Source organism: Amphiprion ocellaris, chromosome 7 (genome assembly GCF_022539595.1).
Source record: "Amphiprion ocellaris isolate individual 3 ecotype Okinawa chromosome 7, ASM2253959v1, whole genome shotgun sequence".
NCBI lineage: Eukaryota > Metazoa > Chordata > Actinopteri > Pomacentridae > Amphiprion > Amphiprion ocellaris.
Genome location: NC_072772.1, coordinates 38,745,038 through 38,817,126, shown reverse-complemented (window position 1 = coordinate 38,817,126; position 72,089 = coordinate 38,745,038). Strand labels below are relative to the sequence as shown.

Genomic DNA, 72,089 nt, shown 5'->3' with positions numbered 1-72,089 from the left:
ATTCACAAACATTTTAACATTTCTTTGAACTGTAAACTGTCTGAAAATGACAAAAAAGATGAAACTTGGTGCAAAATTACTCACAAATTTCTCCTAATGAGATCAAACTTTGACAAACTGACTTGAAATGATCTGAAATTACCCATGACTTGTCCAAAAAGATTAAGAGTTTGTGCAGAAGTGAATTAAAAAGTGAATTCAAATTGAGGTATCTCTATTCTTCTATTTGCTTGATTAGACTCAACAACAAGTAACACAATTTCACCAATTTTACTCAAGATTTGGCAAAAGTTCAGCTAATGCACTAAGCATTGCAGGAGACCCCACACACCCATCCCACAACCTGTTCAGCCTGCTGCCATCAGGGAGGAGACTGAAGAGTCTGAGGACCAGGACCAGCCGACTGAGCAACAGCTTCATCCACCAGGCTGTCAGGAAGCTGAACTCTCTCCCCTCTCTGCCCTCTCTACCACCCCCTTCCCCCACATACACAAACTCTGGTCAATAACCTCTGACCTGCACTGTAATAGCACATTCAACCGTCAAGCATATTTGCACTTCTTGGACTGTTACTTATTTGCACTGTTCTGAGTATTCTGCACTAAAATCCGTCACTTTATCTCATAGTCATGTTTACATTTCAGTCAGTTCTGCTTTTCTTAGTTCTTAGTTGTTGCTCAGCTCTAATTTTGCTTCCTTTGTTCTTTTTTGCCCTTTAATATCTTATTTTCTAAGTCTTTATTTAATGTCTACTGTTGCACGAAGAGAGAGGAGCGAAATTTCGATTCTTGGTATGTCATGTACATATTGAAGAATTGACAATAAAGCTGACTTTGACTTTGACTTTGAAATCACTGAAAACTGTTCAAAATGAATCCAAATGACTTGATTTGCTCAAAAAAGTGGAATCTTTGTGCAAAATGATCCAAAAACTTTTTCTAATTGACTAAATTGTATAAAATTACCCAAACATTTGCCCAGAAAGATTCAAAATGTATGCGATAAGTTGATGTGATCTTCTTGTTAAGCACATTTAACTTCTAGAATTAGGGTTAGGGTTTTAGGAATCTAACGTTCCTAAAACTGATTTAATGGTTAAAGATAGATGCATACAAATATATTTTCTAATATACGCGAGTTTGCACACTGTATGCAAGTATTTTTGCTCTATATTAATTCTACATTACAGGTTGTTTACATTTTTAAAAACATTTTTACATACGTTGTTTTACATACAATGTCTTTGACATGTTTTAGTTCTTCAGTGAACAGTTTTTATGTCTGATCTTGTTGTTGAATCGGTTTTAGACATGTTTAACTTCTAGAATTGAAAAGAAGAGTCTAAAGAACCTTTCCTTAAACTGATTTAATGGTTAAAGATAGATGCATATAATATTTTTTTTGTCAAATTTATGCCAGTTTGCTCACTCTGTATTAGTTCTAGATTACAGGTTTTCTACATTTCTGCACACAGAATCTTCTCTCTAATGTCTTTAACACATTTTAGTTCTTCTGTGAACAGTTTTTATGCCTGATCTTCTTGTTAGATCAGTTTTAGACACGTTTAACTTCTAGAATTTTAAAAAAAGAGTCTAACCCTAACAAACTGTCCTGAAACTTGTAAAATGAATAAACAGAGTGATGGACTGCAGTTTGTTTTATTTTCTGTTCATCTGAATCTCAGTTGAATCCTGATTTCTGTGCATCATAAAGAGAAACAGTTTATGATAAACGTGCGTTTCCATTTTTTTCAGTTTTTTGTCTGAATGTTCTTTCTGATGATATAAAATGTGTTTATTGTGTTAAATGTGTGTTTTAGTTTCAGTGTTCTGGAGATTGAGATCTATTCTCTAACATTTAGCATCAGATGTTCCTGCAGAAACCCTCAGAGCCCAGAGGGATTCTTACCGATGCTCAGGAGATGGACGAGGAGAGGAAACGTTGTCCATCCTCCAGACGGATCTGAAGACCCGACCGGCCTCTGGGGCAGTGTTTGGTGAAGTTATCTCTGGAGGCTGCTGGAGGATAAATGTGGAGATCTGCAGATAGAAGCCAAGAAGATGAACGGAGCTGGAGAGGAAGAAGATCTACAGTGGTGTTCAAAATAATAGCAGTCCCACATCACTTTATCAGGAGCGTCAGTGTTGATTTAACTTATTTCTGTAAGTTATACCTTGAAAAAAGAAACGGGGTGCTGGGGGGAGGAGGGGAGCAGGGCCATGCAGAGACCTTTGGAGGGGCAGGTGCTCAAAGTTAAAAGGGGGCACATGGAGCAAGAATTTGAAACATCATACAGAAACATACCTCATAATACAAGGTGCAGCAGTGGCTAAGTCTCAGGACTGCTGATCAGAAGGTCATTGGTTCAAACTCTGACCTGTGATGTAGTGTATTTGAGAAAAATTATTATTTTGAAGCTGAATTTACATCATCATTAGACACTGGACTGTTTAACTGTGGCTACTCTTCCTGGAGTCCTTGCTTTTAAATTTCATACCTTTTCCAGACATGTACTGTAGAGCCACGGATTTGCTCCATGGTGCTGATTCATAATCTGCCCTTTATTATTCGTAGTGCTAATAATAAATTTAAAAAAAATAATTAAATGATATAGAAATCATGTATTTAAATGTATTTGTACTTTTATTCAGTTTGACTATCCACTTTGCACAAGACAGTGTCGTAGTTTCTCTTAGACCTCAAGGATGTGCAGATGTTGAAGGAAACGTCCATTGACACTGTTGCTTTTATAATATAATTTTATAATATAAAAAGGCAGCATCTGAACAGGCACCATGGTCTGCCTGTGGAGAGTTTCCCAGCCACTATGAAAATCTCACAGAATAATAGTATGCACTCACTTATATAGGTTCGTGTATGGGAACACAACATAACGTATGGCTTCCTTCAATAACAGGCCCCACTTCACTTTGCAGATTTCCCAAGCACAGAAGCCTCTTCAACATAAACATTCCCAGAACCAAAACAGAAAAGCATATATTTCATGTCAGAGACTACCGGTTTACGTAGGGAAAAAAGAAATGTAAGTTTTCCCACAAATTGCTGGTTAGCTACTAGAACAGACAAAACTGATTCCATTCTACTAACTTATCAGCTAATACATGTCTCAGATCAGATACTACAACAGCAAAGTTATAAAAGTTATATATTTTCTATTTATGCATATTATATTTAATTTGTCTATATATACAAATGTTATAAACAAGTACTGATATCTTTAAATGAGAGATTGAGAGAAAAACAATTCAAATTCTTCTAATTATTATTGTATTTATACTGCAATAGTCCAAAATTATGTGAAAATGCATGTACGTAGTTTCAGTGAAATAACATAACCTCTGTCTCATTGCCTCTAGAAACAGGAAACACACTGCAACTCACTGACAGTAAAATAATACATCTCTCTGATGCACTTTGCCCATGACAACAGAAACATACAGAAACAAAAAGAAGCCTGGCAGACTTTATCCTCTCAGCAGCTGTGTGGTTAACTAGCGGCTAGAACTGATGACAGGTGTGTGTGCAGAGTCAGACACACACACACAGGATGCTCACTTCATCAGTCATCTTGCAAAAATACACCGTACATAAACGAATCCCGCTGCAGAACCTCCTCTCCATCAGGACCATCAGTTGTTCATGTCCTCCCTCGGGTCTCCGGTTTCTAGACTAGCGGCGCTAGCGCAGAGCTACAGGGAACATCTGGACCCCTCAGAGCAGTGGGGGACGTCTACGTAGATCACGTGACCGACCGACGGTAGATCTGAATTATTTTTAGTTTTGTTTTATTTATTATTTTGGTCCTCAGAGACTTTTACACACACACACACACACACACACACTTACAAATAAAAACAAAATTAAATAGAATTTAAAAAAGCAACTTTGACAACAGGGCACTTTGGGCATCAAGGAGCAAAGGGGCAGGTGCTTCGCCCCCCCCCCCAAGTCTAAAGACTTGGACGCTTATATTTACTGCATATAGTCAACGTATTTGTCGATGGTCCGAGTGTTTGAGGGGAGGCATTTGTGTTTGTACAGCATATAGTAATGAAACGAGCTGAAATACTGTGAATTTCTTGCATTCACGCTGTTTATCTACCATCGCTCTCTCTCTCTGTATTCATCCTCTTGCTCGCTCTATCACAACAGAGCTCCTCTACCGCAGCTGCTCTGGGGATGAAGATCTCTGTCAGGGTGCAGCACTGTCTGAACTGTGTGGCTTGTCTAGTTTATCTTTCTCTACTTTTACTACTTACCCTACAGTCTACTGTTAATCTGGTGGTTATTAAATTGATTATTCCATAAAAGGTCAGAAAAATCTGGTTTGATGTAATTCTTATTCCTAATGACAGCTTCATTAAGCTCATATTGACACCCTCAAATTTGTCCCAAATAGATTATTTTCACTGTCACATTAAACAAAACAATGGAGCAATTTTTTTTTTCAATTTGGGAGCTTGTAAAAGGCAAATTTGGGGAAATTAATTTATTTTTATTGATTGAAATTCTGGAATTTATTTTCTATACAACTTACAATATCAAATATTTGTTAGATCCAATCCCTGTGTCTTTTTTTAAATGTTGTACTAGATTTTTTGGTTCTTTGTAGAAATACTTGATAACGTAAATGCAGTTTCATGTAGAAGGACTCAAAATATCTCTTTCTCTCACTCTTACTCACTCATGCGATATAAGATGATGCAGATAGGTTAAAAATTGATTCACATTATCTTTTTCAAAACATGCAGCTCATTTTGTTTTTTTTTCTCTTGCAGTTGTATAAAGCAGCCATTTCTTCAAGCAGGAGGTTGACCCTTCAAAGTGTTATGCAGTACCTGGATAAAGAGGTATGTTTAGTGTGAATTTGTCAATGTGAACTTCCATAAGAACTGTAGTATTGCATGAGCTCACTTTTGTCTAACTTTGTGTAGGACACAAATCAGAACAGGAGGACAGCTGCCCTTCTTGGTTTTCCACGTTTCTTCTCGGAGGATAAGAAACGTGGAAGACCAATGTCAGGATGCCCTAGAAATTAAGATCTGGATAAAAAAAAATTATAAACACTATTTTTATTGAAATTTTAACATTATACAAACATTCAGACAATATGGTGTCAAAAGGCAAAACAGAAAGACAAGTAAACTAGAATGAATACATTTGGAAAAAAAATAAAAATAGTACAACAGACACAACGCTCAACATTCAGCAGTTCATCCCACAGCACCTTGTTGTTCAAGATATTCCAACAGCTGTTTCCATACATTTTCAGACTCCTCCGTTCTACCTCTGATCATGTGAGTGAGTTTCTCCAATACAGTACAGTATGCCATCTCCTTCACCCATACGCTTATCGGAGGAATGTCCATTTTCTTCCTAGATAAAGATATCGTCCTCCTGGCCGGCAGGAGTCCAAAATCGGAGTCGATTGTTTTAAAGTTTTCTGGATATATACCTAAAGTACACAGTTTGGCTTGGAGATATTTGGACAAGTGAGGTGCAAACCAAATTTACATAATGCAAAACACTTTTACAAAGCTTGAGACAAATTTACATTTAGGAAAACATTTTTACATATCATAAAACAAAATTACAAGTTCTGTAACAAATTTACATTGTAGAAAAACAATTTCACAAGATGCAAACCACTTTTACAACCTCCAAGACAAATTTACAAGCGACAAAACACTTTTACAAATCCAAAAACAAATTTACAAATTAAATTTAACCGGAAAGGGAATGTCCCAACTCCGGGATTGAACCGGAAGTGACAATGAGGAGCGGCTAATGCACTCTGTCGGTCTGATCTGCGCCATTTAAACACTCTAAAGACCGACCACACGAAAAACAAAACCGCGTCAATCGGTTCATATGTTCCCCACAAAACGGGCAAAACATCACCCGCTCGCTGTCCATCTTGGTTCACCATCAATAACAACCAAAAGTTGCATTAGCCCTACCTCCTGTTGTCACTTCCGGTTCAACCCCGGAGTTGGGACATTCCCTTTCCGGTTAAATTTAATTTGTAAATTTGTTTTTGGATTTGTAAAAGTGTTTTGTTGCTTGTAAATTTGTCTTGGAGGTTGTAAAAGTGGTTTGCATCTTGTGAAATTGTTTTTCTACAATGTAAATTTGTTACAGAACTTGTAATTTTGTTTTATGATATGTAAAAATGTTTTCCTAAATGTAAATTTGTCTCAAGCTTTGTAAAAGTGTTTTGCATTATGTAAATTTGGTTTGCACCTCTCGGCCACCATAGGACAGCCCTGGCGTGTACATCTTTCCAATATAAACGGCTTGGAGATTATTTGTTAGAACACTTGCAGTTGGGTCTGTGCATAGTATCTGGAGCCACTTTAAGAAACTATTTCCAAAACCAAATTTAGGTAGTATGTTAAATAGATAAGGCCACTCTATTGTGTCAGAGGCTTGTCGGGCGTCCAGTGATAATACTGCAGTATCCTTGGCATTGGCTTTTTCATGGATTATATTGAGCACTCTCCTGATGTTGTGGAACCCTTGTCGTTTTTGCACAAAGCCATTCTGATCACTGTGAATTAGACTTGGAATTTATGTATCTAGTCTTTTTGCAAGAACTTTAGAGGATTTTAGTGTCTGAATTAAGCAGACTTATCGGTCTATACGAAGCACAGTCTGTATCAGGTTTGCCTGGTTTTAAAATCAAAGTATAACATGGGGAAGGATGCCATTCTCATAAGATTCATTGTACATTTTTAATAGTGGGACAAGTAACTTCATATGTTTTATAAAATTAAATTGGTAGGCCATCAGGTCCAGGTGTTTTACCACTACTAATATTTTGGATGGCCTGTGACAATTCTTCAGTTGTTAAACGATTATCTAGCTCTTCTTTTGCATCGTCTGAGATTTGGGGAAATTGAAGCTGGTTAAGAAAGGAGTTCCTTTCCTCTATGTTTTCAGGACATTCTGATTTGTAAAGGTGATGATAATATTCTCTAAAACTATCATTAATTTCCACGGGGTCCACTGTCACTCTGCCGGAAGACATCTGTATACTGTTAATGGCCTCATCAGATTGTATCTTTCTGATTCTCCATGCTAAAAGTTTCCCGGCCTTCTCTCCTAGTAAGACTGTTTGAGCCACAATATGCTCTTTGCTGCCTTATCAGCAGATAGTTTGTTATATTTGGTTCTTAAAAACAGGGCATCTCTTTGCTTCACGGGGTCGTCTCCTTGGTTTAGTTCTGTTTCCAAAGCTTTGATTTCTAAGGTTTCCATCTCTACTTTTTGTTGTTTGGTTTTAGAGCTTGTGAAACTAATTATTTTTCCTCTGATGTAGGCCTTGAATGCCTCCCATCTTATGCAGGCATTGGTTTGGTCAGTGTTTAACTCAAAGTAGTCATCTATTTTTTTTTTCAATAAATTTGAGGAATTCTGGGTTATGCAGCCATCTTACTTGAAATCGTCAATCAAGTGGGTTATTAAAAAAATTATTTACAATGATATTGAAAGATATGGTGGCATGGTCACTTATTCCAATACTACTGTGTTGGCAGTCTCTAACTTTTGATACAATTTCCCTTGAAATGAGGAAATAATCGATGCGTGAACGAGACCTGCTTATACCTGAGTTACATGAATATTCAACTTTATTTGGGTTTTGGTCCCTCCATATTTTAACCAGATTCAAATCTGTCTTTCTTGCATCAAAAGTATGTCAGTAAAAGTGTTTATTTTCTGACTAACCAGCTCAGATTGCTATGATAAGTATCTGACAACATTATGGAGACAAATAATGTCCACGATGTTGTGTCTACCTGACGTCGCTTCTTGCCCTCATTTACATCCTGTTATGTAGTCTGTCATTTGAAGCAGGGGTGTGTGTGTGGATCTACAGACACAGAAACTTGTAATTTGTTTCTGAAGTGATGGCTGAATATTAGAAGATTTTGAACAGTTGGATGAGGTATTTGAATTTGATGGCCTACATTATGTATTTGAACTGATGAGAAGCTGCAACAGAAGAAGAGAGGGACAGGGAGGGGGGCAACAGGCTGCAGAGTTTCAGCCAGCCATGCTGTTGTGATACTCAGGAGTTTGTTTTGTTGCTCATATTAGTTCAAGTATTTCACAACATGATGGAGGGAATCCACAAGTCAGATTCAGAATTTGATCAGAATCTATTCGGAATCGTCTAAATGTTCAGCCATGTCTTCAGAAATAAACTATGAATTCCATGTTCAAACTTACTTTTGGCTTCAGGCAAAAATGAAACTCAGTGAATACAGCATGGATCAGCCTGATTTTGGTTCCTATCATTCAGTTTCACCCCAGGACAACCCTAAATACAGCCCAGGTTCAAAAATCCCAAAGTTTTCCTTTCAGGATAGACAAAAGTTCCATGTGTTCGGCTATTGTTGGAATCAAGATTATGTGAAAAGAGGGCGATGGGAACTCTGAAATTTTTAAAGGCAGCAGGGTCACTGGTCTATCTCAAGGGGACAGACATTTAAAAAAAAAATAGAGTTAATAAATTGCAATAATCTATAATAATGTGCAGTTTTATTAGTTGAAGAGTTTTTTCCTCTTCTTGCATAATCAGTCATAAATAAGTTTTGCCAATTTTGTGTCAACAATCCGTGTATGATTCACTCATTCGTTTTTCTGTTTCAAAATAAAATGAGAAAAAACAAATAATCGATCTGTTTTTTGTTTAAAAATTAAATTCGAAAAACAAAAAGTAGAGAAAGAAAAACACGCTGCGTTTGTACAAATTTTAAGGTTTAAACAAAAGAAAAAGCCTTTTCCCATTTGGAAGCTGCCGGCAGAACCGGAAATCAAAGTCAGAACTCGTGGCAACTTGACTTCACTTCTCTGTTCCAAACTCTGAACCACGTACTGTGAAAACAACGAAAACATGTTTGTCTTATTTAGAGGGAGTAGACGCATCACACTGAAACCTCATGATCTCAGTGTGAACAAAATCACTTTAATATTACAAGTAAGTATTTTTAAGTATTAAAATGTGAAGAACTCTGGCGAGTCCAATTTAATCAAGTGAACTGTTGATAGTTTCCGTCTCCAGATGTTTCGTCCTCAGATTCGTCCTGACTAGATCTGACTGTGTGTGAAATAAAGATACTAGATAAAGAAGATCTGCCTAAAAACGTCAGCATCACTACTTAATAAAGTCTATATCCATGTAAATATCACCTACAGACAATAAAAAGAAATGTGCTGGTCGCGATAAAAACACGTATTTTTATGAACGGTGAGAGGAAACGATGGAATCCAGAAATAAAATTAGAGACCACAGTCTGACTCATCAATGCCACCGATCAGTCTGATAAACATCCCGCTTCATCCACATAGATCTTTGTCATCCTGTCAGGTGTTGAACACCTGGTGATTATTCAGGAAACACGCCCAGGTTAACTGTAGATAATTACAACTTAACACAGGCTGCCTGGTTAATAACGAGACACAAAACTAATTAATGTCTGACCAAGAAAACCCACAACATAGAAACACGTCCACTGCTGTGTGTTAGTCTGAGTTCAGTGGAACAGATCCATAGCAGAACTTCAGGTTTAACTCGGGTTTGTTCTCAGAAACACTCAGACCCTCAGCAGCCTCCCATCAGAACAACACGCAGCAGAACATCAGCTGGATCTGATAAAATACATCAGAACAAACTGAGACCATGTTGTTAAAAGTAGTCACTCAGAAAACAATAAAACACGTTCAGTCCTCCGTCCTAACCGTCATTTCAGAGCACGTTAATGTTGTGCCCTCTGCTCCACGAGTTTGGGAGAGGTTTGTGGAACTTTTATGATAAAAACCCGGAGAGAGACGAGACACACGTCTTTCCTCCATTTGGCTTTATTCAAAAGAACACGGAGCTCGACAGTGCAAGCGGGAACACAGTGCCAGACAAAAGCAATCGATCATGCATCATCAAACTCGCAATAATCTGTAAATATTGTAAGCTTTGTAAACTCTTAATATTTTTAATGTAACAATCATGTCCACAAGTTAATTATGAATTACAAATCCCTTTTAACTCGTTTTTAAACTACTCATGAATTCTTCTATCAGCTTTTAAACCTTTGTATAGTTCTGCTTTTTAACCTGTGTGTAATACACTTTTGATTATTTATTTATTTTAAATCGATTTTTTTAACCTGTCACATACTCCCCCTCAAAATAGATGTTGTCCCCAACATCAGGACACATGAAATATTGGGTAATACCACTATCATAGTGCAAATTTCAAGTTAAGCGCATATTCAAACCTCAACTCATTCACCAAAGTTTACAGACTGGAACTCTTTTCATACATTCTGTTTCTTTGAGGAAAACTCATTCACAGTCTCAAATGTTGATTTCAACACTAAATGCAGCATGTGTATACTGGTAGAAACCAAAACAGTCTATTTTCTCTTTTAAGTCACCGTAGTCTCATTGTAAACACAATTTTAATGACCTATGACCTCTAATATAATCTTTCAGCATGAGCCTAATGAAAACACATTTACTCAACTTCAGCTAAATATGATTACCCATTTCAACATTGTGCATAGAACTCTTGGAAATAATAAGGGTGAACACTGTAGACCCATGGCATAGTATGTTCTGGATAACATGGAAACGCTTGAATGTTGTAACAAGCAGGTGTACCCAGTTTGTCATAAGTGAAAACTTTTGGTTTTCTGGATTCACGTCTCGGTCTCAAAGTCACTTCTTCATTCTGATCACTGTGGGTAGGAGAAGCAGGTGGGCGAGGAGAAGGAAGGCTTACCTCCACTGGTTGGTCTTCTACCTGATCAATGTTATCCTCTGGGGGTTCATTAACTTCTGCATCTTCAGGCTCGGACTCTTGCAGCACCTCTTCAGGTTGGTTGTCCTCCTGGTGAGTCGACTGTGTGGTCCCCTCAGGCTGCGGTGAGTCGGGGCGAGTGTTATGGAGGCGTGGCACTGGATAATACTCATCGTCGTCATCCTCTTCTGAGTGGATTTCTGGTATCTCAGCTGATCTCGGAGAAGTCCTTCTCTTTAGTCGGGGCTGCAAAGAAGTCTCTAAGGGCAAATGGTCACATGGCAGAAGAAGATTGCGATGTAAAGTTCTGGATCTGCCCTTGCCCCTCTCAGGTTTCAGTTCATAGACAGGAATGTCTTTGCTAACTTGACGAACCACTGTATGCACAACATCTTCCCAGTGGCTTCTCAGTTTGCCTGGACCCCCACGTGGAGTCAAATTCCTCACTAAAACACGATCTCCGGGTAACAGGGTAGAATACCTTAGCTTACTGTCATAAAGTCTCTTACTCCGAGCACCGGCTTTGTTTGCATTCTCTCGGGTGATCTCATAAGCGTCTTTCATACCCTCTTTCCACTTTCGCACGTAGTTCTGATGGTTACCATCACACTGATCATCGTTTGGTGATAAAGAGAACAACATGTCCACTGGTAACCGGGGTGACCGTCCATAAAGTAAGTAAAAAGGTGAAAATCCTGTCACTTCACTTTTAGTAGCATTGTAAGCATAGACCAGTTTGTTTAAAGAATCTTTCCAGTTACTCTTTTGTTTCTCAGTGAGTGTTTTCAACATCTGAATCAAAGTCCGGTTAAAGCGCTCAACTTGCCCATTTCCCATTGGGTGATATGGCGTTGTTCTTGAGCCTGAAACTCCACAATACTCCTTCAGCTGGGCAAAAAGCTGGTTCTCGAATTCACCACCTTGATCATGGTGAAGCCTCTGGGGAAATCCAAATTTTAAAGCATAGTCATTAAAGATCTTGTCTGCCGCTGTCTTACCAGACTTGTTTGTGGTGGCGTAAGCCTGGGCAAAACGTGTAAAATGATCAACAAGAACAAGTACATACTCATAGCCACCATTACATTTGTCTAAATGTAAAAAATCAACAGAAACAAGTTCAAAAGGCTGAGTAGTAACTATGTTTGTGAGTGGTGCTCTCGTCTCACGGATTGGTCTCTTGTTCTTAAGGCACACACACTTTCTCAGTACATAGTCCTCGATTTCTTTTTGCATGAAGGGCCAGTAAAAACGGTCCCGTACCAAAGAAGTAGTTCTCTCTACGCCATGGTGACCCATTTCATCATGGAGTTCTTGTAACACTGTCGACCTATGTATTTCAGGTAGCACAAGTTGTTTTCTGTTTGTTGTTTGTCTGTATAAAACACCTCTGTCATTAAACTGTAACTTGTCCCACTCTCTTAAAAGACACACAACCTGTGGACTAAGCTGTTTGAGTTCTGAACCTGAGGGTTTTGTCTCTGTCAGTTTATATTTCACAATCTGTCCAACCATAGGATCGGTTTCTTGGTCTCGTTTGATCTGTCCTACAGTAAGTGGAGCTATGGGCATGCTCACTGACACTGTGGCACTCTTAGCTGAAATACCCATAGACCATGCTGCACTAGATCCATTCTGATGGTCAACTGCTTGTATAGCTGCACTCACCACATCATATGACATTTCTTTTGAACATTTCTCCATATAAGTCTCCATGTCTAAAGGCATTCTAGACAGACTGTCTGCATCTATGTTCTCTTTTCCAGGGCGATACTTCACTGTAAAACGGAAATCGGCAAGTTCCGCAACCCATCTACACCCTGTAGCATTCAACTTAGCTGTCGACAAAACATAAGTAAGCGGATTATTGTCGCTAAACACAGTGAAGAACGGTGCATAGTACAAGTAATCACGAAACTTATCCGTAATAGCCCATTTAAGAGCTAGGAATTCTAACTTGCCTGAGTGTAAGTTGTAATTTTTCTCAGCTGCAGTTAGAGTCCTAGACCCATATGCTATAACACGGAGTTTGCCACTTTGCCTTTGATACAATACAGCTCCTAAACCTTGGTTAGAGGCATCTGTATGTAAAATAAAGGGTTGCGTAAAGTCTGGAAAACCTAAAACAGGAGGCTGAACTAAACAGTCTATCAACTGCTCTAAGACTGACTGGTGTGTATCACCCCATTGAATAGGCGTACTTGAGGGCACATTGTTGTTTTGTTTCATTGTCTTTCTCCTTATGTTTAACTGAGTCTTTGCTTTCAAAGGAGCTTTGAGTAAGTCATACAAGGGACTAGCAATACGAGAGAAATCTTTGATGTACTGCCTGTAGTAGCTTAACAGTCCAAGTATTGCTCTGAGCTCACCAACAGTACCTGGTTGCTTGTCTTTCAGGGCTCTTACTGCAGCGGTGTCTGCCGGGTCCATTTTGCTTCCCTCGGCAGATACAATCCTGCCTAGATACCTTACTTCTGGTTTGAACAGGTCACATTTTCGGGGTTTTAGTTTTATCCCATTGTCTCTGAGACGTCGTAAAACTCTCCTGACGTCCTCGACGTGGTCCTCAAAAGTTCTGCTAAACACGAGAACGTCATCAAGATAAGGAACACATATCTCGTCCCGCAGTCCTTCTAAGCATTGTTCCATACACCGCTGGAACGCAGCTGGCGCGTTCATGAGGCCGAAAGGAATCCTTATCCATTCGTAAAGGCCCCAGGGGGTCACAAAGGCGGTTAGATGTCTGCTCTCCTTGGACATAAACCCCTGGTGATACGCCTTTCCCTGGTCCAGTAGTGAAAAGATGGTGTTTCCCCCCAGGCTGTCCATCACGTCCTGTACCCGGGGTATGGGGTGTCGATCCGGGTGTGTTTTACGATTCAGCTCCCTGTAATCAATACATAAGCGCAGCGAACCGTCTTTTTTTCTTACACATACAACAGGAGACGAATAAGAGGAAGTAGACTTTTCTACCCATCCCTGTGCTATTAAGTCTTGTAAGTAGTCCTTCATCTCTCTGTACAGTGGCTTTGGTACAGAAAGATATGTTTTCGAAACTGGCTCAGTGTCCTTTAACAAAATGTCCATCTGTAGATCCTTCACACACCCAATGTCATCGTCAGTTTTTGAAAATGATGCTGATTCCTGTCTTAGCATCTGCTGAACTGTCTCTCTTTTGCTTTCACCCAGATGGGACAAGTCGACAGGAGGGTCCCATTGCTCACTGGTGGGAGTGCATCCTGAGACGTCCTGGACATTAATCTTGCTGATGGCCACAGGCGGGAGATCTTTATTGAAGATGTTGGCAGAATAAACAGACCTCACTGACTGCACAGTACCAATAGTTGTTCTCCCTGATAGTGTAATGTCATGGTTTGTAGGGTTCTGCACACTTACAGTTATCTTTGGTGTGGACCCTGCTTTCACCGAAACTAGCGTGTCGCAGAATTCTAAACCATCTGACCATTGCGGGTTTTCAAAGGGTTCAAAAATCAGTGTAATGTCCTCTTTAAATGGCTTAACCTGCACCCTACATTCAATAAACACTGAACTCTGGCTGGGTACAGTCACTCTCTCGTTTGTTGTTTTCACATTGTACTCATGTGCTTGTCCCACACTAACTGCTTTTATGAACGTTCTTGCTTTGCTTCTCTTGAGATGTGGGAAAGCTAGTTCCACTGCTCTCAGAAATCTCTCTTTTTCACCTGAGTCTGTATCATCTCTCATATTTTCAGAAACCAAGTACTCGATAACGTTAAATCCAATAATTGGACACTGTTGTTGGTTACCTTTAAGTACTAGAACCGGTATGAGTAACTCAGGGTCACTGGCGGTCAGTTTAAATGGCATTTCAACCCATCCCACAAATGGCATATCTGTACCATTAGCTGCTTCGAGTTGGAGGGGTTCGTTTGGGTCAATAATCTCACTCACATTTTTCAGGGGTACTTCAGGTAAGTTAGCGTCTTTCCATGACTCATCAATAGCACAAACCTGTGAACCAGAGTCCCAAAGTGCTGCAACCTGTTTGTTGTTCAAAAAGCATCTGATTTGACATTTACTCCCCACTAACTGTCTGACTGAGGGTATTTTGTCTTTTTCACACATCTTATTTTTGACTCGTTTTTCAGAAAACCTCCTACCTCCCTCATGAAGAGCACCACAAGCGTAGGGTTTACATTTGGTTTTGTGTACCGGCCAATGCTCCCCTTGGCACTTTTTGGAGCAGTAAAGGGCACCTTTACACACAGAACAACATTTTAAATTCTGACTTTCACCTTGTGTAGTACAACCATAACAACACTGGGACCTTTTAATGTCACTGGTCACACCATGTCCCGCTGGGGTGACCTCTCCTAGTTTAAAGTGTTACCCTTGGCTGGTTTCACTGGCCTCGGTGCTTTACATCCAGCACGAAAGTGCTCACTGCTCCCACACCGAAAACAGTGCTGACAAAACTCTTCACCTGCTTGAATACAAAAATAACACCTTTGCTGTGGGCGGGGCATGTAGTACCGCTGCGGAGCGAAGCGCTGCTGGAACTGTGAAGTGCCTCTCATCGGTGCCAGGCCTGGTCCTGGGTGGTACGGCTGAAGAGCTGATCGGGAGTGCTGCTGAAAGGCTGCAGGGACCCGCTGTGGGTAGTAGTGCTGAGCAGTTGGATCCAGTTGGTATGGTGTATAAGGTGTGAAGCTCTGCGCTGGGTAGTGGTCCTCAGGTCCTTCACTGGTCGGTTGTGCTGGAGCTGTAGACTTTTGCATGGTCTCTCTGATTTGGGACACCTCAGCTCGCAGGTCCTCTAACAGCACCATCCCTGACCGCATCTCTTTAATTTCTGACAGCAGATCGGATGTCGGGATGGCTGGGCTTTGTTTTTGGACAGTCTTTTTCTCAACAGGTGCTGGGGTGTCACTGGGCTGAACAGCATGCACAGTGGTCGCTCGCTGGGGGACAACATGTTTCTTCTTGTCTTGTCGTTCTTTTTCATTTGCACAGGCGACACTTACTTTCTCCAGCAAAACTTCATCTGATGTGGTGGGCTGTAGAAGGTAGGGCTGCATGTCACTCTTTACATTGTCACTCTGCAATCCTGTTAGGATGGTGTGCATGAATAAACTTTGAACGAGGGCAGGGTCATATTTTAGACCTGACTCAGCCTCCTGGGACGCAAAGAGAATCTTCTGGCGAAGGTCCATGGTTCTCAGGAGGAAGTTTTGTGGCGTCTCCTTACTACTCTGTACCTCAGATGAAAGCTGCTTATACAGTTCAGTGGCCCCTCTCTCCTGATAGTGAGACCTTAGGATCCTCCGTAGGGCGGGAAGAGTCAGATCACTTCTACCTTCCAGGTAACTTCTAAGCTGCAGACCTGGCGTGACGGCACGAATTACTGCATCAATTATTTCATCCTCTTGGTAGCCTTTACTGTGCCCACTTTCAATTTGCCTGGCCAAACTTGAAAATGTGAGCTTGTCTTTTTGTCCTGGCTCACCTATTTGGCCTGAAATCTTAAAGTCTTTGCGCCACATGTAGTTATCTTGGGACACTGGCACTCTTCTCTTTATTGGTGAATTCTGCAGGCTCATTTTCTTACCCATTAGCTGACTCATGGCTTCCTCTTTAGCTTGAAGTGTCGTCCGTAGGGCGTTTACCTCTTTCTGCAGGTCTTCTCTCTCTTTATCCTCATCTACTAACTCCAACTCAGGCATTTTTATACTTTCAATCAAGTCTTTGATACTGAGCAAATGAGACATTCTCTCGTCCTCAAGCTCAGCTCTCTCAACATAGCTTGTGATAATTGTTATTAGCTGGCCTCGAGTTTTGTCTGCAATCCTCTCTTTTTCCAGTCCAGGAATTTCTAGCTCATTACATATTTTTAGCAGTTGTTCAATATTTAGTCCATATAAAGCACCTGTGACTTCTAGCTGCACTTTTTCCAGCTCCGACTCCATTTTCATCTGAGATTCGGGCATAAAGCAGTTCAACTGGGCTTCTGTTAGCTTTGTGATACAGTAGTGTCCTCTAGTGGTGGCTGTGCGCACCAGATACAACCTGCTGCACTCGCTGACAGAGCTGCGGTGAATGCCTTCGGTGCCTCGCGTCTCCGATGCTAGCTTAGCAAGCTAGGGTTCGATGAGGGATATTTAGCTTGAGCTCCCACTTACTTCTGGCGGATTTTTCTCTCACTAAACATCCCAGCGGTGCCTCCAAATGTTGTGCCCTCTGCTCCACGAGTTTGGGAGAGGTTTGTGGAACTTTTATGATAAAAACCCGGAGAGAGACGAGACACACGTCTTTCCTCCATTTGGCTTTATTCAAAAGAACACGGAGCTCGACAGTGCAAGCGGGAACACAGTGCCAGACAAAAGCAATCGATCATGCATCATCAAACTCGCAATAATCTGTAAATATTGTAAGCTTTGTAAACTCTTAATATTTTTAATGTAACAATCATGTCCACAAGTTAATTATGAATTACAAATCCCTTTTAACTCGTTTTTAAACTACTCATGAATTCTTCTATCAGCTTTTAAACCTTTGTATAGTTCTGCTTTTTAACCTGTGTGTAATACACTTTTGATTATTTATTTATTTTAAATCGATTTTTTTAACCTGTCACATTAACCGCTGACAATATTAAATAAAAATGGAAGTAAAGGGATCCGATCTGGGCAAAACAAACAATATTTGTGAGTTGTGTCTTTCCAAAAACTCTGGCTGGTTTAGAAATGGCAAAAAGAGACTTTTAGAGACGTGGCAGAGGAAGACTAGAATACTTCCAAGACTGTACAGTCTGAGTGATTAAACTATGCAGGTAGTTTGTGTTACATTTTTGTAATCCGTTTTACATCCTTGTGAAGATGTTTATCGGACTGATTGGTGGCATGATGAGTCACACTGTGGTCTCTATTTTTATCTCTGGATTACATCGTTTCCTCTCACCATTCATAAAAAATGTTTGTTTTTTTAAATTTTGCCAGCACATTTCTTTTTATTGTCTGTAGGTGATATTTACATGGATACAGACTTTATTAAGTAGTGATGGCGACGTTTTCTTTATCTAGTATCTTTATTTCACACACAGCCAGGTCTGGTCTGGACGAATCTGAGGACGAAACATCTGGAGACGGAAACGTATCACCAGTTAACCTGATCACCAGTTAAACTGGAACAGCAGCACCAGTAGATGACCAGTATCCCATCATAAACTGTCATCCACATGTCAGATCTGACTGTAAAACACTCAGAAGTGAAATGTAACATTCTACACTTAGTAAAGTATGGAACTGAAAATAACATCTGTGGTTAACAGAACAAATTCCAGCCTTCTCCAAATCAGCATCGACACATGATTGATCTTCTTATACTGTTCTCCAGCAGAACCTCCTGACTCTCATTATAGAGCAACGTGGAGCTCCATGATTTCTGCGTGGGTTTTCCACTCTTAAAGAGAATGAAATAGGAAAAGGGCTCGAGGACAGTCATTCTAGATGTGTTCACGGTCCAGACCAGCTCTAAACTGTGCTTCCTCGGTGACTTCCGGTGTTGCTACAAAATAAAACAACAGCCGTATTTTGTATTTCGGGTTTAAAAAGCTAGAGCACAAAACCAACACTGTGGTTTTTTCATTAGTTAAATAATACATGTCTACATTTAGGTTTTAAAAATGGAAAAAACAAAAAAACAGTGTGGTTTATTGTTTTTTTAGATTTTATTTTGAAACGGAAAAGCGAATGAGCGAACCATACATGGATTGTCAACTTATTGCTAATGTTATTTTTCTGAGTTACATCCAACAAAATGATGATTTAATTTGTCCAGTTGTTTCAGGTTCATGGTGAAACCCTGGACATCTTAATGAAGGGAATGCATGTTGGACTTCTTATTGAAGCGATGCATTCCCAATGTGGCTGTGGTGGCAGAGGAGACCATCGTTGTTGCTGACGTAAGAAATGTGGCCACTGGTTTTGCTATGCTGATGGGAACAATCTACTGCCTGAATCTGGAGTATCCTTCTGAGATGAAATACTCATTTATAGTCATGCAAAGGGTCGTCATGAGAATAAAACCTGACCATTGTTCAGCCAGGATACATGGACTCAGAAACAAGCTACTGAGGTTTCGTTTGTAAACTGAAAAGGGTACCTGTGAGGCCTCCCTGAAGGAGAGTTTTTTTCTGCTTTGCTCAATGTTACTTCTCCAGAAAACAGCATCACTGTGGTTTTTTGTTGTTGCAAAAATTACTTTTCCAGTCTGAAGTTAGTTATTCTGCACTGCACTGATCGTCTTCCTCTTCAACAGTGCTCATGCAAGTTGTTCCGTGAACAACTTGCATGAGCATTGTTGTTAAAATAATTTGTTTTTGAACAAATAAGCACCAAATTGATTCATTATAAAGTCTAAATTAGTCAAGATGAGAAATAAAGTTGAAAGATTAAAACGATTTTAAAAAATTAGTTCTTTTGCTTAACATAGCAATTAATATGAAATATAGTCATCTCAACTTAAAAGTCTAAGTTGAAATAACAGGAAATTGTAAGTTTACAGAACAAGATAACTTGAGTTTTCATGAATGGAAAATTCAACACAGTAAGTCGACTTAACTTTGAGACTTAAGTTGAAAATGCAAACTATCATCAGTTAAACAACTTGTATAACTTAACAGTTTGAGTTGAAACAGTGGTTACTTTCAAGTTGAGTTTACTCACATTTTTAAGGCAGCAGGTGAACTTTTGTTTCTAAGTTTAATTGGCTTAAAATGTTTTACAGTGCATGACTGAAGTTTACTTTTCTTATGACCATGTAGATGACAGAGACTCTGAAAGTTTACCTAAAATAGGTCTCTTTGTCTGGTAAAAATATCTGAAGACAGAAGATAAAGGATCATGTCGTGATTCAGAGTTCAGAGGATTTTAAATGCAACGACCCCAGAAAGCTTTAAGAAAAAAGAAAACAATGAAACATCTGAGTTCACTGATTCACCTGATCATCACACCTGAGCATCAACAGGTGACCTATCCTTGAGCTCCTAGAGGGTTTTTGTGAGCAGAAGCTTTGGAACACGTGTGTGAATTACTCCGGTTGGACCTTCTCTTGTGAAGTCAGAAGTATAAAAATTAAATTAATAAATAATCTGTTTCTGTTCTATGATTCATGTTCAGTGGTGAAATAAATAAAACATCCAGGAAACTTTTCTACATTGATGCAACGTTTCCCAGAGCTTCATCTGATGACCTGAAACAGAACTGACCTGCTGATGGAGGACCTGTTGAAGAACCCTAACTCTGTAACTGATGAAGATAAAGAAGAAGGTTTTCCTGTCAGGTGTAACTGATGATGATGAAGGTTTTCCTGTCAGGTGTAACTGATGAAGATGAAGGTTCCTGTCAGGTGTAACTGATGACGATGAAGGTTTTTCTGTTAGGTGTAACTGATGAAGGTGAAGATGAAGGTTTTCCATTCAGGTGTAACTGATGAAGATGAAGGTTTCCTGTCAGGTATAAGTGATGAAGATGAAGGTTTTCCTGTCAGGTGTAACTGATGAAGATGAAGGTTTTCCTGTCAGGTGTAACTGATGAAGATGAAGATTTTCCTGTCAGGTGTAACTGATGAAGATGAAGATTTTCCTGTCAGGTGTAACTGATGAAGATGAAGATTTTCCTGTCAGGTGTAACTGATGAAGATGAAGGTTTTTCTGTTAGGTGTAACTGATGAAGGTGAAGATGAAGGTTTTCCATTCAGGTGTAACTGATGAAGATGAAGGTTTCCTGTCAGGTATAAGTGATGAAGATGAAGGTTTTCCTGTCAGGTGTAACTGATGAAGATGAAGGTTTTCCTGTCAGGTGTAACTGATGAAGATGAAGGTTTCCTGTCAAGTGTAACTGATGAAGATGAAGGTTCCTGTCAGGTGTAAATGATGAAGATGAAGGTTTCCTGTCAGGTGTTACTGATGAAGATGAAGGTTTTCCTGTCAGGTGTTACTGATGAAGATGAAGGTTTCCTGTCAGGTGTTACTGATGAAGATGAAGATTTTCCTGTCAGGTGTAACTGATGAAGATGAAGGTTTTCCTGTCAGGTGTAACTGATGAAGATGAAGGTTTTCCTGTCAGGTGTAGCTGATGAAGATGAAGATTTTCCTGTCAGGTGTAACTGATGAAGATGAAGATTTTCCTGTCAGGTGTAACTGATGAAGATGAAGATTTTCCTGTCAGGTGTAACTGATGAAGATGAAGGTTTTCCTGTCAGGTGAAACTAATGAAGATGAGGGTTTTGTCGTATGAGGGACTGGAACCACCATGAATCTTCTCGGTCCAGTAGTTGGTTCTTCAGAGCTGCTGTGGTTCAGCGGTTCAGCGTCGGAGGGCTTGAATCCCAGCAGTGATCAGCTTTCGAGCCAAAGGTTTAAAAGAAGCAGAACGTGTAGTCAGAACAGCAGAAGAATTAAGTTCCACCAACAAACCCTCAGCTTTGAGTTCTTCACACTGAATGTTCTTTTCATGAATCGATCCAAACATCCATGATGTGGTTCTGGTCCTGAAATGTTCTTTAGATCCTTCGTCACGCCTGAATCCGTGCAGCAGAGACTGGTCTGAATTTAAACTGTGGAAATGAGTTTTTCTCTGAACTCCTACAGATTTACAGCCAGAATTAGCAGCAGCCATGAATAGAATGAATACGTTCTGCTTCTGGATGAAGGTTTTAAAGTTCAGCTCTGACTTCCTTCACCTGTCTGCCTCAGGTGTTAGCGTTAGCATTAGCTGCTTTATGCTGCTGCTCAGCAGAAAAATTCATTTCACTATTAAATGATGAACTCAGACTAGCAGAGATCCTCACTCTGAAGTGATTGATCAGCAGGATCAATCGATCATTGATAACTGATCCTTCCATCAGTCACAGAATTCACACATCTGAACATTTCTGATGTGAAACTTTTAAAGCTGAGATTCATCCTGTTTGAGAATAAAGACACAAAATGTGTGAGTGTGTGTGAGTGTTGGAGATCAAAGGGATGCAGACTGGCCTCAGGCTCCAATTAAAATCCGGCTGCGGTTGCTATGGTGACGCAGGTGAACTGAAGTCCCTTCTAAGTGATGATGCTGAGGCTGTTTACTCTTCATCTGTTATTAATTAAAATATTCACAATAATTATTGTTATCATCAGTTTATTGTCAGCTTGAAAAGTGTTCACATCGTAACGATAATGATGGGAATAAATATATAGTAATATAAATAAATACAAATATATATAATATAAATATATAATATACAATATACAATATAAATAAATATGAATAAATAATATCAATAAATGTATAGTAATATACATATATAATATAAATAAATATATAGCAATATAAATATAGAATAAATAAATATAGCATAATATAAATATGTAATATAAATATATAGTAATATAAATAAATATATATAGTGATATAAATAAATACAAATATATAATATAAATAAGCCAGAGGACTCAGGACAGATGCTGATTGGTTGAAATATTTCCTGGACCAACGCTGTGAACAAACTGGAGCTAAAATCATCCATTAGTTGTCAGCTATTAAATGAATCAGATGATTTAGATTTAGGTTATTTATTAACTAATATTTGTAATATATTAACCATTAACTACTAATTAATAATTAATGAACAAAATGTTTGAGGAAACACAGAAACACAGATTTCAGACACCAAACAGTTGATTGATTAATCCCGAGAATAATTACAGATTTATGGACGTGGAAATGATCATTATTTAGAGCTGGAGTAGTTTTAGAAGTCCACATTAGTGCCATTAAATACATGGAAATGATCCGTATGAGGATAGATAGTCTGAACACATGTAGACCAAGCATGAACATAAACCAAACATGAATGGATGAATGATTGGATGAATGAATGGATGACTGGATGAATGAATGAGATTCTTGTGTATCTGAAGCTTTTCCCTGGGTTTTAGAGCAACATGTTCTCTGAGAATGATGGCGATGTGGAAACAAAATTGAGGCTTCAGATGGTTTCAGGGCTTCCTGTAAGTTCAGTAAAGTTGGAAAGATATTCACAGATTCGGAGTTCCGGCATCAATAACTCATGAGATATACGTTGTAAAAACATGGAAAGAGGCATTGTTTATGTTTTTACAACGTATATCTCATGAGTTATTGATGCCGGAAGTCCGAATCTGTGAATATCTTTCCAACTTTACCGAACTCTTCCAGTTGTTGGTTTAAATTTATTTTAATTTTTTAAAATAAACTGCTGGGTAGCAGCTGAACATCCAGACAATAGACCGAGCCGGACTTCATCCAGGATTATCACTCCAGTCTCCTTCACAGCTTCATTCAGAGCATGACGGAGATTTCCTTCCTGAAGTCATGCTGTCAGCAGATTACTGATCTCAGGACTGTTTTCTGTCTCAAAACACTTATGCTGTTATCATTTTACTGCGTTTTATTAATAAAGAGGTGCAAAATCACAAATTCATAAAAATGTGATTGTTGGACAGAACATTTACTTTTCATGTCGGTAAAAACTGAAACTCTTTAATAACGGCTGTACGTTTGTGTACATAGACGTTCATTTAGAACTGAAGTCAGGTCTGACTTTTCTATGAGCCGTCTCAGAGCTTTTAGACTACACCTCGTATTTATATATTTAAAAATTAAAAATAAGGAGCTATAATATTCAAAATATTTTGTCACATGAATATGACAGAAAACCTGAGAGCAAAGCAGAGTTCTAACTGCTGATGAGACCTAAAGTCAGAACGAGTTCAAAACTACAAACTACTGGATAAAATGTTTCATTAGTTTGAATTTTAGCATCTTAAGGTGGTCTGGCTTTAAGGTGGACTTAACTATTAACATGTTTTAAATCCTGTCAAACTTCTCTGTGTTCTAATTTGTGCTTGTTTGACAGAAGTTAGAATATTAGCACCTGAATTACATTAATACAAATCTATCTGGATGAATAATAACAACCACAGGACTGCATTTCTTCAGAGCTGTCTACAGTCTCCAGGCTGAGTTGAAATGTTTTTATTCTCCTGACAGTTAAACAGCTGAGATTTAAACCCTTTCCTCCCACAACCAATCAGATGTTCCTCCTTTTAGAGCATCAGGATGGATGTTCTGCTCCACACCTCAGCAGGGTTTTACATTTGCAATGCTAATCTCTGTTAAGACGGGAGTATTTCTGTCTGTTTAGCTCTGATGCTCTACATCCACCAGCAGAGGAACATCTCAGACCTTTCTGCTGTGGATGAGAAGCTGCTTCGAGCTTTGTTTCTGGAGTCTCCTGCAGATTTTACTTTCTCTTCTTCAGTCAAACTCTATATAAGCTTTCTAACAAACAAGAAACAGTTTGGAAGCATCATTTAGCCATCAGTGGCCTCATTGGAGATAGGAAGTAGTTTTACCAGCAGCCGCTAGACCTGCAGCAGCAGCTGGACCTGCAGCAGCAGCAGCTGGACCTGCAGCAGCAGCAGCTGGACCTGCAGCAGCAACCGCTGGACCTGCAGCAGCAGCTGGACCTGCAGCAGCAGCAGCAGCAGCAGCTGGACCTGCAGCAGCAGCTGGACCTGCAGCAGCAGCAGCTGGACCTGCAGCAGCAGCAGCTGGACCTGCAGCAGCAACCGCTGGACCTGCAGCAGCAGCTGGACCTGCAGCAGCAGCAGCAGCAGCAGCTGGACCTGCAGCAGCAGCTGGACCTGCAGCAGCAGCTGGACCTGCAGCAGCAGCTGGACCTGCAGCAGCAGCTGGACCTGCAGCAGCAGCTGGACCTGCAGCAGCAGCTGGACCTGCAGCAGCAGCTGGACCTGCAGCAGCAGCTGGACCTGCAGCAGCTGCAGCTCATCACTCATCCTCCTCCTATAAAGGCCGGCGCTGCTCGCAGTTCAGCGCCGGATCATTCTCCTCCCCTTCCTCTCCCTGTTGTCTCGAGTTAGAGGCTCAGCTGACAGAGCAGTCCGCGTTTCCCCCCCAGCCGTCCACCAGATAGTAGACGTGGACCCTTGCCGTCTCTGGCCGCCGCAGCCGCGCTCCCCCCCTCGACTGCCGCCCCCCCAGAGCCCGCCTTCCCCCTCCCTGACTAAGTTGTGAGTTCAGGCCTTAGTGGGCTTTTGCTGCCCGGCCAGCAGCAGATGGGTTCCCCACATAAAGAGCCGGGTTCTGCTCGAGGTTTTTTTTCCCTGTTAAAGACTGTTTTCCTGCCACTGTCTCCTTAGGGCTGCTCTGATATTCAGGCATATGGGTTCTGGAAAGCGTCTCGAGACAATATGACTGTAATTGGCACTATATAAATAAAATTGAATTGAATTGAAGGTTCAAAATCTCCTACAAATTGCAACATTGTGGTTCTGTTGGTTCTGTTTCATCCTCAGACTGAACATCAGAGATGAATCTGCAATCAGAAAATGATGCTGCAGGAATTATCCGGGTTTTAGTTTGGATATTAATATATGCCAGTCAGTCTCACGTCCTTCATGAAATAACTTGCAGTTAACACACAGAAAGGCATAAACAAACTGTAAAACTACAATATTAATGTTATTAACAGTCGTGTTCTTTGATAATCAGCTGATTTATGGAAAAATGTACTGATTGTGAATAATCTGGTCTTTATGAAATCATTGTTGCTTCATCTTTCTGGTCAAAAATTTACTGTCATGAAATTTTAAAAAATAATGAATTTTCAAATTGTAGAAGTTTTAAAATGTAAAAAGATCAGGATTTTATTTGAGTGGTGCATCGATGGGTTGATGATTCAGAGCAGCAGAACAAACCTGAACATTTAGTTCTGTTCCTGCAGGAACTCAGTTTGTTCCTCTGACAGCAGTTCCACGTTCCGCATCATGAATAAAACCTCGGCAGGGCTGAAGAGAGAAATGCTTCTTTTTCTTCGTATTTTTCGCTGCTGATGCGTTTCAGTGTCGGGTTGCAGAAACACAAACTGAGACTCTGAGAAGTGAAAGATCGACTTCATGCTGAGAAAAGAAAGAAAAACCCCATCAGGACTTTAGAAAGCTGGAAGGTGCAGAACATGAAAGAGAATGGATGCAGATGAGCTGCTGCTGATGCAGCGCCTGCAGCAGTCAGTCCAGCTGTGACGCCTCAGAACTGGGGCTTATCACAAACTGCATTTCCCACAATTCCCAGCAACATCTAAAGCAAAAAAGCCCAACCAGAGCGAGCCCTGAAGGCCTGGAGACCTGTCCAGGTGAATCCTGGCTCCGCCCCCAGTCAGCTGATGATGCAGGTTTCTGCTTTTCAATGATTTCAGCTTCACAGATGATCAAATATAACTAATATATAACTAATATTCCACAAAGTTCTTGTAAAGCTCAGCATTTCGAAGCATTGTTATAGATGTTCAGTGAACTTCCTGCAGGTTTCTGGCTGTTAAATCCCATGATGCAGTGCTTCCAGGTGAAGACCCACAGATCCTTCAGACCTGCTGTCTCTGTTCAACCATGGATGTCCATCCGTCCAGAGGTCCTTAAACTGATCCACTCAGACCCACTGGACTGTAGGATGGAGGGAAGTCAGCAGTTAGAGGAGAATCCAGAACATTCCAGCAGGAGGAGCTCTGAGTTCTCAGTGTTCAATGAATTAAAGAATAAAGACCAGTGGAAATGTTTTAAACACCTGAATTCTCCAGCAGATGATCAATAAACTACCAGAGACAACAGAGCTCCAACCGATCAATCAGCTGTCAACTATTAAATCCATCCATCTCTCCTGTTTCCTCCTCTGACAGGAAACTGAAGATCTTAGGACCAAACCAGAGAGTAGAAGGCGTCTAATGGTCTCCATCTTCTCCCTCTTCTTACTCTGTGTGAGCAGCGTTTCTATTGGATAATCAGCTGAACAAGGACCCCTCGTTGGCTGACCTGCTTCCATACCTGCCATGAAAGAGGATCTCAGATCTTTACTGGACTGTAGAAGGTGTAACAGTAGAAGGTGTAACAGTAGAAGGTCTAACAGTAGGTCATCCCAGGCCTCTGTCTGCTCTGGTTCTCCTTTAGCTTGTTGCTAACCTGTTAGCCTATCCAGGCTACTTCCTGTCCAGGAACTGGTTGTTCTCTGACCATCCACCTTGGATCTACAGTTTACTCCAGCTGAAGATCCGTTCCAGCTGCTCCGCCTGTATTTCCCCCGACTCTCTCCTTTATCAGCCAGCAGCTGAGGGTGATTTTCTAGCTTTAATGTGTTTACTGAGTTAGATTGTGTTCTTTCCAGGGTTTAGTGGGTATGATTTGGTGTTGTGGCCTCCGTACATTCTCAGTTTTCTGAGTGGTTCTTCCGTCCCTCTTCTTGTAAACTGTCCTGGCCTCGTTGTACTCGGTTCTGGGTAGTTCCTCCGTCTTTAGACCTTAAAAACTCTAAGTTCAGTGTGTACCTTCCTTCCTTGCTATGCATATGATGTATGATGTATGTTGGCCCTTGCAGGCTTCTGTAGTTTCCCCTCAGCTGTAATCTGTCTGTGCTGTTTCCTTTTAGTTCCCATAAGGGTTGCTAGAGCTTCTGGAGTTAGAACTGTACATCAGTTCTCCGTCCTCCTGTTCACTATTATTGTTCGTCTTAGAGTGGTTTGACCCTTTGGTCCAACTGCAGAACCTCTTTCTGGACCTGTTCTTGTAGAACTTCCTTCAGGTAGCAGTTCTTCTGAGATGAACTGCTGTGTGGTTTATTTCTGTACCGTCTGATCACACTGAAGCTATTCGACGTGTTTCACAGGCAAAGATTAATCCAGTGATTAATAAATCCTAAAACCAGTCAAGACTCGGTAAATAAAGACTTTTTGTGGACAGATTTTATAGGAAACACACTTCGGCTGCTGCTCCTTCAGGTGATGACAGCGTTCTGTTTCTTCTTCGTTGGTGTTGCGTCACGGCTGTAAAATGGCAGCTCTCTTAAATCCTGAACAAACAGAAACAGTCGGTTTCTGTGGTTTTTCTCAGCCTGCATTAAATTAAAAATAAATCTCAGCTGGTCCAGGCTTCGATTTTCTCTGTGTGTTTCCTCTCTGAGGCTCATTAACACAACAGGGTTCTCCAGGGAACCCAGAGGAACCAGCAGCTCGTATTGATCCACCAGAACAACTGAAATATAAATGAAGGATCTTCCTTCGTGCAGCCGGCATTGCCTAACAGCAGCGTTTCTTTTCATTACTGTCAGTGTTCAGACTGCAACGCTGCACAAACGCTGTTGTAACGTATTTAAAGGAGAGTTTTAAAGCACAATTAGATTTTGATGAAGTGATTAACAGTTTCTACTGCAATAACATCCTAATTACATCACTGAGAGAGAAATTTTAATTTGTATTCAGATGCTTTGGCAACATGGTTCAGCTCACATTCCTGCCAATAAAGAGGATTATTGAAATGAATGAGGAACGAGACAGAAAGAAATATTTATTATATATTTATTACAGGACAGAGGAACGGATTCACTTACATGCTGTCTGTGTAGAATATTATATATAATATATGACGTTATATACTATACTGTATTTAGTATATTATATATTATACTGTATGTAGTATATTATATACTATACTGTTTTTAGTATAGTATGTATTATATACTATATATTATACTGTCTGTAGAATATATATTACACTGTATATGGTATATTATATATAATATATAACGTTACAACTATACAGTCTGTAGTGTGTATATACATACATACATATACATATGAGGTAAGAGGTAGATACCTGTCTATCTATCTGAGACAGACAGACAGGTATCTACAGACAGACAGGTAAAATAGAGAGACAGACAGGTATCTACAATGATAATGGTAGAATGCCATAGCTTGCCAGTGGCTGTTGAGAGAGATAGACAGGTATAGGACAGACAGACAGGCATAGGGCAGATAGACAGGTATCTACAGATAGACAGGTATAGGGCAGACAGGTATAGGACAGATAGACAGGTATCTACAGATAGACAGGTATAAGACAGACAGGTATAGGACAGACAGACATGTATCTACAGATAGACAGGTATAGGACAGACAGGTACAGGGCAGACAGACAGGCATCTACAGATAGGCAGCTTAAACAGAGAGACAGACAGGTCTAGGACAGACAGGTATCTCCAGTGATAGTGGTGGAGCGCCATAGCCTACCAGTGGCTGTTGAGAGAGAGAGGCGCCATTACCGCTGCTGAGCTCCCTCCCTCCGCGGCAGGTTTCTCCTTTCAGCGCATTCCTCACCGAGGCACCGAATCACCGAAATCCGCTGAAATAGGCTGAAAAACGGGCTCCGGGCCGCCTGGGACCGCAGCTGACCGCAGCTCCACCTGAAGCGGGCTCCGGGGCGGCTGGTCGGGCCGCGATGGCCGCATATTGAGGGCTGAAAGCGGAGTTTAGTGGCTGTTTGCCTCCTCCTCTCCGTGGTATGTGGATCTGGGAGCGACCATGTTATTAGGTGGGTACGGGAACGTCTCCATTAGCCGGATAGCTAACTGCTTTGCGGGCCCGGAGCTGCCCCACCGGCCCGGGGCACACCGGCCCAGGGCACACCGGATCGGGTCATACCGGCCCAGGGCCAGATTGTGAGGCCGGTTCGGTAAATTTTATCCCAAACTGTAGTTTTTTATCCCGCTCGGCTAACGTTAGCCCGCAGCTAACTCACCCTCCTCACGCTAAGCTAGCGGCTAATGTTAGCTTGGATCGGAAAGGTGGGTCTTCCTGGAGTATCAGGGCCGAGCCGGGCCGGGCCGGGCCAGGCCAGGCAGGGTCCGCGTCCTCTCCCGGGACAAAGTGAGACCCACCGGAGACTGCTGGAGTTAGCTGTTAGCTCTGACGCATTAAGTTAGCTCCAGTATGAACTGGTCCTGGTTTGCAGCTTTGACTTTGATGTTTTAATGTCAGTTTGTCTCCGCTTCAGTCGGAATAAATCTGTTAGATATGAAGAACCGAACAGAACCAGAGCTTTTATCGGTAAATCAACTGTTTTAATGTCCTACTAACGTTAGCATGGAGGGTCACTGGTCCGACAACGGAGTGTTTACAGCGGGACTGTACGGGACCAGCTAGAGTCTCTCCGACCGTTTTACAGGAAAGAGTTCAGATTTAGATCCTCTGCAGCTCCTCTAAACCCTGCAGCTCCTCCATCTCTAAACCCTGCAGCTCCTCTAAACTCTCCACCTCCTCCATCTCTAAACCCTGCAGCTCCTCTAAACTCTCCACCTCCTCCATCTCTAAACCCTGCAGCTCCTCTAAACTCTGCACCTCCTCATCTCTAAACCTTGCAGCTCCTCTAAACTCTCCACCTCCTCCATCTCGAAACCCTGCAGCTCCTCTAAACCCTGCAGCTCCTCTAAACTCTGCAGCTCCTTCATCTCTAAACTCTGCAGCTCCTCCATCTCTAAACCCTGCAGCTCCTCTAAACTCTGCAGCTCCTTCATCTCTAAACCCTGCAGCTCCTCTAAACTATGCAGCTCCTTCATCTCTAAACCCTGCAGCTCCTCTAAACTCTGCAGCTCCTCCATCTCTAAACCCTGCAGCTCCTCTAAACTCTGCAGCTCCTTCATCTCTAAACCCTGCAGCTCCTCTAAACTATGCAGCTCCTTCATCTCTAAACCCTGCAGCTCCTCTAAACTATGCAGCTCCTTCATCTCTAAACCCTGCAGCTCCTTTAAACTCTGCACCTCCTCATCTCTAAACCCTGCAGCTCCTCTTAACGATGCAGCTCCTTCATCTCTAAACCCTGCAGCTCCTTTAAACTCTGCACCTCCTCATCTCTAAACCCTGCAGCTCCTCTAAACTATGCAGCTCCTTCATCTCTAAACCCTGCAGCTCCTCTGAACTCTGCAGCTCCTCCATCTCGAAACCCTGCAGCTCCTCTAAACCCTGCAGCTCCTCTAAACTCTGCACCTCCTTCATCTCTAAACTCTGCAGCTCCTCTTAACTCTGCAGCTCCTTCATCTCTAAACCCTGCAGCTGTGAGGAACCAGGAGAGAACTCAGAGATGTCTTCTGGCAGATAAAATGGTGGAAGCCAGAGAAAAGAAAAAACTACTATTTAACACATAATATTAATCCACCAGGTCTCCTCAGATATTAAACTCTGAACTAATACTTCTGTGGAAGTTCTCAGTCATCCAGGTTCTGGAGATGGTAGGAGCTTCAGAAGAAACCAGCTGGAGGTTCTGGAGGACCTTTCTAGAAACATCTTCCAGAAGCTCCTACCATCTCCTCATCCTGTAGATATTCTTCTATCTCCATGTGTACTCTCTGCTCCTCAGCTGTAGATGTTTCTCCATGCTGGATGGATCTCCAACAACCTGTTCTCTCTCCGTTTCTGCTGCATTTATTTTAGTCCCTCTGAGGACACACGGCCTGCAGTTCAACCTGAAACTCTGTGGATGAGTCAGAACCAGGAGGAGGTTCTGGTTTTATAGAATCAGATGCAAACTGTTTATTTTTGGAGATTTTTTAATTAGACTAGTGAAATGTGGTGATTTTGGTGAGATGTCAGCAGTTTAAGAACAGAATGATTAGTTGAAGGACAGACTGGAAGTAGAACATCTGTTTACTTCTGTGGTTCCAGACTAATAGTCAGTTTGGAGATCTAGTTGATGACAACGTGCTCTGTGTTTTAATGTTCGGTGGTTTTCCTCCAGAACCCTCAGTGTGAAATCCTTCCTCATGTTGAGTTCTGCAGATGAACAGAACCAGTTCCTGATGTGGATCCACTTGAGCTGAGGTTCTTTGTTGTTTGAACTCCTTGTGTTTGCATATTTCCTCTTTAAAGCTGAAATATTGATGAGCTGAACAGCACTGAGCTGGACTGAAACAGCCTGATGCTGTTTTACACGCGTGATGTTCTATATTCACATGATTTATCGTATAAACATGGTAGAAACCTGAAACATGTTCAGAAACACTGTCGAATGTTACAGTGTGACCCAACAGCATTACTGCCTGGGAAGCTTTGCCTCTGCGTTCCAGACTGAAGCTGCTGGTATCGGCGTTATGCAGATGTCAGATATTGAATCCTGGAGCCCAGCTGATGCTGTCAGGCGGATATAAGCTGCTGTAGTTACATCAGAGGCTTCAGGTCCGACTCTGCTGCTCTAAATCAGCCCAACTCAAAGGTTCTGTAGAGGAAATCATTTTACACTAAGCACCCAGCTTCGACTGGAATCACTCGGAGCACCTAAGGTTGATTTAAAGAGCCAAAAGGATGTTTATAGAGCTACAGGGCCAGTCTGGGTCATTTCACTTTTTGTGATTTCTTATTTCACACCTAAAACTGACTTCTGTCCAGTGGTTTTGCTGAAATTTGAGAATTTCATATGTTTTTAGATCTGAGATTTTTTTTTCACCCTCAAAAACCTGTGAAGCCCCTTTGAGGGTCCGATATCTCCAGAAATAAAACTCCAACTGCCATGAAATGTGGTGAGAACAGACAGAATAGTTTGATCAGAATGACTGAATGGATCCAACAGAGGACATAGTTTAATTATTGGTTGTTGAAAATAAAACAAATGTTCCATCCAGGCTGGTCTAGTGTCTCCATAAAGTTCCTGTAAGTGTTTATCTATGGATGGATCCATATTTCTACTAAAATACAGTCTTTGGTCCACATTTCTCCAACTGTTGAGGCTCTAACATCAGTAGAATCTGATGTTTGGTCAGTATGAAGAGACAAGGTTCCAGTTTTTAGATATTTAGACTAAATGTTGATGTGGACTCATTGGTAGGAACCAGAACCTGGAGTTCATAGAGGTCTAGATGTTGATAGGGGTCTAGATGTTGGAATTAGATGTGCAGAGTTCCAGAACTTAGTGTTTTGGTGTGACATGAATAAATAAAGTCTAAACAGACTCTGAAACGGTGAATTCAGACTGATCAGCTGCATAGTGACAGAAAAACGTCATATTATTTGACAGTAAAAGTGGCAGCTGAGTGAAGCTGGTAGAAAATGATGGTTAATGTCTGTTTTGCTCACTGGAAGCAGACTGAGGGTTAGACTGACACTTTGTTGGAAAGTTTCAGTAGTTTCTGTTTTGTTTTGATGTGTTTTATCAGAACTGTAAATCTTGTGGTAAGAGCTGAACTCTAAACTGCATTACACAACTCTGCTGGTAAATGTCAGCGACCCGTAATGCTGTAAAAGCCTGAAAGACAGAAATCCTGAGTGGAGGTCAGAGCTGTGCTGTGGACAAGATATCTGAGGAGTCCATTAGGAGCTGGTTGGTTCATGTCCACAGTGGTTAGGTTCAGTACAGTAGATAGAGACCCACAGTGAGATTAAAACACATGTATTTGTAGCCAAACCTGCATCTGGAGCCGCTTTTAAAGGTTTGCCATCCTTGTTCCGCTGTGTTTCAGGGCTTAACAGCGTTTAGTCATCTCTAAAACCGGCTTGCCAAGTGATACCTTAATCCCTGCAGCTCTGAATGGATTGATCATGATGCAGGAGGCTACTTTTAGCTGCTGGCAGTAAGAAAACCATCGCAGCTCCATCCAGGTGTGTGCAGCTGCTACCTGCTCACATGTATTCATGGCTCTTATTGGACGCTGTGTGTTGACAGCAGAGTGAAGACAGACTCTGATTCTGGCTGAGTAAAATGCAGAACAGATGCTTGGATTTGGGTGAGTGATTTTCTCAAACACTGAGGTTTGGAGCGGAGTCAGAGGAGGAATGTTCTGCTGTAATCCTCACCGGGTTCCTCCAAACGGACATTAATAGGTTTCAGATTGAGTCAGACTGTTGGCAGAAGAAGGGTCCAGTTTACTGTCTCACATCAGAAATTATAGAAATAACGGGGCTAATTATCGGAAAATATTGGATGTGATAATCGATCACCTCCTAATCAACTCAACAGCAACATCTGGCTGATGTAGAAGCAGCTGCTAATAGTTTTATTCCTCAGTAGTTCTGGTTCTGGATCAGCAGCTGAGCTATTATCTTCTCTGTTCTCATCATTTAAACAGAAACTAACCAGGGATTTAATCTGCTGCTGGTTCTGGTGGTTTATGGTTCCTTTAGGCTGATAATCTGCAGGTAGAACATTTAGAACATCTACTGATGAATGGAGGATTTATTTCCTGTCATTTATGACAGGATGAGACGTTCTTCGTTCTCTTAGTTCGTGGAAGGCGCCTTCAGATGACGCTTTAATGAACAGTTAATTAGTAAATCAGCAGAAGCCTGAAAGAACATTTTCTGCCCTCAGGAGGTGAATCTGAGCTGGTGGCCTTCAGTGCTACCATCACCTGTCCGTCAGCTCAGGTGTGCAGTCAGGTGTGGCTCATCTCACCTGTACAGCAGCTATTGTAGTGGATGGTTGTTTTATAAACCCGACAGACCGGGTGCTCAGTTTCTCTCATCAGAATCCCACATCCTGATTGGAGGAAACCCACCTGAGGACTTTCTGTAGATGATTAAACAGATTTCTGTTATTTTTACTGAGTAGAAGCTGAATCCTCAAATACAAACACATCAATATCATCTGTAATATATTCTCAGTGGCATCAGTTTCAGGCCTTGTCCACACGTAGCAGGGTTTTTGTAAAACCGAATATCCTGCCCCCTCCGTCTAGAAAAAAACTTACGTACACACCACCTCGTTTTTAGAAAAAAACTTCATCCATCCTTCATCCACACCTAACCGCATAAGTGCGTTTTTAAGCACATTCATAAGCATACCGGACCTTTAGGTGGCAGTAGTTCCTCAAATCCTATCCAATCAGAGTAAGCTTCCGTCTCTAACGTCACTTCCACGAAATATGAAACATGGCGCCAGGCTCGTTTTTGTGGACCAATAAGGAGGCAGAATTGCTCTTAAACGTAGTTTTGGAATATGAAGTCAACAAGACACAATGTTGAATGTGGAGCAGTATCTGGGCTTGTAAAAACAAGCAAGTAAAAAGCGCCTGTACAAGAAACAGCACCCAAAACCTTGTGAGAGCATCCATGCTGTTACCCAATGTAAACACAGGTCGCATATGTGACGTAAGAACATATTTTGTCGCAGGCGGTGACATTTCAAAACGCAAAACCCCGGTTACTGATGTCCACATGCAGACGCATAAAACGGAGAATTCGCAAATCTTCACTTTGGTCGGAGTTTTTAAAAAGAATCGTTTTTGATGACGTAAATCTGCGTTTTCGTGTGGATGATAGGCCGAATCGTAGAAAAATATCTTCGTTTTGTGAGATACCCGGCTACGTGTGGACAAGGCCTCAATGTTTTTTACAATATTTCATTAATTACCAATATTATTTTACTATTTTAGTATCGTTTTCACATTTACTTTTTATTCTAGTTTTGTTTTTATTTTAATTAATGTCTCGTGCTTGTGTTGCTCTTCTTTTAGGCACTTTTTATTATCATGTTATTATTATTATTATTATACATCATGTCATTTTAGACTAGATTATAATTAATTGAAATTCAAATTTTTTCTGTTAGGACCCATTTTGGGTAAATTAATGGCACTGACGGCTGTAGACCAGACTCCATTCAGAATATTTCCAGTTTTAGGCTCGACTTCATCCAGTCAGTGTCTGGTTTTAGTTTTTTACTTATGCGTTACACTTACATCCTATTCTGTGATTCACTGCAGTTATTCTCAAGGTATAGGGTTTTTTTCTGAGCAATATCTGGCACAACAATTTCACGATTAAATAAGTAAAAAAATACATCTTATATTACTGAATAATAATTGTATTTAGTTCTTTTATATTTTATATCCAAGAAAAATGAATCTTATTGTATTTATTTGATAGTGATTTTATTTAGTTATTTAATATTTTATATCCAATAAAATGAATCTTATCGTATTTATTTGATACTAACTTTCTTTAGTTGTTTTGTGTTTTATATCCAATAAAAGTGAATTCTACCTGGTGATTCCTCCTCCACTCCTACTAGCTGTGCTTCAGTCTGAGCAGCTCAGTGACGCCTTCACTCGGCCTGAATCACATCCAGGGAAACCTCCGTGTTCGTGTTGACTGATTCCTGCTCTGCTGCAGTTTCTCAGGCTCAGCATGCCGTCACTCTGCAGCGAACAGTTCAGCTCACGCAGGCAGATTCGCTGGCTGATTGCCATCGTAGTGCAAAAACAACAAAGAGTAGATTCTGTGCAGTAATCAGCCATCAGGCTGTAGTTGGGTCACGGTCGGGTTCAGGCCTGTTCGACCGTGAGGTGGAGATAATGCTGACAGCCTGTCATTTCCAGCTTTCATTTCACCTGCCTGTTAATGCTGAATAGACGAGCAGGGAAATGATTTCATAACACAAATAATCAGGATTAATAATCATGAGCAGAACGCCAGGAAAAATATCTGACGTCAGTAATCAGGATTATAGGTTTTAGTCCTAATTATGCAGCTCTGATGATGATAACAAATCTGTGAACTGATGTATTTTCTGTGTTTCCTTCTCACAGTAAAGCAAATCATTTCTAGGTCAGTGGCTGTCAAAGGGCTGGAGTTGCAGCCATTTTTATCCTGCCTCGGCACAAATTGTTTGAAAGCTCTTCTTTTTCTCTGTGAGGGGAAAAGTGACATTGCCGAGCATGATTGAATTACTTCCCCTTATATAAATGCTGCTGTCACGTCTGCGTTTGCCTTTCCATTTTGATACTGCAGTTTGAAAAACAAATTTTTGCTTCTTACCTTAAAAAATGCAGGATTTTTACATTATAAACCAGCGATGGTTGGGATTTAAAACTAGCATATTTTATTCCTGACACATGAAAGGCCAGTGAAAACCTGATTAAAGTTTCACCATTTAGGAGGGATTATTTAGTCCTGCACCAGTGTGAAAATGTATACTTTTGTGTAATTTGTTAATAATTGTGTGTAGGGCTGCAACTAACGATTATTTTAATAATCGACTAATCGACCGATAATTTTTTCGATTAATCGATGAATCGGATAAAAAAACAACACATTTTTAATTTCCGCCGCTTTATTCAGAAAGAGAAGATTTGGACTGACAGAGCAAATAAGATCATTGTAGCGAAGCCTTCGTCTTCAACCATCGACAGAAGCCTCATGCCAGTGACCATCATGTTGAGGATGCTCTCAGTCAGGACAGATGCTTGCTGTGGTGGACATGATGTCTTGCTAATCATGAAGCCTGTCATTGTTTGCTGTTCATGAAATGAGAAAGATAGTATGAGTATGTATTATAGCACAATTTACAACAACTCAGTAATTATCTTGTTTTATTTGCAGTATTAGGTTAAGGCAAGTAAGTAGTCCAAAGAGCAAAACACAAAGTACGCACGCACACACACACACAGATAGATAGATAGATAGATAAATAGATAGATAGATAGATAGATAGACAGATAGATAGATAGGACAAGCACCATAAAAAATACTAAATAAGTTACTTTAACCCCGGTCTAAATGCAGTTCATCCTGCCTCACTCCAACACAGACCAGTGTCTTCACTCAGACTATGTGAGAAAATTAAAACTTGAGGCTTAATCTTTAAATTATTATCACCATTGTGGGCAAGTTACGTTTATTTATAAAGCATATTCAAACCCTGCTTAAGCTGATTAAAGTGAAATAAACAGGTTCACGCACGCGCGCACACACACACACACACACACACACACACACACACACACGTGCCCTATCACCGTCATTAATCAGCTAACAAACACTAGCATCAGGAGAGCTACCAGAGAGACTAACGTTACGTTTCCTCACTTAAAAACAGAACAAACGTAGGATACTGTAGTGACTTACCTGCTGTTGAGCTCCTTCATCCTCATCGGAGACTCCGTGTTTCCGTTTCAGGTGCTGCATCATCACCGTGGTGCTCCCGTACATCATATCACTTTTGCAAAGCTTGCATGCTACTCATGTTTGTTGTTTTGTGAAGCGTGAAATGCTGCCACACTTTTGAGGATTTCGGTCTGACTGTTTTCTCCGTGTCGGTCATGTTTGGTTGAAATTACTCTGAATTTACTTTCGCTTTGCCGCCACCTCGTTCTGTTCAACTCGCTCTACAGGTGGAGTTATTTTAAAAAAAAAAAAAAAAAAAAACTTTATTTCAGTCAGCCAGCATTGACAAAGCTCTGCAGGTGAAGTAGACGCTCCGCGACATGGAGAGTGACGCACGAATCGCGCGACACAACGAATCGATAACGAAATTCGTTGCCAACGCTTTTAATAATCGATTATTATCGATTTTATCGATTCGTTGTTGCAGCCCTAATTGTGTGTAATCTCTGATTTGTTTGTCTAAGTCATGCCAACATGTCTTTATCCCAGAGGGCAGCGAAACAAAGAGCTGATTATGTTATTAGAGATAAGGAATGCTGTTCCAACCACTGTGTTTTGCCTTCATCTCTAATTGTGAATTCCTTGTCTTGCAGGCAGGTGATACCAGACGCCGGCTGATCTATCCCAGCGTGAAGAGTTCAGGATAGAAGAGGACACAGTGTTCACTGCATCATGAGGGTGGAAGAGCCTCTGCACCACTGACAGCCACAACTGGAATGATATCCTGACTTCTTTCCTGAGAGTAACCGAGTTAGCGATGAACGGGGGGATATAATGGCCAAGAACAAGGATGCTCGACCCCCGACATTCGCCGTCAGCGTGGTTGGCCTCTCGGGGACGGAGAAGGAGAAAGGGAACTGCGGCGTTGGCAAGTCCTGCCTGTGCAACCGATACGTGCGTCCGCACGCTGACAGCTACTACTCGGAGCACACCTCAGTGCTCAGCACAATAGACTTTGGTGGACGCGTGGTGAACAATGACCACTTCCTGTACTGGGGGGAGGTGTCCCATCGAGGGGACGAGGGGTTGGACTGTAAAATCCAAGTCATCGAACAAACAGAGTTCATCGACGACCAGACGTTTCTCCCTCATCGGAGCACCAACCTGCAGCCGTACACCAAGCGGGCGGCGGCAACCAAGCTGCAGTCGGCGGAGAAGCTGATGTACATCTGCACGGACCAGCTGGGCTTGGAGCAGGACTTTGACCAGAAGCAGATGCCCGATGGGAAGCTGAACATCGACGGCTTCGTGCTCTGCATCGACGTCAGCAAAGGCTGCAATCGAAGGTTTGATGACCAAATGAAGTTCGTCAACAGTCTGTACTCTCAGATAGTCAAGTCCAAGAAGCCCATCGTTGTCGCTGCCACAAAATGCGACGAGTGCATTGAGCAGCACCTGAGGGACCTGCAGGCCTTCGTCGCCAACAAGAAGAACCTGATGCTGATTGAAACGTCGGCACGCTCCAACATCAACATAGAGCTCTGCTTTAACGCCCTCATCCAGCAGCTGGACAAAACGAGAGGGAAGCCAAAAACTGTGCCATACCTGGAGGCCTACAAAGTCCAGCGACAGCTCGTAGCCTCGGTGACGGATCGATTTGAGAAAGTGATGGTGCACAGTGTCAGAGATTATCACACCACATGGAAAACTGTGATCAATAATCTGAAGGGCCAGCCAGACTACGACGAGTTCATCACCTTGGAGGGCTCCAGGAAAGCTCGAAACATGTTCACAAAGCACATCGCACAACTGAAACAGGAGCACATCCGGAGGAGGAGGGAGGAGTACCTGACCACACTGCCAAAAACCCTCAACAACCTCCTCAACAACCTGGACGAGGTCGAGCACCTGTCCTGGCCTGAGGCACAGAGCATGATCCGAAACCGGCCCGATTTCCAGTATTGGTTCGTGATGCTGGAACAAACGCCATGGGATGAGACGGACCACATTGACAACAGCGACCGCAGGATACCCTTCGACCTACTCGACACGCCCGACGGCGAGAGGATTTACCACAGCCACGTCCAGCATCTGCTGTCGGAAAAGAGGAGGCTGGAGATGAAGGAGAGGTTCAAGAAGACGCTTGAGAGGGTTCACTTCATCAGCCCAGGGCAGCCGTGGGAGGAGGTCATGTGCTTTGTGATGGAGGATGAGGCCTACAAGTACATCACAGAATCAGATAGAAGGGATGTTTACTGCAGGCACCAGCAGGAAATAGTTGAAAGGGCCAAAGAGGATTTTCAGGAAATGCTTTTCGAGCATGCTGAGCTGTTCTATGACTTGGACCTGAATGCAACTCCCAGTTGTGACAAGATGACAGAGATCCACAGCGTTCTGAATGAGGAGCCCAGATACCGAGCGCTGCAGAAACTGGCGCCGGACCGAGAGTCGCTGCTGCTCAAACACATCGGCTTTGTTTATCATCCCACTAAAGAAACGTGTCTGAGTGGACAGAACTGTGTGGATCTGAAGGTGGAGCAGGTTTTAGCTAACAGGCTGGTGCAGCTCGACCACGGACGCTCCAATCTCTACTACAACAGTGCCAACATTGACAAAATCAACCTCTGCCTGCTGGGGAAGGAGGGTCTGTCCCAGGAACTGGCTAATGAGATCCGAGCTCAGTCCACAGACGATGAGTACACCCTGGATGGAAAAATATACGAGCTGGAGCTGCTTCCTGTGGATGTGAACTCCACGCTACTCTTCAGCCACACCTGGGTCTCCACTTTCAAACCTCACGGCTGCTTCTGTGTGTTCAACTCCATAGAGTCGCTCAACTGCATCGGCGACTGCATCGGTAGGATCAGAGCCGAGATCGCACAGAGCCGGAGAGAGCGATTCACTCAGCCACTGCCTTTCATCCTCATCCTGGCCAATCAGAGAGACAGTGTTTGCAAAAACATCCCCATCCTGAGACACCAGGGCCAACAGCTGGCAAACAAACTGCAGTGCACCTTTGTTGACATCCCCTCTGGAGCCTTTCCACGAAAATTTACAGAGTTCCAGATCAAGCAGGGGCTGCGAGCAGTGCTGGAGGGGCTGAAGCACAGCTTTGATGTGTTGGTGCCACTGCCCTGCATCAAAGACATGTCGGAGACCGACCTCAGAATAGTCATGTGTGCCATGTGCTGGGATCCGTTCAGTGTGGACCTCATCCTCTCGCCTTTCCTGGACTCTCACTGCTGCAGCGCCGGGCAGCCGGGTCAGAGCAACACTCTGATCCTGGACAAGATCATTGGGGACAGCAGGCGGAGGATTCAGGTCACTGTCCTCTCATACCACTCTGCCATTGGCATCCGCAAAGACGAGCTGGTGCACGGCTACATCCTGGTCTACTCTGCCAAACGCAAGGCTTCCATGGCAACGCTGCGGGCGTTTCTGGCCGAAGTGCAGGATGTGATCCCCGTGCAGATGGTGGCGATCACCGACAGCCAGGCTGACTTCTTCGAGAATGACGCCATCAAAGAGTTGATGACGGAGGGGGAGCACATCGCCACAGAGATTGCTGCCAAGTTTACGGCGCTGTACTCGCTGTCACAGTATCATCGGCAGACGGAGGTGTTCACCCCGTTCTTCAACGAAGTGCTGGAGAAGAAGCCAAGCATTGAGAGCTCCTTCCTTTTCGACAGCTCGTCACGTGAGTGCACCACCGGAGCCAGTGAAGACGTCTTCCCCACCTCACCGCACAGCCATTCCCCCGCCTACAACACTTACTACCCAGAGTCTGATGACGACAATGAGGCCCCCCCACCCTACAGTCCAATCGGTGACGACGTCCAGCTGCTGCCGACACAGAGCGAGCGAGCCAAGTACCGCATTGACCTGGAGGGGAACGAGTATCCGGTGCACAGCACACCTGTCGGAGACCACGAACGCAATCACAAAGTGCCTCCACCTGTCCGACCCAAACCTGTGCTCCCTAAACCCAACGTCAGAAAGCTGGACCCCAACCTACTCAAAACCATCGAGGCTGGCATGCGAAGCAACCGCAGGATGCCTCGCGGCCCAGTGATGCACACCGAAGACGTGGAGACGTCGGACAACTATGCAGACCCCGTGGACACGCTCCGGTCCAGGGGCTTCCACGACGACATATACGCCGTGCCTGACGACGCTCACAGCCGCCTGGTCAAAATACAAAACTCATTCGGTGGGCTGCACAGCCTCCACGGAGGAGGTGAGGAGGAGAACGGGTTCGACCGCAAGTCTCAGGCTGGACGGCGGCCGTCCAAATACAAACACCGCTCTAAAATCTTGTTCAGTAAGACCAAGGCCTACCAAAGACGGTTCCACTCCGACAGCGACGGTGAGGAGTCTGGCCCCGCCACGCAGAAAAAGAAAAAGGGAAGAGCCCACCGGGGCAGCGAGGAAGACCCTCTGCTGTCGCCCGCCGACCCCTGGAAGGGCGGCATCGATAATCCTGCAATCACCTCCGACCCCGAGCAGGAGGACAAGAAGATGAAGAAGAAGAAGACACCCAAGACACCAAAGGAACCGAAGAAGGTGAGTCGTCTTTGTCATGACACTGATATTAAGGCCGGGTCACGGTTCGGGTTCGGGTTAGGGTCAGATATTTCTGTTTTGTTTTGTAGTTTTTAATAATAACAGTCATATGTTTTGTTTTTAGAGCGCTTTGCTGGACACTCAGACACTTTACATGCAAACCATAAAAACAATAACAGTCTGTTATTTACATTTTGTTGATGATAAATGGTGTCATTTGGTGATTGAAAATATATAATAAATGATTGAAAATATATAATAATATGTATAATAATATAAATACAGATAGAAGTCCTTTCAAAGCTACCGGCAGGTTTTGGGGCTCTGAGGGTTGAAGTGCTTCATAGAGCAACAGGACTAATGGTAAATAACAGAAATAAGAGGCAGGGCTGTGTTGTTGTTCTTCAGGTCTCTGAATGAAGGCCTGAATGTGTGAATGAGAGCTCAGATTGTGGATCACAGTGTGGAGATAGGAACACATTTCTGTCTTTAACAGGCCCCAGACTCATATGGAGAATAAACTCATTTGATAATTGATTGATCGGCCCTCTGAAGTTGTTTACGAGCCTCCCAGACGAGCAGTAAAAGGCTGATAACAGTCGGACTGATGGGAGCTGCAGCTCTTAACAGACTTCATTCAGCATCTAAATGTCAGGAAAAAACGCTGTGTGCTAAACAACTACAGCAGCAGAGGTGTTTAAATGCAGGTAAAGCATGCATTAGTGCAGTGTGTATTCACAGCCACAGAAACAGACCACTTCCAGCTACAGCTGCATTCACAAAACTGCTCCAAAATGGGTCCTCAATATTTTCAGTTTAAATGTTAAAACAAGTTTCAGCTGCTGTTCTCTTCGTATTCTAACATCCAACATGCAGCCTGTTAGCAAGACTTTCATTCAGCAGCTAAATATCGGCAGCAGGACTTTCATTCAGCAGCTAAATATCGGCAGCAGGACTTTCATTCAGCAGCTAAATATCGGCAGCAGGACTTTCATTCAGCAGCTAAATATCGGCAGCAGGACTTTCAGGACAGTTCAGGAGCTCCCTGCAGCCGCTCGGACTATGAGCAAACATGCATGTGGATCAGATAATAGTGCAGGGTTGGGGTTAGAAACAGCCGCTGCCGGCGTTGCGTGAATGCAGCTCATTGTTGGAACATTCAAACTGTCTTTGATAATCAGAGCGGAGAGCCAAAGGAGAAGCACAAGGTACAAAATGGAAGGTGTTTAGTCGCCGTCCGGCCAATTAGACGGCAGCTCCAACTGCTGTAGGCATAACACTTTGAAGAGCAGAGGACTCTGGGAGATCTAAGCAGCTCGTTACTTCAGTCACTGTTGTCTTCCTCTGCCTTCATCCCACTGACTCTCTGTCTGATGTATTCCCCAATTACCTCCTCCTCTTCTTCTCTATGTTCTTCCTCCTCATCCTCCTCCTCTTCTTCTACTCTTCTCATATGCTCGCCTCCTCTTTAACTCCATCTCTTCTCTTCTTTCCGTCTCTATTCCCTGTTCTTTCATTGCTTCTTTTTCTTTCCATCATTCCTTCTTTTGATCTGCTTCTATCTGTTCTATATCCTAAATATCTCTGGTCCCTAAACTGTCTTTCAACTTCACTTTTGCTTCCCCTTTTCCTTCTCTGCTGTTGTCATTCTTCCTCATTTCTTCCCCTCTTCCCCTTTTCTTATTTTCCTTCCCTGTTCTTCTTTTTTCATCCCTGTTTTTTATTCTGTCCTTCCTCCTGGTAGCTGAAGTCCTCCAAACCCCCGAAGCCTCTGTACCCTCCGACCCGGAGAACCTGGGAGAGTAACTACTTTGGCGTTCCGCTGCAGAACCTGGTGACTCCGGACCGGCCCATCCCGCTCTTCATCGATAAGTGTGTCGACTACATCGAGCGAACAGGTGAGCTGGCCTGTTTCCTGTCTTTGTGTGGCCTCCCAGTGCGTTCAGGTGCAGCCAGGTTGTTTTACCTTTCTAAACGTTTACCTGGTGAAGGGGCGTGGCTTCAGGCTGCAGGGGGCAGAGTCAGTAGAGACGATGATTATCTGGTGTGTTGCCATCAGGCTGCCAGTTTGAACACGTTAGTTGGAACTCAGAGAGCTCCATCAGCTCGCTGTGAGGTTTGATTTCACAATCGGATGGTAGAAGATGATTAAAGACAGTCAGATTCAAAACACCAGGCTGTGATCAGGAATAAAAAACTGTAAGGACATGTGGGAACGCCAGTGATTGCAGTTATCAGACCTTTACTGTGGTTAAAATAGCTGGAGTATATTACAGGCTTCATTTATGTTATCATGTTTGTGCTGCTAACTGAACAACAGGAGCATTTTGGATATAATCTGGGCAGCTGAATGTATTTTATTTTGTATGTATTTTATCACGTCAGAGACCAAACGAATAATCAATGAAAAGAAAATACTGAAAATAATCAACAGCTTTTGAAAAAATGAGACATCAGTACAGAAACTACATTTTAGAAAAATAAAACTGCAGCTATATTCGATCAACTGTTCCTTTATCAACTATCTGATGAATTAGTTTGAGTATTATTTGTAATAATCAGTTTACAGTGAATATTTACTGGTTTCCTTAAAGTGTTGATCAGCTGAGGGTTGGATTGGTCCATCAGGAACAGTCTAATCTGCTACTAACAGGTTCTTTTTGGAGGGTTTCTAAATGAGTCCTGGAGAATAACTGAACAACTTAAAGCTCAGACTTGGTTTGGTTGAAGCTGAGTGTCTGGATGATAAAACGCTGTAAATTAAAGCTGCTCAGTCAGGATAAAACAGTTAAAAGATGAAGAACTCACAGCTCAGTTGTTCCTGTTTTAACGGTATGGATCATAGCATTAAATGACTGCAGCCTGTTCGGACTCGTTCCTGCAGTGCATTGTGGGTAAGTTTCTGGCTGTGGCCCAGCTGTCGGCCTCTCCCTCAGATTCCTCAGGTGGATGTTTCTGCTGTGGACATGTTGAAGGCGTTTATTCTCTGACAGACTTAGATATTAGAGCGGACCACCAACATGAATGTTTAAACCTCTTCAATGATTGATCAGTTTGCTGCATTATGTATTTTCACATGGTCCTCTCTGTTCCATGTTCAGGACTGAGATTCAGTCTCCTCTTAGACTCTGAATAATCTGACCTGGAACCTGTGGAGTTTCTTCAGATCAGTCCAGTGTTTGTTGGTGAGACGTAGTTTGTTCCCACTCTGGTTAAAGTCAACAGCGGAATTCAAGTAATTAAATCCATAGTTACAAGATCCAAAATATAATTTATTTTAAGTTTCAAACATTATTTTGATGATTGACATAAAATACTGCATCATCTTAATATAATTAAACTCTAATAATTTAAACTCAGATGCTTCAGGTGAAGTCAGATTAAAGCTGAGATAACTCCATGGAAGTGAAAAGGTGGTTTTGCTTTCAGGATTTAAATATCATGTGTGAAAATACACCAATATCTAAATATATATTAATATGAATTAATTTATTAAAAGCTACAATTTAAAAGCAAATCATAATTGTCAACTTAAAGCTTGTGTTCCTGATTATAGAAGTAAATTTCTGGTTCTGTTTTACAATAATGTGAAAATACTAGTTAGTTTCTATCAGTAATCAGCTGAAGTCATTAAATAATAAAATACCTCAGACTGAACTCTAAAAACACCAATTCTCCTCTTTATATTTTACAGTAAATGTTTCTGTTTTCTGTTCATTGAATTCCTGTGGTTCAGTTTGTTGAACTGAATTTCATTAGAAGCTTTTTCTCTGTTAGAGATGTTGATGTAGAACTGATTTTACCGTCTACAAGGAGTAAATAAACTGTTCACAGCCAGCTTGTTCAAAAGGTTCTGTTTTAATTGTTCTGGTTCAAAAAGTTATGGTTCTGTTTTAGTGGTTCTGTTGTAGTGGTTCTGGTTCTGTTTTGAAGGAAGCGTTTGAGCTCTTTCTGCTGTTAATTCATGTCCTGAAAATTCTCTGAATGTGTTTTAATATTCAGCGGAATCTTCATGAAGCTGCTGACAGGTTTAGCTTTAATCCCTCTAAGTGTATGTGTGTGTTACTGTGTGTGTGTGTGTGTGTGTGTGTGTGTGTGTGTGTGTGTGTGTGTGTGTGTGTGTGTGTGTGTGTGTGTGTGTGTGTGTGTGTGTGTGTGTGTGAGAGTGTGAGTGTGTGTGCGTGTGTGTAGTTGTGTGTAGTTGTGTGTGTTGCAGTAGCTGCTGTTCCTGACTCTAACCATTAAGAGACAGCGGTGAGGTGATGATGGCAGTTTGTGGTGTGGTGGTTTCACAACAGAGTGTAAAATGTGTGTGAGGCTGGAAGTGTGTAGCTGTGATTGTGTGATTGTTTATCTGGTGGGTTGTGTAGCTGGTAGCGCTGTGATTTTGTGATTGTTTATCTGGTGGGTTGTGTAGCTGGTAACGCTGTGATTGTGTGATTGTTTATCTGGTGGGTTGTGTAGCTGGTAGCGCTGTGATTGTTCATTTGGTGGGTTGTGTAGCTGGTAGTGCTGTGATTGTTTATTTGGTGGGTTGTGTAGCTGGTAGCGCTGTGATTGTGTGATTGTTTATCTGGTGGGTTGTGTAGCTGGTAGTGCTGTGATTTTTTCTTTGGCGGGTTGTGCAGCTGGTAGCGTTGTGATTGTGTGATTGTTTCTTTGGTGGGTTGTGTAGCTGGTAACACTGTGATTGTTTATTTGGTGGGTTGTGTAGCTGGTAGCGCTGTGATTGTGTGATTGTTTATTTGGTGGGTTGTGTAGCTGGTAGTGCTGTGATTGTGTCATTGTTTATTTGGTGGGTTGTGTAGCTGGTAGCGCTGTGATTGTTTCTTTGGTGGGTTGTGTAGCTGGTAGTGCTATGATTTTTTCTTTGGTGGGTTGTGTAGCTGGTAGCGCTGTGATTGTTTATTTGGTGGGTTGTGTAGCTGGTACCGCTGTGATTGTGTGATTGTTCATCTGGTGGGTTGTGTAGCTGGTACCGCTGTGATTGTGTTATTGTTTCTTTGGTGCGTTGTGTAGCTGGTAGTGCTGTGATTTTTTCTTTGGTGGGTTGTGCAGCTGGTAGCGCTGTGATTGTGTGATTGTTTCTTTGGTGGGTTGTGTAGCTGGTAGCACTGTGATTGTTCATCTGGTGGGTTGTGTAGCTGGTAGCGCTGTGATTGTGTGATTGTTTATCTGGTGGGTTGTGTAGCTGTTAGCGCTGTGATTGTTCATTTGGTGGGTTGTGTAGCTGGTAGCGCTGTGATTGTTTATCTGGTGGGTTGTGTAGCTGATAACGCTGTGATTGTGTGATTGTGTGATTGTTTATCTGGTGGGTTGTGTAGCTGGTAGCGCTGTGATTGTGTGATTGTTTATCTGGTGGGTTGTGTAGCTGGTAACGCTGTGATTGTGTGATTGTTTATTTGGTGGGTTGTGTAGCTGGTAGCGCTGTGATTGTTCATTTGGTGGGTTGTGTAGCTGGTAGTGCTGTGATTGTTTATTTGGTGGGTTGTGTAGCTGGTAGCGCTGTGATTGTGTGATTGTTAATCTGGTGGGTTGTGTAGCTGGTACCTCTGTGATTGTGTGATTGTTTCTTTGGTGGGTTGTGTAGCTGGTAGCGCTGTGATTGTGTGATTGTTTCTTTGGTGGGTTGTGTAGCTGGTAGCACTGTGATTGTTTCTTTGGTGGGTTGTGTAGCTGGTAGCACTGTGATTGTGTGATTGTTTATTTGGTGGGTTGTGTAGCTGGTACCGCTGTGATTGTGTGATTGTTTCTTTGGTGGGTTGTGTAGCTGGTAGTGCTGTGATTGTTTCTTTGGTGGGTTGTGTACCTGGTTGCGCTGTGATTGTTTCTTTGGTGGGTTGTGTAGCTGGTAGTGCTGTGATTGTTTCTTTGGTGGGTTGTGTAGCTGGTAGCGGTGTGATTGTGTCTTTGGTGGGTTGTGTAGCTGGTAGTGCTGTAATTGTGTGATTGTTTCTTTGGTGGGTTGTGTAGCTGGTAGCGCTGTGATTGTTTCTTTGGTGGATTGTGTAGCTGGTAGCGCTGTGATTGTGTGATTGTTTCTTTGGTGGGTTGTGTAGCTGGTACCGCTGTGATTGTGTGATTGTTTCTTTGATGGGTTGTGTAGCTGGTAGTGCTGTGATTGTTTCTTTGGTGGGTTGTGTACCTGGTAGCGCTGTGATTGTTTCTTTGGTGGGTTGTGTACCTGGTAGCGCTGTGATTGTTTCTTTGGTGGGTTGTGTAGCTGGTAGTGCTGTGATTGTTTCTTTGGTGGGTTGTGTAGCTGGTAGCGGTGTGATTGTGTGATTGTTTCTTTGGTGAGTTGTGTAGCTGGTAGCCCTGTGATTGTTTATTTGGTGGGTTGTGTAGCTGGTAGCGCTGTGATTGTGTGATTGTTTATCTGGTGTTTTGTGTAGCTGGTAGCGCTGTGATTGTGTGATTGTTTATTTGGTGGGTTGTGTAGCTGGTAGCGCTGTGATTGTTTATTTGGTGGGTTGTGTAGCTGGTAGTGCTGTGATTGTTTATTTGGTGGGTTGTGTAGCTGGTAGCGCTGTGATTGTGTGATTGTTTATCTGGTGGGTTGTGTAGCTGGTAGTGCTGTGATTGTGTGATTATTTATATGGTGGGTTGTGTAGCTGGTAGCGCTGCGATTGTGTGATTGTTTATTTGGTGGGTTGTGTAGCTGGTAGCGCTGCGATTGTGTGATTGTTTATTTGGTGGGTTGTGTAGCTGGTAGCGCTGCGATTGTGTGATTGTTTATTTGGTGGGTTGTGTAGCTGGTAGCGCTGTGATTGTGTGATTGTTTCTTTGGTGGGTTGTGTAACTGGTGTCACTCAGACTACAGCTAAAGCAGAGAGCATTGTGGGAGTTTAGCAGCAACGGGCACCATGACAAAGACTAATGTTTTACTTAATGACCTCCAACCAGAACTCCTGAATAGAAGATGAGTTCTGGTAGTTAAAGCTGTGGTTTGTGTCACCAGGCTGGTAATTAATGGCGTGTTTGTCATTGAAAGCTGCTAAATGGTCGTTCAGAACATTTTTCCACTCTAGTCAGTTTTCTTATTGGTCAATCCATTGTTAATCGATGACATCGTCTGATTATAGTTGAAGAAAACTGATGAAAGTTTACGTTCCCAGTGTCACATCTAATCACTGCTGAATCTCAGATGAAGAGTTTTTAATGAATTAGTCATAGTAGCTTCTGATCTTTTGTGCTGGTTTTTACACATTAGTTCAGATATTCCTGTTAGAAGGAGTCCTGCATTCAGAATCACATCAGGAGGGTTTTAATCATCAGGAATCTGTTCAGCTGGACTTCATCCATGTCTTTGTGATTGTGTGTCAGTGGGCTGAGTGGGAGTTTAAGGCTGATCTCAGAGAACCTCTGAAAGAGAACTAACAGGTGCTGACCTTACAGTCCTCTAAAGGCAGCCGTCCTAACGTTATCAGGCTTTCAGATGGACACAGTTTCAGTGACAGGATGAGGCTGAGCTCAGATCTCTGCTCTGTATTTTCTACACTGAGCTCTGGCTTTCATCTGCAGCGACACAAAGAGAGCTGACGGAAAGAAGTTCAATCCCTGCTGCTGTCAATACAGGAGGTGAAGGGTCAGGTAATACACCTGAGAGCTGAGAGGAGGAGGCATGAAAAGAAAGAGGTTTAAAGACAGACAGGAATGAATGGAGAGAGCAGAGAACATCAGGCTTTTCTTCACAGTTAGCAACCCACGCCTTCAGCAGATCCTCAGGACAAACATCTAACAGAGAATCAGACTGAAGAGCTCTGGTTCAGGGAGGAAAGAGTAATCAGTATCTCCAGAAGATTCACCAGGAGAGTCTATTGTAGAACCTCTAAGAGTCCTCCAGGACATTCACCATAAAAACCATACAGCAGAATGTCCTCCAGGAGAAGAACTTTTTGGTTTTCCTAAATCTATTTGCTGCAAATAGTTTATTTTTGTAGAGTATTTAAGGAACATGTAGACTTCAGTGATTCTGGTTAGTTTTCCAGACAGATCTCCGTCTCCATGATCAGTTCATGGACTGTTGGAAAGTTAAGTTCTTTCTGTCTCTAGTTTCTGATCAGTGTTGTTTCAGCAGTTTTCAGCAGAGAATCTGTCCAGCCAGGTTTGGGTTTCAGAGGGTTAAAACAACGTTCAGATGATTTTATGAATACAGCAGCATTTCTCTGGTTCTGGTTCTCGTTCTGGCTCTGACTCTGGTTCTTCATATTTCATGTTCGGACCATGTGGCCTTCAGGAGACAGTTCCCACAGTTAGTTCTGTTTAATACAAAGAACATCTGATCAGTGAAATCTTAACCTTAAGAACTGACAATGAAAGCCTGCTTGTTTGTAGGTTTAACCAGTAGAATCAGGTTTCTGACTCTTTTTTTCTTCTTTCTCTCCATGTTGAGATGCTTCAGAACAGCTTCAGAGGGCTACATTCAGAGCAGATGAAGCTCTGAGTGGCTCCTTGGTCTTTGTTCAGCCCAAACTGCTGACATGTTGCTATTAGAAAGAGTAAAACACTGGCTGCAGGCTGCATGTATTCAACCTGCTGCAGTTAGATTTCAGCTCTGCAGCCTGATTTCCAACATCTGGCCTGAAGCCGAAGCTTTAGCAGAACAACGGGGGGGATGTTGGTCAGATCTGCTCACATAAAGAACCAAGCATGAGTCTGGCCCCAGAGGATAAAACCTCCTGCAGAAGGCGAGCTCACAGTGAGGACACAGCGCTCCGCCGCTGTCTCGATTAGGAAGTTTTATTAAATGTTTCTGCTCCCCGGAGACATGAAATGGTATTTGGCTCTGAGGAGGAGAGCAGTGATTAAATGGCTTTTTGATGTTGATGCATTTGGAAGTCCCGCTGGCTGTTATCTTCCCAGCACTTAGTCTAATGTGAGGATGGATGGAGGCTTTCTGCTGCCGTCACCAAGGAAATACATGGAGGCACTTTATAGGCTTTAAATATTATTATTATCATGACATTTAATAGATTTTATCAGATCATCTGGTTCTATATCTGAAGTAACTTTATCAATGATCAGAGTTCTACCTTCAGACTGGGAATATTTCCAGAGTTCCATAGAGGGTGTTGTCCAGATTTATCACTTTTTAATGGACTTTTCCAGAACTTCATCAGTCCAGCAGATAGAACCATGACATTTAGGAGGAGAAACATCTGAGTTCTGGTGGAAACTGACCCCAGATCAGTTTAAATCTGTCCAGCTCCGACCACATCAGTGTGATTCACCAGAACTATAGAAAGTGTTGTTAAACTCCTGAAGCTTTCCTTCACATTTCCTACAGTAGATTAATGGTTTAGTTTAACCTTTACATTCATCTCCAACTATTTTAATAATTGATTAGTCAGTTTTACTGAAAACAGTCTAAATTCTGTCATTCTTTAATGTGCATATTTTCTGGTTTATTTCCTCCTTCCTGACAGTAAACTGAATATATTTGGATGAATCCAGACGTCTGTCCTGTTGGACTTTATTAAACTCTGATCTACGTCGTGTTCTTCAGAGTTTATTTAAAAGACAGCATGACAGACCTGCTGGTGTCTTTCAGGGTCAGATGTTAAGTCAGTTCTTCCATCTTCATATTTAATGGGATGTTTTCTTCTTTATTTGGGTTTATTTTGCTTCATAACTGCGTTTGTATTAATTTATCTTCCTACTTCAGTCTGTTACAGCAATAAATGAAAGTCATGATTATTTATAGTTTTCTCAGCAGATGACAGCCTGAACATGTGAATTCTGGTGTTCCCAGTCTGCTGTACTGGTCCCAGTGCAGTCTGTTGGTCTCTGGAGAAGCAGGTTTCTCCAGTTTTTCCCGTCCTCTGAGCTCTGCAGCAGAATCCCTCAGCAGCGTGTCACCAGGATTCACACAAAGCTGATTATTGGCTATTTTCAGCTGCTTTGAAGTCACTTCTTCACTCCTGAGTTTGGAGGATTTTCACTGGAGTGAAACAGATTTTATAAAAATAATTCATACGTTTCTGAGCCGCTCTTTGAGCAGCTCCTGAACGATGCAGTGAGACTCGGAGGTCGAGCAGTTTGGGATGTCAGAGCTGGAGGAATAATTCTAATAAATGGTTCTGCTGCCGTTGGCTGCCACTGAGGAGGAAAAATACAGGTAGAAAAATACAGTGAGAAAAAACGTTAGAAAAATACAGTGAGAAAAACACAGAAAAATACAGTTAGAAAAAATGAAAAATACAGGTAGAAAAATACAGATGGAAAAACACAGTTAGCAAAATACAGTGAGAAAAACAGTTAGAAAAATACAGTTAGAAAAACAGTTAGAAAAATACATTTAGAAAAACAGTTAGAAAAATACAGTGAGAAAAATACAGTTAGAAAAACACAATTAAAAAATACAGTTAGAAAAACAGAAAAATACAGTTAGAAAAACAGAAAAATACAGTTAGAAAAACAGAAAAATACAGTTAGAAAAACACAGTTAGAAAAATACAGTTAGACAAACTGAAAAATACAGGTAGAAAAATACAGTTGGAAAAATACACTTGGAAAAACACAATTAGAAAAATACAGTTAGAAAAACACAGTTAGAAAAACACAGTTAGAAAAATACAGTTGGAAAAACACAATTAGAAAAATACAGTGAGAAAAACACAGTGAGAAAAACACAGGTACAAAATACAGTTAGAAAAACACAATTAGAAAAATACAGTTAGAAAAATACAGAAAAATACAGTTAGAAAAAATGAAAAATACAGGTAGAAAAATACAGATGGAAAAACACAGTTAGCAAAATACAGTGAGAAAAACAGTTAGAAAAATACAGTTAGAAAAACAGTTAGAAAAATACATTTAGAAAAACAGTTAGAAAAATACAGTGAGAAAAATACAGTTAGAAAAACACAATTAAAAAATACAGTTAGAAAAACAGAAAAATACAGTTAGAAAAACAGAAAAATACAGTTAGAAAAACAGAAAAATACAGTTAGAAAAACACAGTTAGAAAAATACAGTTAGACAAACTGAAAAATACAGGTAGAAAAATACAGTTGGAAAAATACACTTGGAAAAACACAATTAGAAAAATACAGTTAGAAAAACACAGTTAGAAAAACACAGTTAGAAAAATACAGTTGGAAAAACACAATTAGAAAAATACAGTGAGAAAAACACAGTGAGAAAAACACAGGTACAAAATACAGTTAGAAAAACACAATTAGAAAAATACAGTTAGAAAAATACAGAAAGACCCATAGTTCAAAAAAACACCTAAAAAAAACTTAGAGAAAACACCGTCCAGACTGAACGTTATTGATCCTCTGTGTGTGTTCCAGTGTGTGTGTGTTCCAGTGTGTGTGCGTGTCCAGTTCTAGTTGTCCTTTTCAAGTCCTTCTGACGTCCTTTTCTCTCTCCTGTTTGTGTGTCCTGTATTGTGTGTGTGTGTAGTTGTGTTCTGTCTTCCTTTTCACTCCTGTTTTGCTGCTGATGATCATGTAATCTGATCATGTGATCTGATCATGTGATCTGAAACGAGCTGCAGTGGATATTCAAGAAGTGACATCACAGTTAGAGAGCCAATCAGCCTCTTTACTGGGACATTATTATTAATACGGATATACTCCGTTATTATTATTATTATTAGTTCACAATTATTATCATTATTATTGTTGTTATTATTATTATTATTATTATTATTATTATTAGTTCATCATCATTATTATTATCATTATTGTTGTTATTATTACTGTTATTATTAGTTCATTATTATTATTATTATTATTATTATTGTTATTATCATTATTGTTATAGACTTGGTTTCTGTCAGAGCTGTGTATTAACTGCCCCATCAGCAGGTTTGTGGTGCTAGAAGGTTCTAGAAGGTCAGTTGATGAATAAATCAGGTGTTTTTAGGGTCCTGGGGTGGAAAAGCTGCAGCACATCACTGATCATATCAGATCTAACTTTTATTTCTTTAGACATTCCAGTCTGACAGAAACAAACCCAACCAATGTGGATTCATTTGTGGATGAATCAGGGTCAGAAATGGTGAAATGTGGATCACAGTTTCCTCAGATGTCTGGTTTCGTCCAGAGATCTTCAGCTTTCCGTCACAGAGGAAAGAAACCAGAAAGTGTTCAGTCAGTGGATTTAGTTTTTATTAAAGAATGAACTGAAGGTTTGTGTGAGGAGCTGAGGAACTTTCAGTCGCTGTTTTAGACGTTCAGATCTTTGACTTAGAGGTGGAGCCTCAGTGGTTCTGGTGTTCCTGACTGGACCTTTGATGTGATGTCACTTCCTTTCCTTCAGGTGGTGAAGAACTCCATCGTTTCCTCTCCTGACTCTGCTCCCGTTATATCCTCATCTTCTCTTAAACTCTGAGTCTGACTAACGTTCAGCTGTGAGTGTAAATAATGAGGCAGCAGACGGTCCTACAGTTCCCATGATGCCCCTGGGCAGCTTCCTGCTCATGAATATTCATGTTTACATTTTAATCACTTCTTCCTGCTGGCAGTAGCTGTCATTAAACTGATTATTGATCAGTAGCTGTCATTGAACTGATTATTGATCAGTAGGTATCATTAACTGATTATTGATCAGTCAGAATGCGTCCTGTAGAATCTGACTGGACATTTTACCAACGGAGATAAAATGCGTTTAATTAAAGATAAAAAGTTTCCTTCAAAACGTCAAATAGAGTATAAAGTTTAGTTTGAAGGAAGAAAACAGCCGCAGTTAATCTCTACTGGGTGTGTGTGTTAAAGTGTGTGTGTTATAGTGTGTGTGTGTTAAAGTGTGTGTTATAGTGTGTGTGTGTGTTAAAGTGTGTGTTATAGTGGATGCCTTCAGGTTCCAGTCTGTGTGATGCGTTCAGGTTCCAGTCTGTGTGATGCCTTCAGATTCCAGTCTGTGTGTGATGCCTTCAGGTTCCAGTCTGTGTGTTAGTTGTCCTTAATCAGCTGTTGGTATTTTCTGGTAGTAATCGGGGTTATTAATCTGTTTTCTGGTATTAATCGAGGTCATTAATGTTTTCTGGTATTAATCGAGGTCATTAATGTTTTCTGGTATTAATCGGGGATATTATTTATCGGGGTTATTAATCTGTTTTCTGGTATTAATCGAGGTCATTAATGTTTTCTGGTATTAATCGGGGATATTATTAATCGGGGTTATTAATCTGTTTTCTGGTATTAATCGAGGTCATTAATGTTTTCTGGTATTAATCGGGGATATTATTAATCGGGGTTATTAATCTGTTTTCTGGTATTAATCGGGGTTATTAATCTATTTTCTGCTCCATTTTGAACCCTCTGCGAGTTTAAACATTTCTTCCAGTTGTTGCTGCAGATGTTCAGTGCTATCAGCTGCAGTCTGTAAATCTAAACACAGTTTAATCGTCAGACTCTGTGGTCAACAGGAGGTAAAAATAGCCAATCATTGATTTTCTCATATTGAACCGACTTCCTGTCTCTGTCCACAGCAGATGGTTGTCGTGGCGATAAAATAACAGTGGCAGCCGGCCAATCAGGAGAGAGACACAGAGACAGGTAGAGAGAGAGGCTTTATAGATAATTCAATTCAATTCAATTTTATTTATATAGCGCCAATTACAGTCAAATTGTCTGGAGACGCTTTCCAGAACCCATATGCCTGAACCCCAGAGCAGCCCTAAGGAGACAGTGGCAGGAAAACACCCTTTTAACAGGGAAAAAACCTGGAGCAGAACCTGGCTCTAATGTGGGGGAACCATCTGCTGCTGGAAGGAGGGTTGAGAGGGACAGAAGAGGTAGAGAGATAGAGATAGAGGGATAGAGATAGAGGGATAGAGATAGAGGGATAGAGATAGAGGGATAGAGGTAGAGGGATGGAGGTAGAGGGATGGAGGTAGAGGGATGGAGGTAGAGGGATAGAGATAGAGGGATAGAGATAGAGGGATAGAGATAGAGGGATAGAGGTAGAGGGATAGAGGTAGAGGGATGGAGGTAGAGGGATGGAGGTAGAGGGATAGAGATAGAGGGATAGAGGTAGAGATAGAGGGATAGAGGTAGAGATAGAGGGATAGAGGTAGAGATAGAGGTAGAGGGGTAGAGGTAGAGGGGTAGAGGTAGAGAGGTGGGGGGGACACAAGGACCATAAAACACACAGTTTAATACATGCATGATAAGACAGATGATACATGCAAACCTGAAAATACCCACGCTCAGCACAGGAAGGAAAGACAGTACTCACGAGCTCAGATCTTTTACTTGCAGCAAGGGGAGATAGAGACTGCACGCACCGCTGCTGCAGCCTTCCTTCTCCGAAGAGTGTATCTCCTCTGCGTCTTTTATTTAGTTTCAAACAGTCATGTAACATGGGGCAGCATCATACGTCAGCATAAGATATGTTTAACAGAGAATAGTGTCAGAGAAAGTGTCACATGCATTATCTTATCATATGGAACACGTTAACCCTGTTCTTTACTGTGAGTACATACAGATTACAGTTAAAATGTACATGTACTTCTCAACAAGAAGTGCTTACATATGCATAGAGATACCTTTACAGTCATTCAATGATAACCACAATGAACCTCAGTATAATTCTTCCAACAAAAGTACAACTAACATGGAAACTGATTATAGTTTACTGCTATGGTGTACAGCTCTGGCATTAAATATACTACATATATAGCTGGTGGTAAATTCAAAAATATGTAGATGAGCAAATCAAGTATAGTGAGGGTGATGCAGAGTAGATTGATGGAAATGGGCAACTGGAAGCAGTGGGCTGGAGGAAGGTCAGCAGCAGCAGCATCCCACAGATGGAGATTAGGCCAGTTGGTGGGAGAACCACCACACAGGAGAGGATACACAACTGTTTGTGTGTGTGTGTGTGTGTGTGTGTGTGTGTGTGTGTGTGTGTGTGTGTGTGTGTGTGTGTGTGTGTGTGTGTGTGTCAGGATATTAGATCATATCTCAGCCATCCTATCAGATCCCAACATACAATCATATGTACACTGTTACACAATTTCCTCCCTTCACATCTGTCTGTATGTGTTTTAAAGTGTGTGTTATAATGTGTTTTTCTGTCTGTGTGTTTTTCTGTCTGTGTGATAGTGTGCGTTATAGAGTGTGTTACAGTGTGTGTTCCATCCTGTTGTGAGTCAGATGTCTTCAGAAGTCCAGGATTTCTGGCCTGGAGGGTCACTGTGAGGTTAATGCTGCGTTCAGGGACATCAGAGGAATAGTAAATCTGAGAATCCAATGATAAATAATAACAGACTCCTATTCTGGGATCAGTTATTAATTAGATCTGAATTAATTATTAATTAGATCTGAATTAATTGATTATTAATTAGATCTGAATTAATTGATTATTAATTAGATCTAATTAGAGCTTCATATTTTCCATATGAGGAGGAACCAGCCGTAGAAATATTTCCATGAACTTTAAACAGTTTGTCGTTTTGCTGGTTGGTCAGTGAAGATTAAAAGAATGACTTCCTGAATGAGATCAGAACGTTTCATCCAATGAGCTGATCCGATGCTTTCAAGGTCCCATGTTGGTTCTGTTCCATCTGATGGTTCACGTCTGTCGGGTCAGTTCCTCCACGAGTCCTGGTTCACTCCAGAGAGAAGATAATGGATGCGGTTCTGTTGGAGGTCCAGAGGTTCTAGAGTTTATCAGGAAGTAAAGGAAGCTGAAACTTGAATGTTTTATCTCATAGCTCCACTGCAGCAGAACTGGAACCATCTTAAACCAGATGTTCCGCTGGACAAACCAGATGTTCCGCTGGATATACCAGATGTTCCGCTGGACAAACCAGATGTTCCGCTGGATATACCAGATATTCCGCTGGACAAACCAGATGTTCCGCTGGATATACCAGATGTTCAGCTGGACAAACCAGATGTTCAGCTGGATATACCAGATGTTCAGCTGGACAAACCAGATGTTCAGCTGGATATACCAGATGTTCAGCTGGACAAACCAGATGTTCCACTGGATATACCAGATGTTCAGCTGGATATACCAGATGTTCAGCTGGACAAACCAGATGTTCCACTGGATATACCAGATGTTCAGCTGGATATACCAGATGTTCAGCTGGATAAACCAGATGTTCCGCTGGACAAACCAGATGTTCTGCTGGACAAACCAGATGTTCAGCTGGACAAACTAGATGTTCAGCTGGACAAACCAGATGTTCCGCTGGATATACCAGATGTTCAGCTGGATACACCAGATGTTCAGCTGGATAAACCAGATGTTCAGCTGGATATACCAGATGTTCCACTGGATAAACCAGATGTTCAGTTGGATATACTAGATGTTCCGCTGGATATACCAGATGTTTCGGTGGATATACCAGATGTTCCGCTGGATAAACCAGATGTTCAGCTGGATAAAGAAAGAAAACCGAATATTTGGTGTTTAATGAGACATAAATTAGACAGAATGAAGTCTGAATGCTGTTTTAAACCCTAGAAGGAGAACGTTCAGGGAGGAATTATGAGATTGTTTTATCGAGAAATATTCTCCATTTTTTAATGAGAGCTGAAGGTCTGCTGTTGTGTTTCAGGTCTGACCACTGAAGGTCTGTACCGGGTCAGCGGGAACAAGACGGACCAGGACAACATCCAGAAACTGTTTGATCAAGGTAAAGCTCCCTGCAGCAGCTTCTCATTATCCCTGATCAGTTTACATGAACCCAGGATGTGACATAACATAACATAACATAATATAACATAACATAACATAATATATTATAATATAGCATAATGTAATGTAATGTAATATAATATAAAGCAATAAGTGAACCTGCAGAGAAACAGAAACACCTGCAGAATACAGTGGGTTGCAAAAGTATTCACACCCATGACCAAAACTCAATTTCTCAGAACAGAACAAAGCAAAAGTGAGTTTCACCTGTTTATATGAAAGGAAATAGCACAGACACAACAATCAATCACTGATTTTGTTTGTAAGCACTCTTTACTATGAATAGATTGCAAAAGTCTGTATTTCATTGTTACAAAAGTATTCACACCTTTGCACCGAAGATGTTATTTTGAGTCAAAAATGATTGCACACTATAAACTATTGCATCACAGTGTCACAGGACTGTATTCAGTCACTTGTGACTTGTATAGGCTTCATTTCTCCCTATAAATAGTGCCCAATATTCACCTGTCCACAGTCATCCCATGGTTGTCAGCAGACAACAGTTATGAAGTCCAAGGAGCTGTCAGAAGACCTGAGAAAGAAAGTTGTAGAGAGGCATAGAGATGGGCAAAGCTATGTAGCCATCGCAAGTTCACTCAATGTGCCAAAAAGTACTGTTGCATCACTGGTCCAGAAGTGGAAGCGCCATGGTACCATTATGAACCTCCGGAGAACGGGGCGTCCCTCCAAGATCACGGCAAAAGGCAAGATGAAACCGCTCAGGGAAGCCAGAGCAAACCCCTCCGTCACTCTTGAAGACCTGAAGAAGTCTCTCCAGGGTGCTGGGACTAACGTACACAAGTCCACAGTATCCCGCACTTTACACAAGGAAGGTCTCTATGGGCGTGTCGCAAAGAAGAAGCCATATCTGAAGAAACAACATCTCAAGGCTCGTTTGCAGTGTGCTACCACACATCTGAAAGACACTCCTGCGATGTGGGAAAGTGTGATCTGGTCAGATGAAACGAAAATAGAACTTTTTGGCCTGAACACCAAGAAGTACGTTTGGCGCAAAGCCAACACAGCTAATGATCCGGCTCATACCATCCCTACCGTGAAACATGGAGGTGAGAGCATAATGCTCTGGGGCTGTTTCTCTTCCTCCGGTCCTGGTGAGCTTGTCCGTGTGCAAGGGATTATGAATAGTGCGAAATATATTGACATCCTGGAGAAAAACCTCTTCAAGTCTGCAAAAAGCCTGAACCTTGGGAGGAAGTTCACCTTTCAGCAGGATAATGATCCAAAACATACGGCTCGAGTGACACAAGAATGGCTCAGGAAGAAGAAAGTGAAGGTTCTAGACTGGCCCAGTCAAAGCCCAGATCTCAACCCGATAGAAAACCTGTGGAGGGATCTGAAGATTGCCGTCCACCGAAGGTCACCAAGTAACCTGACTCAGCTGGAGCAGTATTGCAAAGAGGAGTGGGCAAAACTGTCCAAGGACCATTGCAAAACTCGTTGCTGGCTATCCAAAGCCATTGGAAGCTGTAATTGCTGCTAAAGGAGCTGCAACCAAGTACTGACTGTGACTTAATGACTTAGTGTGAATACTTTTGCAACAATGAAATACAGACTTTTGCAATCTATTCATAGTAAAGAGTGCTTACGAACAAAAACAGTGATGGATTGTTGTGTCTGTGCTATTTCCTTTCATATAAACAGGTGAAACTCATTTTTGCTTTGTTCTGTTCTGAGAAATTGAGTTTTGGTCATGGGTGTGAATACTTTTGCAACCCACTGTAAGTCCTGGAACATGGAAGCTGCTCTAAGTTTACTACGGAGTTACTTCTGTTTGTAGAATCAACAACTGAACATGTTTCTTCAGATTATTTACAGGTTTAGAAAACATCAACCTGTAAGAAGTGAACTGTAAACATTAAATAATATGATTCTGAATAACAGATTCACAACTTCATGGGAGGACAGTTTATTATTATTATTATTATTATTATTATTATTAATAATAATAATAATAATAATAATAATAATAATAATAATAATAATAATAATAATAATAATAATAATAATAATAATGCCTTTAATTTATAATGCACTTTACATATAAAATCTCAAAGTGCTACAATACATTTAAAAGAAACATTTTAGAAACAGTAGTAATATGTTATTATTATTGTTATTATTATTATTAATAATAATAATAATAATAATAATAATAATAATAATAATAATAATAATAATAATAATAATAATAATAATAGTATTATTATCATTGTTATTATTATTATTATTATTATGGGAGGACAGTTTAATAATTATATAGTTTTAATCTTCTGTCTGTTTTTTCTTCACTATGGTTCATTTTAAAGTCCTGCAGCTCTGAGGAACCAGAATGAAGGAGGAGCACTCAGATTCTTCTATCAGCAGGACTCTGTGTTTAATGTTTGATTTGAGTTTCATGATGTTTGGTTGCTGCTGCTTTTCTTTCTTTAAATGTTTTCTGATTTATGTGTAGTTTCCTGCTCAGAGTTTTGGTGATTAAAGGAACATCAGGAGTGGTTCAGGGGAACAGAGAAGAACCTGACAGTTTCCAGGTTTTACCTGGAGGTCCTCAGGCCTGGTCATGTGACTCTGAAGCTCTGCCCAGATTCTGCTTCCTGTCTGTCCTGCAGAGGATGAACCAGCTGATTGTGTGTTTGTCCTCCAGATCACAGCATCGACTTTGTGGCGATGGACGTGGCCGTGAACGCTGCTGCTGGAGCTCTGAAGGCGTTCTTCACCGACCTTCCTGACCCACTGATCCCCTACAGTCTGCACCCGGAGCTGGTGGAGGCAGCCAGTAAGATATCTGTCCACCAAGTAGATCTGTCCTGAAACCTGCTGCTTCAGAGGACAGAAGTTCAGATTCAGAATCCTTTATTGTTATTGTGTAATAAAACCAAATCTACCGTCACAGAGATGCTGATTTAATCTGACCGCAGCTTTAAGTTAAAGAATCAGATTAATGCTATCAGAATGTGGCTCCACCCTGATGACTTTAAGAGTCAGAACCAACAGTTCCTGGACTTTAAAGAGTCAGAACCAACAGTTCCTGGACTTTAAAGAGTCAGAACCAACAGTTCTTGGACTTTAAGGAGTCAGAACCAACAGTTCATGAACTTTAAGAGTCAGAGCCAGCAGTTAGTGGACTTTAGGAGTGTTTTATTGTGTGTTTTATAGTGTATTCTATGTGTTTTATTGTTTTATTGTGTATTTTGTGTGTCAGAAATCATGGACTACATGGAGCGTCTGCAGGTTTTGCGTGAGATCGTGAAGAAGTTTCCGTCGGTGAACTACCAGGTCTTTAAATACATCATCACACACCTGAACAGGTAAAACATCTGGAGCTGCACACCTGGAATATTAATAATGAACTGTTAATGATTCGTAATTTCACTGATTAAAGTCTATTCATTCTTTATTTAACTTGTTTTTACCACTTTTTCTGTGAAATATCAATATTTTAGATGTTTAAAAGGCCACACGATGTATTTTTCTAAATATGAAAAATCTGTTTAAACATTGTTAAAACGTTGTGTTGACGTTAAAGCGTTGTGTTGCCATTGTTAAAACGTTGTGTTGACATTGTTAAAACGTTGTGTTGCCGTTGTTAAAGCGTTGTGTTGACGTTAAAACGTTGTGTTGCCATTGTTAAAATGTTGTGTTGACATTGTTGAAACGTTGTGTTGACGTTGTTTAAACATTGTGTCTCCGTTGTCAGGGTGAGCCAGCACAGTAAAACCAACCTGATGACGGCTGATAATCTCTCCATCTGCTTCTGGCCGACGCTGATGAGACCCGACTTTGAGAACAAGGACACGCTGTCGACCACCAAGCTGAATCAGGCCGTGGTGGAGTCCTTCATCCTGCAGAGCGACTACTTCTTCCATGGCGGCGAGGTGGCCGAGAGCTCCAGCAGCGAGGGGACGCCGCCTCCACACTGCCACAACATGGTGGAGGCTCTGCTGCCGCTGCAGCTACCTCCACCGCTGCAGCCCCAGCAGATCCAGCAGATCCAGCACACGCTGCCGCCTGACCCGCTCATATAGCAGCTTCTGGAGATCTTCTGAGGAGCTTCTGAAGAACTTCTGGAGATCTTCTGAAGAGCTTCTGGAGAACTTCTGGAGATCTTCTGAAGAGCTTCTAGAGAACTTCTGAAGAGCTTCTGGAGGACTTCTGGAGAACTTCTGGAGAACTTCTGAAGAGCTTCTGAAGAGCTTCTGGAGGACTTCTGGAGAACTTCTGGAGATCTTCTGAAGAGCTTCTAGAGAACTTCTGAAGAGCTTCTGGAGGACTTCTGGAGAACTTCTGGAGAACTTCTGAAGAGCTTCTGAAGAGCTTCTGGAGGACTTCTGGAGAACTTCTGGAGAACTTCTGAAGAGCTTCTGAAGAGCTTCTGGAGGACTTCTGGAGAGCTTCTGAAGAACTTCTAGAGACCTTCTGAAGAGCTTCTGGAGAACTTCTGAAGAGCTTCTGGAGATCTTCTGAAGAGCTTCTGGAGATCTTCTGGAGAGCTGAGGACTTGTGAGCTGATCAAACACGTCCAGTCTCCTGTGGGCACATAGCAACGCTGAGCACAGAGGTTCTCCTGAAGGAGCTGAACCAACTGATCCACTGTTTGTCTTCCTGCACAGGAAACCTTTCTTCTTCTTCTTCTTCTGGTGGCTGAAGCAGCGAGCAGATCCGTGGACTTGCAGACATCTGGGTTATTTTTGGAGGAGGACAACGGATCTGGAGGACGATGAAGGTCCAAACACCAATTTCATGTTTGTCATGTTAGTTTTTGTATTTTTTTATGGTTTGTGTCTGCTGAGTGTTTGAGGAGCAGCAGAAGGAAAAAGGGAAGCAGGACAAAGATGATGATGATGATGAAACCACTTGGAGGCATCTCGACTCCTTCGCTCTTCGTTTCTTCTGCCGGTTCGTTGGATGGAAACTTGCATGTCTCTGTTTTTGCCACTTTAGTGAAACAACAAAAAAGAAACTAAAAGTTAAAAAATGAAACTCTGAAGCTCGTGGTGGTTTAAGGGAACGTTTCTTCATCGCTTCCTTCCTCCTCCATCAACAAACCAATGGTTAATCTCGTATTTTTGGTTGTTTGTGGAATAGTTTCCCTAAATAGAGGACAGAAGTATATAAAGTATAAATCTATGAATTATCAGCAGAGGCTGCTTAGTGAACTACGGGGTACGGACTATAACCTGGACATTAATCACCTGTTCTGATGCTGTGTGAATGAGAGTGTTAGCGGATCAGTAACTGGTCAATAACTGATCAATAACTGATCAGTAACTGATCAATACCTGATCAATACCTGATCAATAACTGTTTGGCTCGTCCCACACATTAAAGTCTCTCAGCTCTTTTCTTCATCGTCGTTTAACTGAAACAGAAAATAAAATGAAACTTTAATTTTCATCTAAACTCTTTAAACCTGATTCAGATCAAAACTCTAGTTTATAGAAAATACTGCAGTACTGCAGATATTTATACACACAGAAGTATTCTACTGTAGTATTACTACTAGTATTCAGTCTGAACCTCCTGAAGGAAAACTGCCATTAATCTGGATCCATCAGCTGAAAGAAACCAGGAAAAACTGATCCATGATCAGAACAGTTCCTGATTGATTTCATGGATCAATTGTTTGAATGTGGAATAAAGTTTTCAATAAAAAAACTGAATTTATTTAATTTGAGATTTTCTTTAAATTTAGATGAAATTGTCTCCAGTTTTAAATCATCGGTTCTGGTTTCTGTTCCTGTTTGTTCTTCTGCTGCTTCAGGTTTAATTCTAAAGAGTTTAAAGTTAAACTGAATGTTGGGATGAAATCAGAATCCAGAGAAACAGGAAAAAAGTTCAGTTCAACTCTCAGACATAGATCTGTTCAACATAGATCTGATGAATGTAGCTCTATCCATCATAGATCTGTCTATCGTAGAGCTGTTCAATATAGAGCTGATGAATGTAGATCTATCCAACAGATCTGTCCATCGTAGATCTGCTGGACCGTGTCCTCTATGACTCCAGATGAAGTATAGTCTTTGTACACTAACTGATCTGTTTAAACCACTTCTACGTCTTAAAGCTCTTTTTTCCCCTCCAGCTGAGAAACTCTTTGTCGGCAGAAAACTGGAACATTTTCATCGTTTGTTCCAGGAAGGTTCCAGATGTTTGTGGTTCTGCTGATGAAAGTGATTTTAGGACGTTTAGCTCTCAGGATGTTCGACTGTTTAAAGATTCAAACTTTTCCTTTTCTAATAATTCTAACGTTGAGCCATTCAAACCACTTCTAGATCATTAACTTTACCTCCGTTCTATATTTTCATTGTCTGCAGAAAACACCAAATGTTTGTCTGGTATAAATGTGATATTTTTACATTTTTAGCCCTCAAAGCCACTTTTACATCATAAAACTAGAAATATTTTCCCTCCAGTAGTGAAACAGGGATTCTATTTGCAGAAAACTGATTTATTCTCTCTGCTTCAGGAACAAAAATGACAAATATCTGTCAGTTCCAGCCTCCAAATGTGAAACTTGTACAATTCTAATGTGATATTTTCACATTTTCAACCACTAATAGTCAGAAGGAGAATCTGAAGCCTTGAACTGGAGGAATTCATGAACAACACCAACCTGGAGAGTTTTAACAGTCAGGTGTTAGAAACAGTTTGAAGAGGACACCAGGAGGAATAAAAAGTTTTTAAACAATCTGAATTTGAGATTTAAAGGATATTGGATGGATCTGATCTGATTAGAAGCAGTGACGGGACGAAGCCAAACGGAGGTTGTGAGTGGATGAAGCGTCTTTTCTTTGTGGGATAACAAAGGTTCAGCTGTTGGTCTGTAGTTTCTATCAATCAGCTGTTTTCCGGTTTCATCCGGTGTACAAACCAGGCCACTCTAACATCCGCTCTGTATTATAGTAAATAAAAGGATTTTCACAAATGAAAAACTCTAAAAATACTTTTTCTTTTCTCTCCATAATGTTTCCAAATAAAGTTTCTTTTTTTTCCAAACTGCTGCAACTTGTCGACTTTTTGTTTTTCAGGTTCCAGAAAATAGAAGTATTATTATTATTGTTAGTAGTAGCAGTGTTAGTAGTAGAAATAGTAGTAGTAGAAGAGGTAGCTGTTCAGATACCAGAAGAGTTCAGTCGTAGTAGTAGTAGATGTAGTAGTAGTAGTATTAGTACTGAATATCTCTACACTGTATTTAGATAAAAACTGGACTATCAGCAGGTCATTTTAGAGCAGAGAGCATTGTGGGAGTTTAGCAGCAACGGGTACCATGACAAAGACTCATGAGAAGGTTAATGACCTCCAACCATGACAAAGACTTCTGAAGGATCAGAACCGACTGAAGAACCAACCAGGAGTCTAGAACAGGACTAATAAACACTGATCAGTTTGATTTTATTGTCATTGATTGATCAGCTGCAGATTATTGATTAAGAAATATTTTCTAATCAGCATCAGACTGATCTGACTTTTAATGATTCCTCTCTGATGCTGGACATAAATGAAGCTAAAACTGATCCTGAACATCTGAAATTAGGGGTTTTATTCATTTAAAAACTGTCAGGTTTTTCTTCTGTAAATGAATCCTCATGTTGTTCTGATCAATAACTGATCAATAACTGAGCAGACTGAGTGAACAAAGCTGTGATCAGCTGGTCTGCAGAGATGAACTGGATCCTATGGTTGTAGTTGTGGTTCTGGTCCTGGTCCTGGTTCTTCTGCACCATGTGATTTCTTCTCCTGAGTCGCCCCCTGCTGGCTGCTGGACGGAACCGCAGGAACTGTTCAAGTTCAGGATCCTGAAGGTCCAAGTTTTTAGGTTTCCTCTTATTCAGTAGATCCATGTTAGATCAGATTTATGTTAAATCAGATCCATGTTTAATCAGATTTGAATAAATCAGATTTATATTGAATCAGATGTATATTAAACCATTAATCAGATTTATGTTTAATCAGATGTATATGAAATAATCTTTAAATCAGGTTCAGTTTCTGGACTGTCGGTTTTTGTCCATTTTTTAATCTTCATTTTAATTCTTTCTGGGCTCTAAAAAGTGATTAATTTATAAAAGTATGACTTTAATAAACGATCAGTTAGCAAGGGACGTGTGAAATTTCAAAGTGAGATCGTCAGAGGAGTCGGAAGGCAGGAAAAAACAGAATTTATTGTTCAAAATAATAATGAAAATTAACTAGGGCCAGCACTCACTCGCTGGAACGGGGGAAGGAGTCCGGTGGGAGGGTCCACGTCATCCTCTCTCTGGGGGGCGGCAGGGGTCCACAGCTGGGGCAGAACGGGCTGCTCTGGCGGCTGCAGGGTCCCGGTGTCTCTCCAGGACTGAGGCAGTTCGGTCCCACGTCCTCTGATCTGTGAAGCCGGTTTTATAGCGGCTGATTGAATGAGCTGTAGGCGTGAGGCTCCAACAGCTGCACCTAATCCACCAATCAGCAGCAGCAGAGCCTCAAAGACCGGAAACACGCCGGAAGGAGAACGTATGACCGGAAGGGGGCGGGGCTAGACCAGGCCAGTAACATCATTGACTCTGTTCTGATGTTTCAATCTGAAGAATCAACCTTCAGGAGATCAGACTGAGGGTCCGACTGTTTTCGTTTGAGCTCAGGGGTTCTGATCAATAACCAGGTGAATATGATCAATAACCAGGTGAATTGATGGCTGTTTGCAGGTTTTTAAGGATCTATTTTACCTGTCGGAGGGTTCCAGGTGAATTTTCAGCTGATTCCTGTTTAGTTCTGCAGATTAATTGAATTTTAATGCAGCTCAGCATTTAGTTCGACGGTTTTTTTGGTTTGTTTGGAGCTTTTTAGGTTTTTCTGTCAGAAATGTTGAATTAAATGAGAAACAAAATTATAAATAAATTATATAATAGTTATATAAATAAAGTTATCCATCCATCCATTATCTATACACCGCTTAATCCTCACTAGGGTCATGGGGGGGGGCTGGAGTCTATCCCAGCTGACTCAGGTGAAGGCAGGGGACACCCTAGACAGGTCACCAGTCTGTCACAGGGCTACATATATAGACAAACAATCACTCACACATTCACACCTACGGGCAATTTAGAGTAATCAATTAACCTCAGCATATTTTTGGACTGTGGGAGGAAGCCGGAGTACCCGGAGAAAACCCACGCATGCACAGGGAGAATATGCAAACTCCGTGCAGAAAGATCCCGGGAAAGCCGGGACGCGAACCAGGGACCTTCTTGCTGCAAGGCGAAAGTGCTAACCACTATAATAAACTGATAAATAAACTGATGTTGATTAGCTGGACAGTCACAGTAATCAACATCTGTCTAACCAACATCTGTCTGATCATTTTATGTCTGAACTGAACTGAAGAACTCAAACTGCTGCATCAATAAGAAGACATGATGAACGTTTTTGAGCTTGTAAGATGATGATTTTTAATATGACTTCCCCTCTTGACGTCCCTTTAGTTTGCCCCTAGTTATGCTGCTATAGGCCTAGGCTGCTGGGGAACCTCTCTGGATGCACTGAGCCCTTCTCTAACTACCTATGTATTTACTATATATACCATTATTGCATTACATTCACTCTGTTTCTTTCTGTGTCCTTTCTCCGAGTGTCCCTGGTCCCAGAGCTGGATGCTGGATGCTTCAGATGTGTGGCTGTGTTTTATGGTCCTTGTGTCCCACCCCCCCACCTCTCTATCTCTATCCCTCTATCTGTATCCCTCTATCTCTATCTCTACCCCTCTATCTCTACCTCTCTACCTCTTCTGTCCCTCTCAACCCGCCCGGCCAGCAGGCAGATGGGTTCCCCCACATTAGAGCCGGGTTCTGCTCGAGGTTTTTTTTCCCTGTTAAAAGGGTGTTTTCCTTGCCACTGTTGCCTTTTGGCTTGCTCTGGGGGTTCAGGCATATGGGTTCTGTAAAGCGTCTCGAGACAATTTGACTGTAATTGGCGCTATATAAATAAAATTGAATTGAATTGAATTAATATTTCTGTGTTTTTGTTTAATCTGTTGTTTATTTCCTCTTGTTGTTGTTTATTTTTTATGATATTTATTTTGTTATTTCCCTGTTTGTTTCCTTTATCTGTTTTTAATTTTTATTTTATTGTGTTATTTCCTGTTTGTTTCCTGTATCTGTTGTTTGTTTTTATTTTATTGTGTTATTTCCTGTTTGTTTCCTGTATCTGTTATTTTTATTTTATTGTGTTATTTCCTGTCTGTTTCCTATATCTGTTGTTTATTTTGTGTTATTTTGTAATTTCCTGTCTGTGTCCTGCGCTTCCAGCTGTGTCCACTAGGGGGGCGCCTCCTCCTCATCAGCTTGTGTTGTTTATTTTTATTTTATTTTGTAATTTCCTGTCTGTGTCCTGCGCTTCCTGCTCTGTCCACTAGGGGGCGCCTCCTCTTCCTCCTCAGCTGCTCTGTTCCCCCCCTCCCTCCCTCCCTCCTCCCTCTTCCTCCTCCCTCCCTGAGGAGGGGAGCGCCACACCCTGTCAGCCAATCAGAGGCTGGCTCCTCCTCCTCCCTCACATCACCTCTGTTTCCATGGTAACCCCCCCCCCCCGCTTCCTGTGAAAGGTGCCGCATCATCACCCCCCCTCCCTGCTAGCATAGCTGTTAGCTTCCCTCTGCAGAGGAACAACAGAGACACTCCCAGATCAGAAGATCCTCCGTCTGCTGGATCCACAGAGGACTAGGAGGACCAGAAGGACCAGGACCATGGAGATGAGGTGAGTTCTTCTGGTTCTGCTCCGACTGAGGATTAGAGATGAGTTGAAACGCTGCACAGAGGAGGAGATGGAGCTCTGTTATGGAGGCCTCAGTGGTCCTGCAGACGGAACCAGAACCTCTGAGGCCTCATCGGTCCTGCAGACGGAACCAGAACCTCTGAGCTCTGCTGATTCTGCTGGTTCTGTTAGTTCTCCTGCTGGTTCTGTTAGTTCTCCTGCTGGTTCTGCTAGTTCTCCTGCTGGTTCTGCTGGTTTTAGACATCGGGTCAGTCTGGAAGCTTCTTCTAACTGTTGGGTTCTGCTGGTTCTGCTGTGAGTTTGTTTCTCTGCTCTTCTGTTTGTTCGGAACATTTATCTGCTGCAGGGCTGAGGTCATGTCCAGGAGGTCTGATCTTCATGTCAGGAAACGGATCAGAACCACAGAACCAAAGTTCATCTGCAGAAAAACAGGTTTTCATGTGAACTAATCAGATTAAACCACAGAAGTTTCCTCCTGAACAACATGAGAAGGTCTGATGGACAGGAAGTGATTTTTGAGGAAGAGAGAAGAAGAGAAGAATGTTCTCATGCAGGATGAAGTTCTCCTCAGGTTCTGGTATTGATCAGTTAAAGGTTCTCCTCTGAAGCTTCAGGTGGAGGTGAAAGGAGGTTCTGCTCTCATGTTGGATTCAAACGGCAGCTTTGGTTCTGATGGTTCTGGTGGTTCTAATAGTTCTGATGTTCTGGTGGTTCTGATGGTTCTGATGGTTCTGGTGGTTCTGGTGGTTCTGGTGGTTCTAATAGTTCTGATGGTTCTGGCGGTTCTAATCGTTCTGGTGGTTCCGATGGTTCCAGTGGTTCTAATGGTTGTGGTGGTTCTGGTGGTTCCGGTGGTTCCGATGGTTCTGGCGGTAATCTAATGTGTGCAAAGTGAATCAGTGTGAAGGTACTGAAGTACTTCAGTAGTATTATATCTGTAGTAGGATTTTATAGTCCAGAACTGAAGGACATTAGATCTTCTTGGTGGACCTACAAGAAGGTGAGAAGATCAAAGTGTTTCTCGAAACATGAATCTCCACAACCAGCTGTAAGGGCTGAACTTCTACTGCAAGTGCTCAGTATGACATCATCAGACTGACATCATCTTATTTCCTGACAGTGTGACTCCAGATGTTTTTAGATGTTAGTCCTGGAAGTCGTCTGAATCTTTCCTCTGATTTATTCATTAGTTTCCCTGATGGAACATCAGATCAGTTTCCTCAGAACATGAAGGAAAACTTGCTGGAGGAGGAAAGATCTGCTGTAGGATCCATCCATCTTCATCTGACCCAGTTAGTTTCCTTCTGATACAGTCCTTTAATGAGGAGAAGAACCGGATCAGAACCAGAAGGATGCAGACAGGAAATCAGACAGGAAGTCAGCTGTCGGACACCAAGAAGCTTCTTAATGACGTTAGAAACAAACCACAAACTAACTTCTGAAGAACTTCAGAGGCTGGAGATCTGCTGGACCTTTATTCTCATAGTCCACCTGATTGGACCGCTTTCTGATCAGTTTATTGATTATTGACCAGTTTATTGATTGTCAATCAGTTTATTGATTATTGATCAGACAGAGTGAAGGAGGTCTGAAGGATAGATGTTTCTGCTGGAGGCTCTAAACTTTCTGATGTGTTCAGTTTCATGTGTTTCTGCTTCTGTGAAGTTCTGGACTCTAAACAGTGATTCATTTATAAAAGTATGACCAGAACCAGAACAGGACCTGACTGAAGGTCTGACTGAAGGTCAGTCTGATTTCCTGAAGGTCCGACTGTTTCTGTCTGAGCTCAGTGGTCCTGGTCCTTTTCTGGTTCTGGTTCTAGTCCTGGTTCTGTTCTGATCCTGGTTCTGGTTCTGTTCTAGTCCTGGTTCTGGTCCTGGTTCTGTTTCTGGTTCTGTTCTAGTCCTGGTTCTGGTCCTGGTTCTGTTTCTGGTTCTGTTCTAGTCCTGGTTCTGGTCCTGGTTCAGTTGGGATGATTTAATGCAGGAAACTCAGCTATCAGCTGTAAACGTCCATCAGGCTGCAGCAGAAACACTGTTCTGTGTTGGTTCTGTGTTGGTTCTGTGTCTGTTCTGTGTTGGTTCTGTGTTTGTTCTGTGTTGGTTCTGTGTCGGTTCTGTATTGATTCCTGCTGGAACGCTGCATCTTGTTCAGGACGTTCAGGATGTTCTGAGTGTCAGTTTCTGGACCCCATCAGAACTAGACCTGATTCCCGTCCAGGTCTCTGGGTTTTGGTTCTGTACTGGTTCTGCTGGGTTCCTCCAGTGTTCCTTCTTCTCTCATTTCTTCTCAGTTTGAAGCTGAAACCTTCCTGCAGTGTTTCTCCCAGTTTCTGTTCCTGGTAAACATCAGATTGGATCAGAACCGGGTTCTTCTGCTCCTGTGGTTCTCCAGCTCTGTGCCTTTATTTCTTCTCCATACTTCCTGGTTCTGATCCATACTTCCTGGTTCTCAGGAGAACCAACGTCTTGGTTCAGGAACTGAAGAACTGAAAACAGCAGAATTAAAGCTCAGAGTCTCATTTAGATTTTCAGCGTTTCAGAGTTCCGGTGAAATA

The 72,089-nt window shown here is 41.7% G+C and overlaps 1 protein-coding gene across 1 annotated transcript; it reads left to right on the top strand.

Annotated features, from left to right (window-relative positions):
• The first annotated feature begins 28,951 nt into the window (after nucleotides 1–28,951).
• Nucleotides 28,952–65,790, top strand: LOC111579781 (rho GTPase-activating protein 5-like). The gene is made up of 7 exons (XM_055012039.1): nucleotides 28,952–29,258; nucleotides 38,188–42,097; nucleotides 43,842–43,995; nucleotides 58,626–58,703; nucleotides 61,434–61,565; nucleotides 61,992–62,097; nucleotides 62,487–65,790. The coding sequence occupies exons 2-7, from the start codon at nucleotides 38,369–38,371 to the stop codon at nucleotides 62,812–62,814; spliced, it is 4,527 nt and encodes a 1,508-aa protein (XP_054868014.1). The 5' UTR covers nucleotides 28,952–29,258; nucleotides 38,188–38,368; the 3' UTR covers nucleotides 62,815–65,790.
• The last annotated feature ends 6,299 nt before the right edge of the window (nucleotides 65,791–72,089 follow it).

Excerpts from the sequence above, each read along its gene's own strand:
- LOC111579781 (XM_055012039.1), top strand. The coding sequence starts at position 38,369 with ATGGCCAAGAACAAGGATGCTCGACCCCCGACATTCGCCGTCAGCGTG. Across the intron at positions 58,704-61,433 it reads CCAGAAACTGTTTGATCAAG|ATCACAGCATCGACTTTGTG; the intron begins GTAAAGCTCCCT and ends TTTGTCCTCCAG. Across the intron at positions 62,098-62,486 it reads ATCATCACACACCTGAACAG|GGTGAGCCAGCACAGTAAAA; the intron begins GTAAAACATCTG and ends CTCCGTTGTCAG.